The sequence below is a fragment of the Marmota flaviventris genome, chromosome 10 (genome assembly GCF_047511675.1).
Source record: "Marmota flaviventris isolate mMarFla1 chromosome 10, mMarFla1.hap1, whole genome shotgun sequence".
Lineage (NCBI taxonomy): Eukaryota > Metazoa > Chordata > Mammalia > Rodentia > Sciuridae > Marmota > Marmota flaviventris.
In genome coordinates, this window is record NC_092507.1 from 107,976,635 (window position 1) to 108,048,515 (window position 71,881).

The 71,881-nt window shown below is 41.9% G+C and overlaps 1 protein-coding gene and 1 pseudogene across 5 annotated transcripts; both read left to right on the plus strand.

Annotated features, from left to right (window-relative positions):
• Window positions 1–4,465: 4,465 nt before the first annotated feature.
• Window positions 4,466–44,083, plus strand: Ttf2 (transcription termination factor 2). 5 transcript variants are annotated; one of them, XM_071618225.1, is made up of 24 exons: window positions 4,466–4,540; window positions 4,630–4,732; window positions 6,821–6,907; window positions 14,736–14,802; window positions 15,650–16,570; window positions 16,865–16,979; window positions 17,312–17,491; window positions 19,778–19,905; window positions 21,305–21,386; window positions 23,089–23,208; window positions 24,338–24,488; window positions 26,735–26,840; window positions 28,660–28,841; window positions 29,514–29,667; window positions 29,980–30,071; window positions 30,795–30,877; window positions 31,261–31,394; window positions 32,140–32,310; window positions 34,707–34,765; window positions 35,928–36,078; window positions 37,072–37,154; window positions 38,513–38,587; window positions 41,140–41,212; window positions 41,534–44,083. In XM_071618225.1, the coding sequence occupies exons 1-24, from the start codon at window positions 4,513–4,515 to the stop codon at window positions 41,564–41,566; spliced, it is 3,378 nt and encodes a 1,125-aa protein (XP_071474326.1). In that variant the 5' UTR covers window positions 4,466–4,512; the 3' UTR covers window positions 41,567–44,083. The 5 variants fall into 5 exon arrangements, 4 of the variants coding, with proteins under 4 accessions (XP_071474326.1, XP_027796048.2, XP_071474329.1 ...); XM_027940247.2 differs by having other exon boundaries at window positions 41,140–44,083; XR_011708913.1 differs by lacking the exons at window positions 37,072–37,154; window positions 38,513–38,587; window positions 41,140–41,212; window positions 41,534–44,083 and adding an exon at window positions 35,483–35,815 and having other exon boundaries at window positions 35,928–35,990.
• A 25,415-nt stretch (window positions 44,084–69,498) lies between these two features.
• Window positions 69,499–70,145, plus strand: LOC114096672 (cofilin-2 pseudogene; annotated as a pseudogene).
• Window positions 70,146–71,881: the final 1,736 nt, after the last annotated feature.

The window sequence follows — 71,881 nt, forward strand, 5'->3', positions numbered from 1 at the left end:
TCAAAGAACAAGTTAAAAATAGTCATATATTTGAAAAGCACAAAATGAGATGAGATTGAAGTATTTTTATGTATCTGTAAGCAAAAGGAATGAAACTGAAGAGGATGGGCCATCTCTGTGGTTTTTGTGTTAATATGCTGCTACCTAGTGATCATTTATAAAATGGCAGGACTTTTGTGGTTGTTTTTTTCCTTTAGTCTTGGATTTGTTGAGTAATGTATGGTTATCACAACAAACACCTAAATGCTTGGAGATGTAAGTTCAATATCAGAATGAATCACTGAACAATTGATGCTTTATAAAAATACTATAGTAGCCAAGAACTGGATTGGGAATCTTAAAATATGTATTACAGTCCCTAATCTGCTGGTGTAAAGTAATGTATGGTTATCACAACAAACACCTAAATGCTTGGAGATGTAGGTTCAATATCAGAATGAATCACTGAACAATTGATGCTTTATAAAAATACTATAGTAGCAAGAACTGGATTGGGAATCTTAAAATATGTATTACAGTCCCTAATCTGCTGGTGTAAACTTTGTGACTATGAGTCAGGACAAAATTAATCTATGGGCCCTATCTGGCTCCAAAGTTCTAGGAGAGGACCTGCACAGAAGTGATCAGGCGCATGGTCTTGGGGCAAGCTCCTTAGCTGTTCTAAACTTCAGTATAGTATCCTAATCCTTAAAATGAGGATAAAAGAATGCTCATTGCTAGGGTAATCGTAAGCACAGAATGTAGCAATATATGTAAATGAACTTAGAACATACCTCAGGAATAGTTAGGATGTGAGGATGCTCCCTCTTGGGTTGAAACTCATAGGTTAAAAAAACCCCTTTATCTGCCAGTTGGAAATTAGTTATTCCTCCTTACCTCACTTGAAAGCAACAATCAAAAACCCCAGATGTTCAGAAAACAAAATGTTGGGATGGGGGTATACCTTAGTGGTATAGCACTTACCTAGCAGGTGCAAGGTCCTGGGTTTGATCCCTAGCACCACCAATCCAAATGATTCTTAGAATTGTCAGCTGATTGGGAAAATACATTTAAACAATTCAGTTTTCAAAATAATGAACAAAAATTGCATAGCGGCTGAATTTTTATGAATAATTTAAAACCTGGAATTGCTGATCATTTTAAAATAGTTACAGGGATGTCAAGAGGTGACTGTTACAGATGATCTTTTCACCACTATATCTTAGGATGTCTGATAAGTTTAATAGATGTTAGTCAGCACAATGCTTACCTGAGAAAATGCAATTCCCTTAGAATTAAACTGAGTGTTTGGACCACACTGTCGTTCATTCCACAGTTCAGAGAACTAGCATGCTTAACCATCAACACCATCTGAAATTAAAGGGTTTTTACTATTTTATTTCTTCACCCTTTAGGATATTTCCTTAGAGTATTAACATGTTTAGATTAATAATTTTAGTTTTCACTTTCTATGTAAATGTTTTGGCATTGCTTACACATTCTTAAAAACTGTTTTATTGAGGTATCATTTTGATGGCACCAAATTCACCTGTGTGGGCTGGTATGGCGGAGCATGCGATGTTGAGACAGAGGGATTACAACTTCAAGACTAGCCAGGGTAACTTAACAAGAATCTGTCTCAAGATAAAAAATAAAAAGGACTGGGTATATAGCTCAGTGGTAGAGCACCCCTGGATTCAATCCCCAGTGTACCAGAAAAACAAAAAATATCTATTTGAAGTATACAGTTCTGAGTTTTAGTGTAGCCATTAGTATATAAGTTTTAGAAGAATTTCAATATATTCTTTGATCAGTCCCAAAATGAAAGAATTTGTTAAATTATTAACCTTGCATTTAAACCAACTAGATCTAAGACCAAGCCTAAAAATTTACTTTGAATAAATCAAGTTTTCAGGAAAAACAAATTCTCGACTCAAAACTAAGAGGCCCACAAAGCACATTCTCCAAAGTTTCTCCAGTTTTCTATAGACTATGAATATAAACATAAAATATATTTACAAATTAAGAGGCATTAATACAAATATGCTCATGTATACTGAAAAATGTATATTGTATACATCAGTTTTTTTCCATGAGGCATAAAAATTAATTAAAAATATCTTTAATTATGATCATCTTTCATCCAATGTCCAAGGTATTTTTTTTCCACGCTTTTAAATATGCCTAGGTGAGCTAAGCTGTCCAGGGATGAAATTTGAACTAGCACATCCCCAATTTAAGGAAGAAATATTCCCCCTTTCTGTAATTTGTTGTGTACCCTTTTGTGGGCTTGAACCTGAGATATCTGCTTGTAGAGGAAAATCTTCTTCATTTTTGTTTTGTTTTGGTACTGGGGATTGAACCAAGGGGTGCTTAACCATTGAGCTATATCCCTAGTCCTTTTTATTTTGAGACGGGGGCTTTGAACTTGTGATTCTTCTGCCACAGCTTCCCTAGTCACTAGAATTACAGGCCTGCACTGCAATTCATGAGAAACTTCTTTTTAAATGTGATATTTGAAGACTTGATTTTGTCTTATTGTTTCAAAATAATATTATTCAAGAAAATCAACTACCATGCCCCTCCTCCTACAAATCCAGTATTTATGTTCCCATATATATCATCTATTAAACATGTACATAAAAATCTCTAAATTACAAGAATTATAACTGGGAATAATGATAATGCCTCCACTTGTTTGTTTCATCTCTCTTATCTCAAGAGTTGGTGTTTCGCAGAAAAACTAACTTCACTTTGGAAATTCCAGACATTTCTTTCTCTAGCCCTCAGGAGTTTACTGCTAATTCCATTCATCTTGACATTTAAATATTATTTCATATTGCTATTTAAGTTTTCAATATGTGCCAGTTCAGTCTCCTCTATTCAGTAAGCTCCTTGTCTTTATAATATTTGTTTTAAACTTTGTGTGAATGTGAATACATGAATTTTGTATTTCCCAAGTTCTATTCCACATTAGACACACAAAAGTGTACTTAGTAAGTACTGTTAAATTAATAAATGATACCACAGATTTGTCTTCTAGACTCCCCATAACATTTACATTTGTCATATAGCCCAGATTTCCTAGACATTACAGATTTTCCATCCTCCTGTCCCTGTAACAGTTGCATGTGCCACTCCATATGCCTAAGACATATGGTCCTCAATTGCTGTAATATGAAGCCATCTCGATTGCAACAAATCTTTCCTATCTATTCCTCCATTTCTGTCGACTAATAGAACTGATAACAATTTCAAATACATTCCCCTTTGTTTCCTTCAACTTTTGGTTTTTTTAAATTACAAAAGCACACTAATAGTGGCTGGGGCTGGGGCTCAGAGGCAGAGCGCTCGCCTAGCATACGTGAGGCACTGGGTTCGATCCTCAGCACCACATAAAGTAAAATAAAGACGTTGTGTCCACCTATAACTAAGAAATTAAAAAAAAAAAAAAGCTCACTAGTAGAAAAGGTGTGATAACATAAAACATACAAAGTAAATTCTGCCTTCGCTAAATTTAAACACTGCCCTCCTTCCACTTTGCCACTTAAACAGTGCTTTCACACTAAGAGGGCCTAGGGACCAACTAGGCAGAAGGCTGTGGCTCAGTGCTTGCCCAGCACGTTCAAGGCCCTGGATTTGATTCCCACACGGGAAAACGAAAAGAAAAAAGAAAAAAGCAAAGCCGGTTACGTGGTCGAAAGGATTCTAGCCCTGGAATTCAGACCTGTGCACCTGTCCATACATCGCCCACTCAATGACTCTTTGAATTTGGGTGAGCTTTGGGATTAGAAGCTGCCCATCTCAGCAGGTTGTTGAATGAAGAGACTTTTATGTGCAAGTACTTTCTGAAATCTAAAGCGCTAAGCAAATTTAAAGGACTGTTGTGGGTCTCAGAGAAGTTTTTCTGCCTGCGTTATTGCAGACTTTACAATTCACCGCGGCTGCCATAAAGGACTGTCCCCATCACCCAGCTCCCGCCGCTCAGGCGCCGCCAAATTCAGTGGCTCCGCCTACAGTGACTGCTCCTCAGGACTCAATCGCAGAGGCAGCGTCCAGGCCAGGCGCCCAAAAGGGCCCGACTCAGAGATGGCTGCGAAGCTCAGGCCTTCAGTGGCTGGACTCGTGTTCCCTCTAGAGCCGCTTCTTGGTCTAAGTGCTAGACTAGAATCGCCTGGGCCTCCTTCTCGCTCTTCCTTCTTCTAGGATCTGCATTTCTTAGTCAGTGTAGTCTGGAAGCTTCTCCAGCCTCAGCCACGCCCCAGCCGGCAAACGTCAGGTCCTCCACTCCCCCTCATTCCGTCTTTGATTTCGGCGCGCGCCTTGCCTGAGGGCGGCTGTGATTGGCTGGAGATGAGCGAATTTGTTATATGATTGGTAGATAACAGCGAGGGCGGTGCTTAAGTCTCGGGCGGTGAATTGTGGGGGTGGGAGGGGGTGTGGCCACAAGAGGTGAATGATGATTGGCTCCGAACCGCGGCGGGACGGAGTAAAAGGCGGAAGCGGAGGTTGGGGTGCGGGAGAAGGAGCGCTATGGAAGGAGTCAAGTGTCCGGAGCACGGTAAGAGGCCGAATGCGTAAGTCCACCCCACTTGCCCCTGCCATTGAGCTAGCGTGGCGTAATTGTTGGTGACCTCCTTGTCTCCTCAGGGACCTTCTGCCTTTTGAAAACCGGAGTTCGCGATGGCCCGAATAAAGGAAAGAGCTTCTATGTGTGCCGAGAGGACTCTTGCAGCTTCGTGAAGACCACCGAGTAGGTCTCGGGCTGGGCAGGATTCCCAGTGTCAGCCTGAGCCTCCCAGGGGAGCTGCTCGTCCCGTGCTGTGCGGGCACTCTCAGAGGAGTTGGTAATCCCGAGTCATCGGGGAGTTTGGGAAGAGGCCCCCACCAATTGTACTTGTGTGACCCGAGTCTGGTTACTTTCCCCTCCTGGGCCTCGGATTTCCCCGCGTGTAAAACAGGGATCCTTTTAGTTTCTTCCAGCCTCTTGCAATGTTTGATTTCTGGTCACCTGTCGCGCCTTAACCACTCCCTTCAGCTTGGACATTCCACCCTTCCTTTAAAGAAGTGAGGACAAACAATAGACCTATTTAAGAATAATCTGTTCCTGTTTTGCACTAGTTTTAGGCTGGACTGGTTTTTAAATATTTGGAGTTAAAACAGTGGTCACTGGATTATCAGTCCTTTTCTTAAAATAGGACTCTGTGTCTAAATAGTGATGTTGATGACAAAACTTTTCTTTTTAGGGATTAGCGCTGAAAGAAACATCAGTACTCAGGTTTACAGACTTGAAAACAGACCCAGAAACGTTAGGCATCTTCTCTGAAGTGAGAAAAGTTAAAATCTTGAGTGTTATTATTTTATTATTTTATCACATCAGGTGCCTACATTTTTTTAACTGAAAACTATCACATCATCAAACATTTCTTCCTGCTGTCTATTCAGCTGAACTTGGTAAAATTATTTTCTTAATATCATGTAAAGCATATAATGGATATTTGTAGTAGAAAATAAAGTATCCTTTCAATATGTTTATTAATTTCTCATGTTCCCCTTCCATGAATTATATGATTTGTATCTTTGTTTTGCTTTGAAACTAAGTCAAAGACTTTGGATCCTTTTTCAGACTTTTACCAAAAATAATTTTTTAGCCCTCTAAAAAGTTTTTTTTTTTTTATTGTTTTAAAGAAATTACTGGGAAACAGTTTAATACAAAGTGATTTTAGTATTTGAGTAAAGCAGTCAAATGTTAGGATAGAAGGAACCAATAAATAATACTCAGGCTCTCTTAGATCAAAAGCATATCATTATATCAGCGTTTACTGGATTTGTGCTTGTCTGTTTGTTTTGGTACTGGGGATTGAACCCAGGGCAATGAGGTACATCCTCACTCCTTTTCATTTTTATTTTTAGACAGGGTCTCACTAAGTTGATGAGGCTGACCTTGAATTTATGATCCTCCTTTCTCAGCCTTCCAAGTTGTGGGATTACAGGCATGCAGCACCACTGCTGGCCCTTTACTGTTTATTTCTAGTTTCTAAATATACTGGACCTCTTAGATTCAGTACCCAGCACGGATTTTGAGAGATACAAGCATGTTCGCTTTCATAGGAGTTAGCATTGGTCCTGGCATCTGACTCAGATTTACGTCAAGATAAACATGCTCCTATATAGGGTGCCATTTATACAAATGTACTGCTACATGAACTTGTTCACATGAGGACAAATATTTGATAAACTTGACATATTTAGAATATATCTGATAACCAGAATATAGGCCAAAAATGTTTCACGAGTCATAGGAGAGTACTTTAGACCTTTACACAAACCTGTTTACTCTTGAATGTTATACACACTTAATTTTTTTTTCCTAGTAAGTTGGGAGAGAGTAGTAGTTTGCGTATGTCAGACAAGAAGTAAATTAGTTACATATTGTTAGAGGTAAGCATGTGAATAATGCTATGTGACAGCTTATAGGTTATTAAGGTATAAAGATTAACGGAAGAACCTGAGGAAAATTCATGTAGGGCCTCACACCTAATCTTAGACTTCAGTCATTAGTCTGTGGTATTGCAGTGTAGAGTCAGTGCAGTTGTAAACATTTGAGTCATCAAGAAAAAGGTCTTTATCATCATGCTTTATTTGAGAAGTGGAAAGAAATGGAAGCTATCTACCCTATGCTCAGAAAAAAGCATATAGATAGAGGAGTGTGTGGGATTTACAAATCCATTAGAGGCTCTCCACAGATTCTTGGTTTAAACCAATAGTTTCAGTTTATTTTTAGGATGTTGCTGTATTCCTTGCTCTTAAAACAAAATGTTCTTTTTTTTTTTTTCTCTAGCATTCCTGTTTCTCATTGTTTATTGCATGAGGACTTTGTGGTAGAGCTTCAGAGTTTGTTTCCACTACAGGGCAAGAAAGAATGCAGGTAAGTATCCAAAAGGAACAGTTTTCTATTCCCCTCCAACCCAAAGAGTCTTAGCTGAGATATTTTTTGGATTTTTTTTTTAAAGTCGCCATTGAAAAATGAACAGCATTTCTATATGTATTGAGTATCTTCAGAGCTGTTATTCCCTAACTGCTGAGCAACTCATTAATCTGAGAAGCCAGACTTGTGGTTAATTTCTGGGTAGACAGCTCTACCATTGTTCCTTTCTAATTTGCAGGGAGCTAATAACATCAGCCCACCAACTTACTTTCATTTAGTTCTGGTAATAGAACGAGGTAATATGTAAAAAGGTCTAACAAATGGTAACTCAAATTGTAGTTTCCTTTCTATGGGGATTGGGAAAGGCAGGGAATTCTGTAAAATGAAAGCTTTATTTATTGCAATGCTGGGGATTGAATCCAAGACCTAAACTAAGCACACACTCTACCTCTGATTATACCCCCAGTCTCAGTTGAGCAGATATGTTAGTACGGCTTCAGGAGATAAGGTTGACCAGGAAGGCAGGGGCCAGGATGTGATGGTCTTTATATAATATTCTATATAAAATAATTATATTAACATTAAACTATTAGAATAACTATTTTTGTATTTTTAGATCTCTGCCTCTCCCACTCCAAAATAGATAATAAAGTATCAATTTCACAATTTTTATATACATGAGTAAGCCCACACTACTGTTTCCTTAATTGATTTACATGTATAATAAGATGCATAGAACTTGAATTCAACTGGTTGAGTTTTGAGAAATGTATATATCCACCCATAAAACTAAGCTCCAACTCAAAATATCACCCCAGTAACTACCATTTTCTTCATTCCAATTAATTCTGCCCCTCTCTACTCAGCAGTCAGTTTTGGTTTTTATCACTTGAGATTTGTTTTGCGTGTTTTTGAACTTCACATCAGTTAAATTATATTTTATGTATTCTTGCATCTGACTGCTTTTACTTAACAACGTCTGTGAAATTTATCCATATTGTGTCAGTAGTTCACTTTTTATTGCTAAATTTAATTCCATTTATGAATGTACCATCATTTATTCTATGTACTTATTTGCTTTCCGAAAATCTTTAGTGAAGTATCTGTTTAAATATTTTAAATATATTTTTAATTAAAATTTTCATTGAGTGATCTTAGATTAACTTGCAGTTTGTAAAAAATAATGTAGCAAGGTCCCCTGTAGCCTTTACCCAGTTTCTCCCAATAGTAACATTTGCAAAACAATCAGGATATTGACATTGATACAATGTACTGATCTTATTTGTAAAGTGAACTTTATACTTATACTACTTTGTATATGTTTAGTTTTATATAATTTTGTACATGTGTAGTTTTACATATTCATCATATTCAGTCAGAAAAATGAATAGTTCCTTCACCACAGGATTCCTTCTGTTCTGCTTGTGTAACCATACCCTCCTTCTCTCTTCCTCACCCCCAGGAACCATAAATCTGTTCTCCATTTCTAAAATTTTGTCTTTTCAAATTTGTTACATTATAGAATAATACAGCATAACTTTTGAGATTTTTGCCTGTTTTAAAAATGTTGTTATTTGTCTTTTCACTATTGAGTAGAAATAGTTCTTTGTACAAGTTTTTTTGACATATTGTGGATTTTTTTTCCCTCACTCTTTGGTTTTCATTTTCTTAACTTTTTTTTTGAAAAACACAATTTTTAATTTTTATGAAGTCTGGTTTATTATTGTTTTATGATTTGTGCTTTTTGTTTTCTTTCTAGAAATCTTTGCCTATGCCAAGATCACAATATCTCCAGTAGATAGATTTTCAGGGATGTAGATTTTTTTTTTTTTTCACTTAGGTCTATAATCTGTCTCAAATTAATTTTGTGTACTGTGGGTAGAGGTTCATTTACTTTTTCATGTGTTACCTAATTTTATTTTAGTGCCATATTTTGAAGATTTTCCTTTCTCCATTGAAATCATTAGCATCTTTGTAGAAAATCAATTGACCGCATAAGATTGGTCTATTTCTGAGGTTGCTAATTTGTGCCACTGATCCATTTACATATTCTTACACAATCAGGTAAAATAGTATGAATCTTCCACCTTTGTCCTTTTTCAAGATTATGTTGGCCATTCTAGGATTTTTGTATTTGCTTATAAAATGTAGGATCAGCTTTTTAAATTTCCACAGAAAATCCTGTTGGAATTGCATTGAACTTATATAGATCAATTTTTGGAGATCTATATGAGTTTTTCAATTCATGAACATGGCACAGTTGTTTATAACCTTAAAATTGTTAGATCATTTTCATCATAGCGTTTTTGTGCCCCTTTTGTTCAATTAATTCCTCATTGATTATGTTTTTCAATGCAATTATAAGTGGGATTTTAAAAAATTTTCATCTTTACATCATTTTCTGCTGGTACAGTGGGTCTGGTAAGCCTTTATTACATGAAATCTGGATGTACTCCTGATATTTAAAATCATTTTCATACCACTAGGGATCTGCTACAATACAGAAACACTGTCGTAGGTGGCAGAAGGGAACTGAAGGATTTCCAATTTGCATTAAAAGGATCATGGTGATTAAAAAGTGAACAGAATGGAAGCAAAAGGCTGAAATAATAGTTAGTATTGAATACCTACTACACGGCATGTTCATTAGCTCTTATCTTTCATTTCAATAGCTCTATTTTACAGGCAGAGGAGGAAATGCCACTAGAGAGGTTAGAAAAGCCATTGAGGTCCTGTGGTTTTGAAATGACTTTGCTGGGACTCAGATCCAGCTGATTGCAAACATACCTGCTTTCTCTAAGTGAAAGAAAGACATGGGCCTGAATGGAGGCAGTGACAGTGAAGCTGAGGGCAGTTAGGCAGGAGAAAATTTGCAAAGAGAATTAGAGTTGATAAGACATGTTTCCTGGTAGGGCATTTCTATCCACGCTCTCATCTGGAATAGTGAGAAAGTCGGCAGCCCCGACTTTCCTGAGCTGTGAGTATTCCTAGAGAAAGTGTGGTATGCTCAGTCTGATGTTTGGCACATTATTAGTGCTCAGTGAGTAGTTGTTAAGTTGGGGTTTCTGGGAGATGATTTTATATTAAGTGGGACAGGGAGGGAAAGGTAACATCAGTAGAGGATTTGGGTGTGTTGTAAGAGGTATAGCTATGGACTAATTGTGTATGAAGTGAATGTGAAGTCAGCTATAAAAGTAAATGTGCAGCTCTGAGTGGAGAGCTAGGCTGAAGGTGGAATCTTGAGCACTTGTCATTAACAGTCCTTGTGTTAGGTAGATAAGGCAAGTCTGCTAAATGTTTTCTTTTTGCCCAGATCCAGAACACTCACTAGGAGATAGGTACTGAAGCTTTAAAAAGATAATTTTGGGCTGGGCATGGTGATGTATGCCTTATAATCCCAGCGGCTCTGGGGGTTGAGGCAGGAGGATTGCGGGTTCAAAGCCAGCCTCAACAAGAGTGAGGCGCTAAGCAACTCAGTGAGACCCTGTCTCTAAATAAAATACAAAATAGGGTTGGGGATACAGCTCAGTAGTTGAGTGTCCCTGAGTTCAATTCCCAGTATCCCTCCACCCCCAAATTATTTTGGGCCAGGCTTAGAGGTACACACTTGTAATCCCAGCAACTCCAGAGGCTTAGACAGGAGGATTTTTAGTTCAAAACCAGCCTCAGCAATTTAGTGAGGTCCTAAGCAACTAAGTGAGACCTTGTCTCAAAAAATAAAAAGGGCTGGAGATGTGGCTCAGTGACAAAGTGCCCTTGGGCTCAATTCCCAGTACCTCCCACCCTCCCCAAAAAAGATGAGTTGGGACAAATAAAATACAACAGATTAAAAGAAAAAACAAAAAGCACCAGGTACAGACTGAGAATTTAAGCAGAAATAAATAAGCACATAGATGATGATTTCCTTAGCAAACAGGAAGGGCATTTAGCCAGGACTTATAAGAAGGATATTGAGGACTGCCTATCCTTCTTGCAAATTGAGTTTTCTGTTCAAGTACTTGAATGTTTTATACCCTCTGACTAATACTATGATGTTGATTATGCTAGGCTTAACAAAGCCAGGAGACAGGTGCAACAAAGGAACGGAGTAGGGAGTAAATGAAGTAGGGGGTCAGCCATGGTTAAGATGCCTGTTTTTTGTACCCTGTGGTATAGCTGCATTTGCATGTAGTTCTTTGATTTAAACGCCAGATGGCATCACTCTCCAGCATGTGACTAGCTCTTTGGATATGGCATTCTGTGTACAGCAAATAAGGAAAACTAGGATAGACTCTCAGAAACCCACAGGGAAGAAATCCTGCCTTGACATATGGCACACTCTGTTGGGCCTTGTCTTCAAGCTCCCAAGTTCAGGTTCTCTCCTTTTTATCTATCTGCTGTTCTTTTCAAACACATGTGATCAAAAGAGATGGAAATACTCCTTTGTCTACAAATAGGTAAAACATTTTAGTACTTTAAATAGCTGGTTGTAGTGGATGTACACAATGTTTTACTTTTAATAATACCTACATGTCTGCAAAACTCCTGTGTTGTGGGTGATTGGGTAAAATTGAGCTGCAGCGTATCTAGCTCCAATATAATGGGTGGAGTGATGATAGAGAAGCATTTGGGCATGAGCCAGATCCCTGCAAAGGCCCTCAGGCCCACCAACCATGAAGAACCCCACTCATAAAGTCAGGACTTACTAGGTGCTGTAGAGTATCATGCACTGTGGAGGCCAGTGAAATATTCTTGTTTGTAAAGAATTTTAGCCCTTTGTGGTATTTGTATGGCAATGACTTTTTCCCAGTTGCCTGTTACATATTATTTTCTTTAGAGTATTTTTGCCACATGAAACTTTAAAACTTTTATGTGGTTAAAATTACTAAATTCTTTATCTTTCAACTTTAGAATTTTATGTCATCTTAGAAAAGCCTTTTTCACTTTAGGGTTACAAAAACATTCATCTCTGTTTCTTCGAATACTGTATTTTCCATTTTTGTTCTATCTTGAATTTTAGCATAAAAGAATGAGGTAAAATCCAGCTTTATGTTTTTTAGTGATGGAGCATATAAAGATGTAGACTCTACCCCTAAGGGTCCTTTGACACAGTTCGGATAAGCATTAGACATAGCAAGATGGGGAGCACTCCACCTGCCAGTTAGAGCACTAAATTGAATGTGTTCAAATGTGACTCTAAGATCAATAACCTGTTAAAAAGGTTACTGAGAATGTGGAAGAATTGAGACTTGAACTTGGCCTTGAGTGACCTTAAAAATGTTCAAAGGACAAAAAGTGTTATAGGCAAAACAGCAATAAGTAGAAATGCGGATAATAAATAAACAAAATGATTGGCAAGAATGAGTTTATGATTTAGCTCTACATTTATTAATGCATTTAATCTTCAAATTGACCAGAAGGCATAAATGTTATTGTTTTCTACTTCACAGAGGAAACTGCCACAGGGAATAGTCAAGTACAGTGTCCAGTGTCTGATGGCTCAGAGCTAATTGTGTGGTAGTGCTGGGATTCCAGCCACCCGAAGAAGGTTCTGGAGCTTGAGAGACTCTGCCTTGCTGAAGTGAATAGGCTTGGCAGTGCTGTGCTGGGTTGGACAGTTGCTCTTTTTTTTTTTTTTTTTTTTTTGAGAGAGAGAATTTTAATATTTATTTTTTAGTTTGCCCATGGACAGTTGCTCTTAATAAGAAGGGAGGTTTTACCTTCTGGTGAGGAAATAGGATTGAAGAGGTCTGGCTTCCTCTAACTGGTTTTGTCTTCATTATTGCTAATAACCTCTGTCCTGAAAAATAATTAATACACTGCAGAAATTATACTGTTCCTTAAGTAGAATCAGTATCTGCTTTCTCTATGAGAATATATTTCTACTTTTCTACTGTCATCTTCATGGATTTACAATTTGCAGTATTGGAGATTGAACCCAGGGGTCCTCTGTCACTGAGCTATAGTCCCAGTGGCTATTTTTTTTTTTTTTTTGAGACAAGGCCACACTAAATTTCCCAGGCCAGCCTCAGATTTGCAATCCTTCTGCTTCAGCTTTGTGACTAGCTGAGATAACAGGTGTTCCTGGTAACAACAATTTTTTTATTCTAAAAATAGAGAAACCCACCCAGATAACTAATCTGGATTAATTAAATTAATTAATCAGTTTTACTTTGCTATATTACTTAAGAATGTTAAGTAAAGCATTTTAGGACTATGCCCAACACATGGATACTCAATATGGGTTTTCTTCTTTAAGTTTTGGCCTTCCTTGAAAGTCTACATGATTGGGCTTTAAAATAGATCCTGTCAATGAAATCCTTCCAGTAAAGATTCCATTGTCCATGAGGAGGGGTTTGATTAAGAATGATGTAACATCATGAAGATGAAAACTTCAACTGTAAAAAAATATATATATATAGATAGATAGATACATAGATAGATGGATGAAAACTTCAGTTGCAAAAATATATATAGAGAGATAGATGTATAGATAGATAAATAGATGAATGAGGAAACTCTTCATATATACATTCTTACGGAAGAATTTCCAAGGTATATCAAGTAAAAAAAAAAACAAAAAGAAAGATATTTAGTACAGATTGAGTATACCTTTTTTGAAATGATTGGGATCAGAGGTGTTTTCAGTCTTCACATTTTTTCAGATGTTTGAATATTTACATGTACATATGAGCTATTTTGGGAATAGGACCCAAATCTAAACATAATTGGTTTTATGTAACCTATTCACATGGCCTAAAGGTAATTTTATGTACTTTTTAAACATTTTTAATATTTAAATATTTAAATTTAATAATTTCAAAAATAATTTTAATAATTTTGGCTTGACTATGGACTTGAAAATCTTTGGAAAGGTGAATAGAAAGATAAGAATGGTTACATATTGGGAGGGAGGTGAATAGGGTAAATAGAGTATGGAGGAAGCTTTTCTCTCTTTTTTTATTCCTTTGATTGAGTACATTACCTATTTAAACAAGTATGCACTTTTAAACCTCTAACTGATTCATAGTTTTTAGGAATCATTTTGGTTAATGAAAAAAAATCAGTTGGTTCAATTTTATTTATTAATTCTTAACCATTATGTACAAAAGACAAAGCATAGTTGGGACTACTGAGAAAATGCATTGTAATTTGTCAAAGGAATACCACAGGTCCTGTGGTAGTTCCTAGTGTCAAGATTATGCACATTCGATTCCCCCATGATTTAGTTTTATATGTGCCTCTGTTTGTACTTTCTATGAGTTGGAAATTGGATGGAGAAGTTTGATCCCATTCGGGTTTGTTTTTAGTTTGTTAGGCTTATTGTTTTGTTTTTGTTTTTGCAGCATCCATTTTTAAGTGGTATTGTGGCCTCCCTTCCAGCACATACAATGTCTGGTTATCTTTTTCTGATTTTAGCAGCCATTGCTGATCAATGTCTCCCTTTCAGTCATTTTTTTCTTTTTCTTTTTTTAAATGAGCTAGCTTTTTTTTTTTTTAAATGGCTTTATTTTATTCATTTACTTTTTTATGTGGTCTTAAGGATTGAACCCAGGGCCTCACATGTGCTAGGCAAGCGTTCTACCACTGATCCACAACCCCAACTTCCTTTCAGTCCTTCTTTATAGAGTAAAAAGAACAAACCTGTCTGTTGTCTCCGGTTACCAGGTCATCTTTGCCTTCCTAGTTCTTTAAAATATCCTGTGCTTTTTATGTGTATATTAGAGTTGGTTTCAAATGATCTCCCAAAGCCAGGATCAAATAGTTCCCAGATGTTTTCTTGGATTAAAAATAAACTCACCTCTTATTTTAAGGATTTTCATAGTTGTAATTATTTATATTTCATTAGGTTATTCTTCCGATGCACGAGAAGCAAGGCAGAGGGAAAACACTGGTGTGGAAGTGTTCCCTGGCAGGTGGGGATTATTTGTGTTTTCCAACCTCATATGTTAAGCCTGTTTAACACATGGTGTTGACTGAAAAGACCCTGAAGCCTTATTGACAGGTGGCTTGTCATCAAACCATTTCTGAAAAACTTTCAACAAGGTAGACCCGGAGGGACTGTTATTTCAAAGTACCATTGTTACATTCAAAATTTAATTATTTACCTCTTCTTTCACTTAAATATTTTTCAGGGTTTTTAAATACAATTGATATTCTATTTAGGAAAAAAATTAGATTTTCTTGGCTAACTTCCCTGTTTTCTTACAGATTACTACCTACTTGATATTGGTGTTGGCTAAGTTTAGATGTATAGATCAATAAATAGGTAGATAAAACTAGGAGATAAAACTAGGAGACAGATATCTGATGCATAGGGAACTAGATCTAGGGAGGCAATGAGACTTGTTTTAGCAGAGATATAGCTTAAATGTATGATTCTGGATTCTTCTAGTGAAACCTTCGGAAAGCCAAAATCAAAGTGAGCATAGTAGGACAGTGTTTAGATTGGGGAAAAGTTCATCTTGAGAGATTGGGCTTTACTGAAAAGTACACATTGTGACTACTATGATTGTAAAAGCACTTTGGTATAGTCAGGACCTGGAAAAGTGTGATTATGAACAGAGAAGGAACATGCATTGAAAGTTAAGAAACTATTCTATGTGAGTTTGGCATCTATTATTTTTTAGATGCAGAAGTGTTTAGAAATATTGGACTGCTTTTACTGTTACAATTTCCATTTCCTTTAGGAAAAAAGGCCACCTAGATAAGAGGGTTGCATTAATATTTTATATTATGATTAATTATTTTCATTGTCCTTAGGATCCTAATTCTAAAGAATATCCTGTAACCAATAAATCTCAGCACACATCTGAGCCATTTCCTCATCCTTCCAGTCAGCCCAGAAACCCATTCAAGGTTCTCGACAAGAATCAAAACCCAGCTCTCTGGAAACAGTTTGTCAAAGGGGGAGGGGAGGAAAATATGGCCGCTAAGAAGTCAAGGGAAAAAGGAGACCAGTCCATGTATCAAAAGCCTGACTCTAACTGCTCAATGGAGAAAGAGTTCTCATCTAGTCTGGTAATAAAGAAAAAGCAATCTGGAATTCAAGAGGAGGAGCAAGAAGAGACAACAGAGGAAACTAAAGGAATTACATCCAGACAGCACCCGGGGAATGGGCCGAGAGGACCATCTGTATCTCCTCAGGAGAAGTCAGATGGTGAGAGTAAAGATGTTCAAAACAAATCAGAATCTCCAAGAGAAAAGGAAACCCAGTTTTTGCCTCAGAAGGTTCATGGTCAGAACCAAGTAAGCCAGCCTCAAAAAGGGGATCACCTCGGCAAGGAGCACCTCAAGAACTTGGAAGCTAAAGAAGCAAAGGCAAAGGATGGCCCAAGCACGCAGACCTTCCAGAAAAGGCTGCCCCAGGAGCATTTCCAGGCACCCTCTGGGACCCGGGGACCTGCTCCTAAAGGACAAGCAACACCAGGGCTTTCCCTGGGCGAGGGGTGCCCTGCTGCCTCCAGCAGTAGTGAAAGTGAGGAAGATGACGTTTCCTGTATCCCAGGAAGCCCCCTACTCTTTGACTCGACTATGGACTCACCAAAGTCAGAGAACCTTCAACTCCCTGTTCAAAGTGTGCAAAGAAAATCATCTGCTTCCTTGAACGTTTCCAAGAAGAAAGAACCCTCCGATCCAGCTGCCCAGCGTGTGTACCTTACAACACAACTGAAACAAAAGAAGGTAACTCTTGACTTGTGCTTTATTTCTAAGGTCAGAGCATCATTTGCGGTGTGCAGCTAGGAGACCCTTACTATTCAGTATATTCATTGGGAAGGTTTTTTAAGTGGATGTTAAGTTTCTGCCTTTCCTATACTTTCAGGGTTAGTAAGTGAGCTGAGCTTTGGAAAAAATCCTGGTTTTTACATGCATGCTTAAATGACCATCCTTTCAGAATTTTGGCAAGTTAGGCTTTTTAAAATCTGAAGCTACCCCTCTAACAACTTGGGCAATCCATTTCATAGATCTGTTTTTCAGAGCACATTGGCAGTGGTGAACATCCAGGCTCTTCCAGACAAAGGTGAAAAGTTACTCAAGCAAATCCAGATGTTGGAGGAAGCACTCAGTACTCTTGCCCTCTCCCCAGAGCAAGGTAAATAAAGTAGGTTATACCCCAGAACCTGGGGTTTTTGTGAACCTGATATGAGACTTTTGATAAAGAATGTGTTGACTTATTCACCCTCCCATCTTATTATTTGCTTCTGAGATCTCTTTTAAACAGTTCCCGTCCTTTATTAAAAACTTTTTCTCTTACTTCCTGTAGACTAAACACCCGCTGTTTAAGCACTGTTAAAAATACTTCATTCTTTAGGAAGCCTTCTAGCTTAGTGGAATGACAGTGATCCCACTCTCTCCTCTACACATAACAGTCCCTTCACTTGCTTTTCTGAACTTTAATCGATTCTTCCTTTGTTTCTTGAGCAGGAACTAGTGAGAAGAGTAACACTCAAGTACGACAGAGTACCCTCACCAAAACTACTGTGGGCCCTCCTCACGTGGTGTCTCCCCAGCCCCTTGTGGGTCATGATCTTCAGCCTCTGGACCCTTTAAGGCTACAGGCAGCCTGCCAGGTAACTACTGGAGGACTCAGCCACTGCTCTGGAGGTAAGATCCCAGGGCCTGGTCCGCAGTGAAGTGCTGCCTCTGTGAGTTAAATGCCATCAAGCAGATGTCTTTGTGCCTGTGAGGAGGGACGTACCATTTTTTAAAAATTGTTTTTTCTTAGTTATACATAACAGTAGAATGCAATCGTATAAAATTATACAACATGGAATATGTCTTATTCTAACCTAATTAGGACCCCATTCTTGTGGGTGGGCACAATGGTGGGATTCACTTAAGTATTTTCATATGTGTACATAGGAAAATTATGTTAGATCTATTTTATGTCTTTCCTATTGCTAATTCTCTCTTCCTTTCATTTCCTTTTGTCTAATGTACTGAATTTCTCTTCTCTCTCTCCTTTATTGTGATTTTTCTTCCACATACCAGTGAAAACATCTGACCTTTGGTTTTTGGGAAATCATTCTTGAATTGAAAATTGCACATATATTAAAGATCATGGTGCTCAGTAGAGCTTTGCATGGTGTCACTTAGATCTTGGTGAGGCCTTGTACCACTGTATGCTCATCAGTCAGCCCAGTGGCTGGCAAACAGGAGTCACCCAGGGAATGCCTGTGAATGAATACTCTGGCTAACATCATCATGAGGCAGGTAGAGCAGCACATTGCATTTTTATTCTTCCTTCTGTAGGGGTGTGATTTGGGGTATGTGTGTGAAGGCAGAGCACAGGAGTGATATGACTGCAGACGGTACTTATAGACCCACAGAAATGATAAACACCTGGCCTCTGCCCCAACTTAGCTAAGTGTTTCCCTTGTGAATAACTTTGAATTCAGAAGTAGCTGCAGAATGAAGCTTTCAGGTAAAGTCTTAACTGGGTCGTCTGATGAGCTAGCTGGCCAATCAGGAGGCAGGAGCTCAGGTTGGCTGGCTCAAAGGAACTAGGAGAGCTAAAGCCAGTTTCCCCCAACAGAGAACTGCCAGAGATGTTAGGCCCTTGAAAAGCAGTATGAACAGGGGTGAAAAACAGATGTGGGGCATTTGAAGTTAAGGTCACTCTAGAAGGGAAAAGAGAAACATACTTGTTCTAGTATGTTTCTTGACTGCTCAGGAAGCCTCTTGAGAGCATTTCATGTTATAGCATGATTTTGTAATGTAGTGGTGACCAGGTCACCTAGGGAAACATTATGTGAGGTTCGTTTTTTTTTTTCTTTCTTTCTTTCTTTTTTTGAAGTGCTGGGGTTGAACCAAGGGCCTAGCACATGCTTAGCATGTGCTCTAGCACTGAGCTACACTGCTAGTCCAAATTATGTTAGTTTAATAAGGTAAAAAGTATGTGAAATGTCTTGGAAAAAAATTCTATTAAGGTAGTTTTAAAACATTTTGACATTTAAGTAATTTTCATTTGTCTAGAAACTTCTTATTTAGAATGCTTCATCCCTAATTGCAAACAGCTGAGGCACCTGTAGTTATTAACTAATATCTGTAGCAGTTCTCTGTGTAGAAGGAGTGGGCTCATAGTACTGCAGTAGGATATACACTCAGGTCATGACCTGCACTTTAGGGGTCATCTCTTCCTGACTACTCAAATGTCAATGGCTGATATCTAGCCTGGTCTTTTCTGTCACGATTTTTCTTTGCATCCAGGTATGTTTTCTTCCTAAAATATTGGATGGTGTTACCTTTTTCTCTGCCACTTTTTCTAGGATGAAAAATAAAGTATCAAAAATATTATATATTGGGCTGGGGATGTGGCTCAAGCGGTAACGCGCTAGCCTGGCATGCGCGGGGTACTGGGTTCAATCCTCAGCACCACATAAAAATAAAATAAAGATGCTGTGTCCATCGAAAACTGAAAAATAAATATTAAAAAATTCTCTCTCTCTCTCTCTCTCTCTCTCTCTCTCTCTCTCTCTCTTTCTCTTTCTCTCTTCCCCCTCCTCTCTCTCTCTCAAAAAAAAAAAAAAATTATATATTGGGCTAGGGGTATAGCTCAGTGGTAGAGTACTTCCCTAGTATGTGTGAGGCTCTGGCAAAGATCCCTAGCAAAACACACACACACACACACACAAATAATAATAATAAAAACTATGAGTTAACTTATTTTTTGTTACACTTTTTATTATTTTATACTGTTAAGAATATTGTTTATTTGGTTTAAAAAAACAAACAATGGGGATAGAGAAACCTGTGAGACCAGGTGAATTGGAGGCAAGAATTTTTAGTCAATACAGATCTTTTACCTGCAAATATTTACTTGTGGCTTTGTAGCCTTAGCCAGAGCATAGTACTTGTGACATCTTTTAGATAACGCCTTCTTGCATGCAGATCCTAGGAACCAAGATCACCTTTATGCAGTATGGAAAATCACAAGTGAAGCCATTGATAGGCTGCATCGATCACTGGAGTCATGTCCTGGTGAGACAGCAGTGGCAGAAGATCCAGCCGGCTTGAAGGTGAGCTGTGAAGACTCATGGTACAAAGTATCTCTTAACAGTCTCCCAGTCCCTCTGAAGAGAGAGACTACTGTGACGCTGCCATACAGAGTCCTCTCTTCATGTACCTTTTCTACAAAATAGATGATTTAGTGACTTTCCTTGGATTATTTTCTCCTTTTATGCTTGAATAGTGAAAAGAGTAGAAACAAAACCTCTTCCCCCCACCCTTTTTAGAATTTGGACGCAGGTGTACTCTACTACTAAGCTACATCCTCAGCCCTTTTTCTTTTTATTTTGAGCCAGAGTCTTATTAAATTGCCCGGTCTGTGCTTGAACTTCCGAACCTCTGCCTCATACTCCCAAGTCACTGGGTATACAGGTGTGCACAAAACTCTTGTTTTTAAGTCACGAAGTAATAAGTTTTTGTAGCAGTAAAATATCTACTTTTTGAATTTTGGTAGGTGCCACAAGGATGAAAAAGAATTGCTATTTGCAGTAAACCAATAGGAGTTTAAGTGCACATGCAACATATATAAAACAATTAGAAAGTGACTATAAGGCAGTGATGAAGTGTGCATTTTAATGTGATGTACATAATACACAAAGTACAAAAGATATTAAAAATAAAGGAAATGTCACTCTAGAGCAATAATTATCGGTTGCCTGACTACTTTGCCTTGAAGAAGCAATAAGTCTTTAGATAGCAGAGTGAATAAAAACAAAACATTGAAATTAGACAATTAGAGAGATAGGTGGGTAGAGGATAAATACAGAGATTGGTATCAATAAACGATCAGGAGTCATTAGTACCTGAGCTGGGAGGAGCAGGTGATGTTCTGAGAAGGGAGACTCCTTGCTGTGGCCTTTGGTGAAGGAATTTGATTAGAGAAACTCAAAATACATTATGGAATTGCTGTAGAATTTTGAGCAGAAATGTTTAAAGAAGATTAATTTTATCACGGCTTATAAGATAGACTGGAGCAGGAAAAAGTGTCCAGTTAAAGGGCCGTTAGAATTTATGACTAGCAATGCTGGAATGTTAGTTAAAGAGGAGAGTCAAATTTTAAGAGCTAATCAGAAAAGTCAACAGAAGGATTAGTGAAAATAGGATGACCACTAGAGGTCTTGGTTGCAAGCAGTAAAAACAGACAAATCAGGACTCTCAGTGGGTGCCACGGATGCAAAAGAATTACTATTTGTAACGAACCAGTAAAAGACTAAAAATGCTGAATATCAGATGTAAACCACAGCCTAAACTTGGAAGGACAGATGAAGTGAATCACTTATAAGATGACAACTAGAACATTAAAGGAATCACTTGTAGAAAATAAAAGCAAGGTTGCAGTCTGTGCATACAGGATCTGGTACAGCTTCTCGTTAAGAATTTGTGCTTAACATTTGGTTGTTACCTTTGCAGGTCCCACTGCTACTGCACCAGAAGCAGGCATTAGCCTGGTTACTATGGCGGGAAAGGCAAAAGCCACAGGGCGGAATTCTAGGTAAGTTTGGTTTTATGGTAAGAGCCAACAGTTATTGAATGTTTTGGCATTATACTAGATGTGTTGTCTTATTTGATCCCTTCCACAACTCTATTAGGCAGGTAATTGTGATTCCCTTTTATAAATGAAGAAACTAAAGTATAGAAATATTAAGCAACTTGCTCAGAAGTAAACAGCTATAGAAAGAGTTGCAGTTATAAGCAGTAGTGGTTGACTCTAGCTGATTAGGCAGAGGAGTTTATTTTGTGATAGCCCTAGAATCTCTGGGAGATGTGGATTGCCAGGCTGGAGGCCAGATTTCCAGGAGCAGTGGCCACAGCCAGGTCACCAACTAATTTTAATTTTTTTGTTCCCAGCACTAGCTGCCAAACATCATCAAATGCTTCTGACACAGGCTTAGTGATTTATCAGTAAGTCTCACAGCATATAGTCATACTCATGGCTGTGATTTATTACAGTAAAGGATGCAGATCAAAATCAACAAAAGGAAGAGATACATAGGGCAAAATCCAGGGAAAATCAGGCACAAGCTTCTGCAGTCTTCTCCTAGTGAAGTCACATGGGTCACACTTAATTTCCCAGTAGTTGTGACAACATATGTAAAATGTCTCTAGCCAGAGAAACCTGCTAGAGATTCAGTGCCCTGGATTTTGGTCACATAGGCAGTTACAGCCTGGTGAGTTACCAAAGTTTCATACTCCCAGAAAGAAAGCATGTGTTCAGCTTGAGCCATATTGTCTGTACCAATGGTTTAGGCAGAGTGATCCACTCTTATCAGTTCTGAAATGGTGAGAAACTTTCCTAAATCTGAGTTTCCAGACAGCAGCCAAGAGCCCACTTTGTAAGTAGGCCTCTCAGAAGTTAGCAGACAGACCTGTTATGTTGACTCTTTCTGCACAGCGGTAGAGCCAAAATTCAAATTATAGCCTATGCTCAGCCTGATGACTGAGCCTCAGTGTCTTAATCTAATAAGATGAGGAAATAATATAGAATAGAATATTATGAGTAAATTAGATAAGCTTAATGACTAGGAATTGGCACAATGATAGTACCCCAGAAGTATTAAATTATGGCCTTCTTTGATGAATAAATTAAGACCATGGAGGACTGTTTGGAGTTAATTTTTTTTTTTTTTTTTTTTTTTTGAGATGAGATCTCATTCTGTGGCCCAGGCTGATCTTAAACTCCTGGGCTCAAGTGATAATCCTGCTTCTGTCTCCTGAATGCTGTGATGATAGGTGCACACCACCATGCCCAGTTAGAGTTAACTCTTGAGCTGTAGAAGTGTGGTAGCACCAGTAGAGTAGATGGTGGGAAGAGTCTGCTGGGTTTTTTTGCTTTTGGAGGGGGTGACAGATAAAAAGACTAGACAGTGACATCAAACAGGAATAATTATCAGTTGATATAGTGTTAGGTAACAGTGTAACATGGAGACTTGGATAAGATCTGCATTTTAAGATTTAATTATTAAAAAAAAAAAAGTAGTACTAATTGTTTGGTTTAGTTCCCTAAATAAGTAGCAAGAGATAAGGTTTATTTTAACTAAGAAGATGAAGAATCCATTGGGGTTGGCAAAGAATAGGGACTAAAATGGGATTGGCTTCAGAGAGAACAGGGTCAATGTCTGTGGTGGCTTCTATTGAAGTTGTGTTGGTTCTTTACCTAAGTAATTCACTTTCTGGATTGTGTTTTTATTTTCCAGCGGATGATATGGGCTTAGGAAAAACCCTGACAATGATTGCACTCATACTAACCCAGAAGAATCAAGAGAAAAGCCAAAAAAGGGATGAAAACATAGCTGTGACATGGCTTTCCAAAGATGGTAGGTAAAAGTACCTGATGCCACTTCTTATGTCATATGAACCAGCTAGGAAGAGAAACTTAAGCTACAGAAGGACACCTTTGGTCATATTGAATTGATCTACTGGGAAACCAGTATCACATTGCTTTCCTGTGGTATCATTTCTGATGCTGACTATGCTAATTATAAGTGATCATTTTTTCCCCTTTTAATCTGCTTTTTATCTATGATTAGAAAAAAAAATTATAGAGAAGGTTAAGGCTCTACAAGACTTAGTTCGAGCCTAGTAATTATTATTTTACTAAACTCCAGGGTAGATCCAAATTAATGTATTAGTTTTTTTTAAGGGAGATCTGTCACAAATTCACATTTTAGCTTCCATAGTAGAAGCCATTTTCCATATTTCTGAAATTCCAGAAAACTTTCAGATGATAGACAATTTCTATCTTAGCCTAGTTTTTAAAATGTAGTAAATTCACTCATATTTTTTAAAATATTATACATAGATAACCACATGTAAGTTGCCATGTGCACAAATAGTTGTCCTGAGTTGGTTGGACAGACAGAAGTCTGTGGTCCTCTGCCCTCAGAGCCTCTTATGAGCCCACAGCTGGGGCCTTGCTCCCACGTGGAGCAGCAGCTTGTGTAGAGCAGCACACAGAGAGGTGGGTGATGGCACAATACTCCATCACTTTCTTATTCCACACTGATGTTCACTCACCTTGAAAGAGGACTTTTGCACTTATATATGTGTGTTTTAATTGACAAATAGTAATTTGTACTTAGATTTTAACATGGAAGTACGTTGTTATGCTTTTCAGAAAAAATAATAACACTGCCCTGTATTGAATCAACTCAGAAGGAAACGATTGAGTTCTAGTCCTGGCCACTCTGTGAAAGGGCACTGCTTTTTGAGCCTCTCTTTTCTGTCTGACACTTTTATAGGAGAAAATAAATAGTTACGTGTCTTGACTTAAAAGACCATCTCTTCCATTTCCTGTTCTGCTCTCGGCTCTGTGTAGAAATAAGATCAACAGTTAAAAATATTGATGGAAGGAAAAAAGCCAGTCAAGAGAAAGATAATGCCCTAAAGAAGTTAAACGCTATTTAATGAATGTAACTAAGTATTGATTTCTTTCCCCCCCTCAAGACTCCTCTGACTTTACTTCCCATGGAACACTAATTGTCTGTCCCGCTTCCCTCATCCATCATTGGAAAAATGAGGTTGAGAAACGTGTGAACTGCAACAAACTAAGAGTCTATCTCTATCATGGGCCAAACAGGAATCTGACTGCGAAAGCGTAAGTGCAGAAGTGCTGCAGGCTTGGGGCCCCCGGCCCCTTGGCCAAGGGCCCTGTTGACATTCTTGCTTGCGCTGGTTCTTGACTTGGGACTGACCACATGTGAAGACCAAAGACAGACAATTCATTCTTTTTTTTTTTTAAGATTGAGAGAGAGAGAGAATTTTAATATTTATTTTTTAGTTTTTTCGGCGTATACAACATCGTTGTTTGTATGTGGTGCTGAGGATCGAACCCGGGCCGCATGCATGCCAGGCGAGCGCACTACCGCTTGAGCCACATCCCCAGCCCAGATGATTAATTCTTATCACCACACAGTCTTTGCCCTGTACTAAGAGACACATCTTGAGACAATGGTGTTCTCTTGTGTCATATCCTGTCACTATCCCCAACAAAAGCTACCATGTAAGAGGCCTGAGATACCTGAGTTGTCAGCTAGGTGGCAGCCACTTTCTCTGGTAAATGAGGATATGTCACATGTCTAGGTTGCTAAAGAACGCACATTCTTATTTTCTTTTCTTGGTGGTGTGAATGGAACTGTCCCAGTATTGTAGAGTAACTTGATAAAAATTCTAAGGGTCTGTGTATGTGTGTGTGTGTGTGTGTATGTTTTCTAGTGGCTGTATTTTTCATATAGAAACCATCTAAAAAGTTTTAGACTTAAGAGTTTAGAAAATTCAGTGCGAAGGACTTACATCAGTGGCAGAGCACATACCTAGCATGTACAAGGAAGGCCCTGGGTTCAATCCCCAGCAAAACAAAAAAGATTGTAGGTTGATTAAGCCTAATTATAAATTCTTAAGGGGATTCTTGGGAAAGAGGAAAGATTACCCCAGATGGTAATGTTAGTCCTAGTGTTTCTCTTGGGTTGTGTGTGTGTGTGTGTGTGTTGCTAGGAATTTTTGGCATGCTGAGTAAGTTCTCTACCATTGGGCTACATCCCCAGCCCTGTCTTTTGGTTCTAAAGGAAATTTTTTCTTTTCTAATTATAATGTGAGGATCTGGGGTGAATACTTGTTCCTATAATCAAAGATGAGATTATAATCAAAGATGCTCCTATAATCAAAGTTTTTTCTTCTTATTAGTAATCTCTCTCCTTATCCTTTCATACTGGGTTTTTTTAATCTCCTAAAAAACAGGGCAGCAGTCTTTGGGGAATATATTGCCAGATTATTGACCTTTGGTATTATAGTACAACTTTCATGACTGCTCACTTCAGCAGACAGGAGGTGTTGTGGCAGCAATGGTGGGCCTGCAGGTCTTCCTTGGCACAGAGTACTTAAATTGTCTGCCTTTGGAAGTAAATTTGATCTCACTTGATTTGCACTTTGAGCATGACTGTTTTGTTATTCAGAATGTGCTAGTTGACTGATTGGAATTATTGTCAATTATACTTCTTTATATATGATGATGAGGGAGCTTATGGGCATTGTTGCCTCTCTGAATTAGGCATGTAATTTTTATCAGAAGTATTTATTGCAATTCTGTCAAGTACACAATATTCATTGGAATAAGATGTATGTCTGTAATAAGAATCTTTACATGTAAAGAGCATAGGGAAGGTAAACTGAAAGTTATAGCATGTACTTTTTAAAAATATTTAGTTTTTTAGTTGTATTTGGACACATTACCTTTATTTTATTTTTATGTGGTTCTGAGGATTGAACCCAGTGCTCTGCATGTGCTAGGCGAGGGCTCTACCGCTGAGCCATAATCCCAGCCCCTATAGCATTCACTTTTATAGCTAAATATCAAAGCTAATTAATGGGTTTTCACAAGTCTCTTATAACCAGGAGTGGTCGGCAGAAGGCATCATTGATGTGAGCTCAGCAGTGCTTTCAGGGTTTATTTTTTTCTCTGAGGCTTTATCATAGTTCATTTCAAAAATCACTATTGAATGTTCATTCCCAACCCTGTCCTTTCTGTTCTGGCCAGGTCATATCAAGCTTAATATGAGATTTTCCTTTCTGGGCTCATTGGATAAGAAAAGGTAGGCTGTTCTAGCTGTAGTGAGCAGACTGTAAAAATGACCAGAGGTTAGAGATAGGAAAACCAACTGGGTAAAGTTTACCTCTTCAAAATTTTTTTTTTTTGTGTGTGTGTGTGCTTATGTGTGTGTTAAGGATATAAGTTAATTGATTCTGCTGTCTATCCTTCTAGCCCTGGGCATTTATGCAAAGACATCAAATCTGCCTCTTGTCCTTAGAGGGATTGTTTACTGTTTGTTTTTTGTTATATCTATGCAGGCTCTCTATGTATGACATCGTGATTACTACTTACAGCCTTCTGGCCAAGGAGATTCCCACAGTGAAGCAGGAGAGAGAGGTTCCAGGTGCAAACCTCAGGGTAAAGGTGAGGCTTGGGTTGCTAGGCAAATAGTTGGAGCCACATGTCATTTAATGGGAGTCTTTACAGCCTCAGAGATAGCTAAGGAATTTGCAGCAGTGCTCTAGTGTTCTTCCCCTTGTGGAAATGAGTAGTTCTGTCTGTATTCTGTCTCCCTTGCCTAGATAACAACTTCAGTGATAAAAGTTGATACTTGGCACAGTATTCAGCTGTCTTTTAGAGTTAAAATTAACTACACTGCTTTATGGTGGTAATAATCCCACAAATACAGGAAAGCCTCTTGTTGCTATTTTATCTTAGAGTATATGGGGTATACTCTCATGATACTTTTTATTTTTAGTGTGCAGACTGTTATTTTAGTACCTGTGTTTTGGTATTAAGCCCTCATTCATTGTCTCCCATCTGCCTCCCAGAAAAGGGCATTGCAAATAATAGAGCTTCAGATAGGCCAGAGACTAAATTATAACCACGAAAAAGCCCCGAGTGTCTTCAGGCAGATTCAGGGCATCTGTTACATGATGTAGAGGCTTTATCACATAATTATTGTGGAGACTCCTCCACCCCAAATATAGTATTGTCTATATTTTGGTTTTTACTAGGACAGGATTCTCACAGATTTTTGTATTTAGGAGCTCTCTAGAACACTTTACCAGCTCATGGCACTACCCTGACTTCTTACAGATAACGAACTTCTCAGATTCTTTAGTTGTTCACCATCACTTTGGTGATAAACTCCAAACCTCTTTATGTGATGTATCAGGCACTTTGCCATCTTGCTCTGCCAGTGTGCCTGCTCCTCTCTACCCCGTCTCCCTCCCTGTGACACCACACATGCAGTTGTGTAGTCCCTGATGTGCTCCTTCACAGTTACGCCTTTACTCTCCCTCTTGATACAATGCTTTGTCACCACTCCTTTTCCCAGGTTAATTGTTGTTTTTTTTTATAAGAGAGAGAAAATTTTTTAATATTTATTTTATAGTTTTTGGTAGACACAGCATCTTTATTTTATTTTTTATGTGGTGCTGAGAATCGAATCCAGCGCCCTGCGCACGCTAGGCGAGCGTGCTACTGCTTGAGCACATCCCCAGCCCAGGTTAATTGTTTTTTAAGCTGCTTCAAGCATCCTTTTTGGACCACTCCCTTTCTACCATTTGGTTGAATGTCTCTCCTAGCCCCTTGAGCTTGCTCATGTCATGGCATACCATTTATTCAGCAAATATGGAGTATCTTTTACTTGGCAGGCACTATTTTAGCTTATCCAGGATGACAACAGTGAATAAGAGCAGCTAGATTTCCCTTGTCTTACATTGAGATATGTAGTTTGATTTACTGTATATACACCGTGTTACACATCATGTTGTAGTTATGTCTGGTTTTCTCCCCTGCTATATTTTGAGCTCATGAAGGGTGGGAATTGCCCTTTATGTCTGACTTTGTATCTTACATTAAAACATAGACTTTAAGTAAATTTTTATTAAATTATCAGATATTTTTATGGAGTGAGTAAATTTGCAAACTGAATGACTGATACACTCTTAACCCATAACCATTGCCAAAATGTGGCTTGAAAGAATAAATGAAAATTCAAATTAGAAAACATTTTGCTCTTGGGCATCTTATTCTCAAGGCCTGAGACTCTCAAGTGGCCTATGTATTGGAACCAATTAAGAGATTCTGCTTCTAGTTTCTCGACTCAGTTTATTGTAATAGATCTCAGCAAGTTAGAGTGTCAGATTGGGTCTCCTCAGTACTGGTTGGTCATTTCCCCTTATCTCCTTGAGGACATGTTCAGGTTCCCATAGTGTTGCTGGATTTCGCTTTCCAGGGCAGCTCAACACCTTTGCTTCAAATAGTCTGGGCTCGAATTATATTGGATGAAGCTCATAATGTGAAGAATCCCCGTGTGCAGACGTCCATTGCTGTGTGTAAGCTGCAAGCCCGTGCCCGTTGGGCTGTCACTGGAACCCCTATACAAAACAACCTGTTGGATATGTATTCACTGTTGAAGTGAGTAACCTTGGGGTCATGTAACTGTGAACCCTGTCTGTAACCCTTCAGCATTATTTCATGTCTCACTATAAAAACTCTGATGTGTGTCAGATCATCTCATGTAGCAGATGGCAAGCCTGTAAGTCTTTAAAGGGCAAAATAATTAATATTTATGAGAAAATGTCAATGGATTGACTGATACAGGACTTTGATTACATTCAGTTCTTCTATATGCAAAAATATAGGAGAGATTGACATAAGGGAAGCAAAAGTCATCTTTCTTTAGTCCCCTGAATATTTTGGGCTATTTCTACTTTAAAACATGTACTAGACTCTGGACTACAACTTACTGGAGGCCAACTGAAAAGAGTGATTTAAAAATACTTTCTTTTGTTCAAGTCAGCCCATAAGAGGATATGGAATTTCTTTGCTAGAATAAATTCTAGCTATTGGTTATATATCCTGGTATGATAATACAGATATTAGTAATGGAGAAACTCATTTTTATAATGTGGTTTTCATTGTTAATTTAGGTCCTTTTGATTTGTCTAGCAGAGATATGCTGTGAAATTTACTCAAAAAATGATTGGATGACAGATGTAACAAAAAATCTGATTTGTTTTCACCTTGATTTTACTTTGAACCTTTACTGCTTTCTTCCCTGTTCTGTGTCCTTCCTCCACAAAAAAGATTTCTCCGCTGTTCTCCATTTGATGAATTCACCCTGTGGAAAAGTCAGGTTGATAATGGTTCAAAGAAAGGAGGAGAACGGTTAAGTATTTTAACCAAGAGCCTTCTGCTGAGGAGAACAAAGGACCAACTGGACTCCACTGGCAAACCCTTGGTAATCAAATTTCTACCTGTCCCTGGGGGAGCCAGGGAAGGAGGATGACTATATCCCTGAGGGGGTTGAACAGCCATCTGCTGTGCTTCAGGAGCCTCTAGTCTCCCTTTTTCCTCTGAGGAGGCCTGGGGTTGCATCTTGTGCCTCATGTTCCAGCAGTCCTGTTGTACACTCCTTTATTTTTACAGAAGGATAGGAAATGCTTCCTAGGAGTCGGCTAGATTTCCAGTGTCCACCTGGGGCATTTGCTTTGTAGCATTTAGTTAATTCATATAGCTTTACCCCAACTTCCATTTTCTTTTATTCTTCCAGGTGAGGCTGCCTCAGCGTAAATTTCAGCTGCACCGTTTGAAGCTTTCTGAAGATGAAAAGCTGGTTTATAATGTCTTTTTTGCAAGATCAAGGTTTGTGCAGTGAAGAAGCACTTTCTCACATGCATTGTGTTTTATTCTTGTCTTTGCTTGGGAGTCAATAGAGGGTCAACTTTCCCTAAACTGAATTTATGGGGTTATTTTGATATGTTGGGTATCTGTATTACTTTTTTCTTCCCTTTTGTTCCTCCTTCTCTCCCTGGCTCATCTTTGTCTCACATGCACATTGAAAGCAAAATTTTGAACCTTGTTTTCATTGGCTTCCTTGCATAGGAATCATGGGATATGGTTACTGAAAACTGGATCTGTCTGTTTCACTTGGGGCTGTATTGGAAAGTTATTTCCCTTTGCCCTTTGCCCTTTAACCCAGCATCTCCCTGGGACTTTAAAAGAAACAAAACTGCTTTGCCATCCTTCATGTTGTTTGTTTTTTGTACTTTTACTAGAAGTCTTATCCTTCCCTGAAATCTAGATTGTTCTCTTCCACTTAATACTTCTCATTTCCAATGTAAATATGTTCTTTCTCTATTTATACTTTATGTTTTTAGCTGACTTTAAAAAAGTTAATTTTTTTTAATAATTATTTCTTTTGCAATACCTTTGGCTAGTGCTTGCTATGAGCTTGGCATCATTTATCAAGTCCTCTTCTATAATTTGCCAAGGTCCACTTGCAAGCACAGTGAAGCAGTGACCATTGTAAGCCTGCTCAGTGTTAGTGACCATTATTTGTGCATTTTCTTTTTGGATCTGAGGCAGATCTGCTCTGCAGTCCTATCTGAAAAGAGATGAAAGTAGAGATAACCAATCTGGAAGAAGCTCTAATAATCCATTCATCAGAGGTAAGCTGGGGGACTCATTTACTCATAAGTAAATATCACTAATGAAAAATGGGGATTCTGATTTAGTTAAATAGCAGATATGAGAGGTTGTGAATCCTAGGTCTGAAAGAGTAGACTTCAGCTAAGAACCTCAAACCAGGGTAAAATATACTGACCTGAAAACATAAGATCTGGTGGTCTAAACTTCTTATAATTGCTTTTTTAATCTGCTTTGTTAAAATACATGTATGTCTATATAGAAAACCAGTATTTCATTTGGCTTCATAAAAGTGAGATATAATGATATTACTGAATCTCAGATCCAACCAGTTCCCAATCCTTCCCCAGATTTCTCTGTTTTAAATCCTGTACTATTTCCTGGGGTTTGTCTTCTCTCTTGGAAGTGGCCCAGGAGTTTGGGTCCAGTGGGCCTGGGCAGACCATGGCAGCAGACTCACAGAGATCCAGCACCGTCCACATACTGTCCCAGTTGCTGAGGCTCCGTCAGTGTTGCTGCCATCTTTCTTTACTGAAGTCGGTAAGAAAAGGCCTTAGCATGGTGTCACGATTTCTGTCTTCTGCAGCTGGGATCCAGTTGGCTGGATCAATGGAAATGGTGTTTTGGGGGTTTTGTTTTGTTTTATGTTTTGGTGGGGCAGAGAAGAGGGGCTTGTTTATTTTGCTTTAAATGATAGTATATATTAATCTTGATGATTCCTGTGGTATTGAGAAGGCACACTATTATTGTTTGTTTGCTTTAGAGACTGAGACTGGGAAGTCACATTTTGTTTTAAAAGAAAATTCATGAATGCTTCAGTATTTTAGAATGTCATAAGGTTAATTTGGTTATTAGAGTTTAGGATTGAGGCTTTTAGGTCTAGATATGAAAACTCAAGTAGTTATACAAATTGAAAAACTGTCTTCACATTGAATAGAGGCACATCCAAAATTAAGAGGCACATAGCATTAATTTCAGAAGCTGTTGTAATGTGTTTTGATCATCAGCTGCTTAATTAACTGTTTTATGCTAGCCGAGATAGAGAGAATGATCATATTATTTGTCCAAGTCTTTAAAAAATTCCATCATTTTGTATTTCTTTAATTGGTTGAAAAAAACTTCTAAGTACACACTTTAAGGAGGGTTTCTCTGAGAAATTATTGAAGATAAATTACAAGGCATTTTGCTCTGTGAAGTGTGGAACAATCAGAGCCTCATCAGCAAGTAATAATGCATGCTGCTTCCACTGCCCAATTGCTCCTGTCCCTTTCTGTGTTGTGCTCAGGCCCTGGATCCTGCAGATCTGAAGAGCGAAGGCCTTGTCCTGTCCCTAGAGGAACAGCTCAGTGCTTTGACCTTGTCCGAACTCCATGATTCAGAGTCGTCTCCTACTGTTTCCCTTAATGGCACACCCTTCAAGGTGGAACTTTTCGAAGACACACGACAGAGCACCAAGGTACTTGTCACCTCTGTTCTTGGTAGAGGTATTTGGATTCTCGTTCATACCCTGTGTTGAGTGCCTCATTTGTCCCAGTGGGTACAGCCATCTGATGACAGAGGAAGAACTATTAGATGGTAGTAGCTGATTGTATTGACATCATTTTATGTCACAAAGAACAGTCAACCTTATTACAAAGTGGGTGTTCAGAGAGTGGTTTGGAACAGCTCTGCCATCCACACAGGTTTTCTGTCAGGGATTACAGGAAGGGAGGCTGCCAGGTTTATGGGGATGGGACCTAAGCAAGTGAGCAGTTTGTTTAGGGAAAGCTTGAAAGGAAAACCATAGCCTTGAGCCTAGGGACTGTGTAATACACATGAGCACCAGTTGCTTTGACTTGTTGAAAGGCTTCCATCTGTGAGTATCGCTTCCTGCGTGGCCTTCTATCTTTATTAGTCATTCTGTTCTATTTTTGTCAAAGCTTTTGGAAGGCTGAGCTATTCTGTAACTTGAGTCCTCTCTTGCCGTCAGCTTGGAATGCGCTCTCTTATCCTGCACACCCTGAAAGCAGGCCTTGTTTCTCTCTGTCATGATCTTAAGTTGCCACTTTGAACCTAAACCTCTCTTTTGAAATACTTTAAAAAATGTAAATTAGAAAGGAGTTTACTATGAAGGGAATGGAATTATTATTATTTTTTTAAAGAAGCGCTGCCTCTTAATTAAAGCATCTACCCGGGTCTTTGCCACAAATTGCTGAGATAAATAGAAGAATAGCCCCGCATGTGGCTAGCATTCATGTTCTAGAACTCAGAGTTAGCAGAAACTTATATTCCTATCTCTTTGTCTTCCTTGTCATTGATAATCAGATAATACTTATTCACAAGGCTTCAAACATAAGCCCCTTAATAGTGGTTCAAACCTAGTAAAGTTGTTTCATGAGGGAAGGAATAGTCTTTCTGAAATTTGACCCCAGCTCATGGACCATGAATCCAACCCCCCCTCCCCCACTTCATTTTTCTTAAAAACCTACTGCCAGCTTTTTCATGGCTTCTTTCACAACCTTAAGATGCCAAGACACCTGGCAAATGAGTGTCTCTGTTCTATTGTTAACTAAAAACATACACACTTGCCTTTCTTCCTATTCCTACAAACGTACAGTGCTTGTTTTTCTTCCTGCCCAAGCATCAGAATGTTCATTAAGATTGGAAAGCAGCATTGGGTTATCCCAGTAACAACAGCCTAGAAGGTGGGAATTAGCACACCTCAAAGTTTATCTGGCCCAAGCCCCTCTTTACTGAGAGGAATATGGGTTCCCACATGGAATAGCCATGGCGGTCTAAGAACTGTATTTGTCTCCTGACTGATGTCTGGTCCAGTTTTTTCCCCTTCCGCCACTCAGGAAATTAACTCTAGGGCCCTTAGAGGCTTTTTAAAAAATTATTTTTATATCTTTATTTTGATTATTTTTATATTGTGCTGAGGATCGAACCCAGTGCCTCACATGCAAGGCAAGCACTCAACCAGTGAGCCTCTTAGAGGCTTTTGAAAGGTCCTTCACGTTAGCAGTCAAAAGAGCAAACCCAGCTGCTCTCCACAGTCATGCCACTGTGTTTTTACTGACCACTTCCATGTGGACTTAAAAGCATCCTGAAGGTTTTAGGTAAATGCCCAGAGAGCTTGCTTGGAAGCTTTAACAATTGCTGCTCCGTCTGAACAGGTTCTCTCCTTCAGTGACATTTGGAGCAGCCTGAAAGTGGGTAGAGCTCTTTCACTTTCTCCTTTTGCAAGTATGAAGAGAGTACCTTCTCTGTTCCAGCAAGGTACTAGGGGCCAGAGGTACAGAAATGAATTCAGCGTGTGCTATCTTTGACCCCTTGGAGCATATCAAGTCCTGGAAGAGAGAGATGATTAATGAGCAATTAAATGTAGTGTAATGAGGACTATAATAGTAGGGACAAAACAGTAGCACGGGCAGTGAACGTAATCCGTACTTGGGGCCTGAAAAGGGCCCCAAAAGGGACATTAGAAGGAACAGAATAGACAAAGGTGAGACTCGGCATGGCTTTCTGAAGGACACTTTTGATGTGATTGAAGTTCCATTTGAGGAGGTCATTAACAAGAAGTGATCCTAGAAAAGTAAGCAGAGGCAAGAGCAGTGAAGATTGAGCCTGTCGTTCTAAGGAGCTTGGGCTTTATCCTTAGTGGGGAGCTACGGAAGGGGTTTCAGCCAGGGCAGGAAAGTGACAAGCTTACATTTTAATAATAGCTCCTGGTTACAGAGGGGTGAACAGAGTAGAGGGGGTCAGACCAGAAGCTTAGAAGCTTTCCAGGATAGAGCTTCAGTAATGTAGGCAAGAGAAAATGGAGAAAAGTGAATTGCTTCAACTTGCAATGTTAATGTAACCTTTTCCCAGATATCATCTCTGTTGGCAGAGTTGGAGGCAATCCGAAGAAACTCAGGGTCCCAAAAGAGGTAAATGTGTTTTCTCATTATCCAAGCATTGGTTATAATTAAGCAAGAAAATTTGATATTGCTGATAGTCATAAATCTTAGCTTTTTGTATCAAGGACCTCAAGTCATGCTCAGCAGAAAGCACTGAGGTTATATCACAAATTCTCTAAGATTTCTAATTAAAATATTTGTGGTACAGATTGAAAAGGACATCCCTAGAGGATCAGGGAAAGATAGGCATCTGAAACAGTGATTAAAAGTAGAGAAGCCAGGGAGTGACATAGGAAAATCAGGTGCCGCAGCAGCACTGCTGATGTGCTTCTGAAGCTGGGTGGGGAGACCGGGATCATTTCCTCATTGTTATACCTTACACATATTTTGTACATTAGCGTTTGTGTATATGAAATACTTTACACATTTAAAGCTTTAATAAAAATGTGGCTTGGGGAGGTAGGAACCCTAGTTCCGTGTTGTTCTGTGACACAGGGTGGTGTCCATTTACTGCAGGAACACAGATCTCTGGATGAGCAGTAGGCCCCCAAATAAAAGGAAATTGGGGTAGTTATTTTATTCTACCGTTTTTTTTTTTTTTTTTTTCTGACTTTGTGTAGTACAAGACAAGAATGAAGTCTCAAAATAACTGGAAGCATTTTAAGCTTGTAGGACAACCTAAGTGTGTGCCTATAGGGCTTCATGTCACCACATGAAATACTAACACAGGCTTCTTATGAAATATAGAGAAGTTTGATGTGGCTCATGGTTCTGGAGGCTCAAGTCCAAGATTGGGCAGTACCATTGTTTGGAACTCTGAGAACAGCAAATGGCAATGGCAGGAGCATTGGCAGAACAGATGGTTAATCAGAAGCCAGGAAGCAGAGAGAGACTAAGAGGAAAAGATGGGATCCCACGATTTCTTTGGTGGGCTCACCTTCAGTGACCTATGCAACTTTGTTAAGTCCTACCTCACAAGGCTCCACATCGTTTCCTAACACTTCCTCCCTGGGACCTATTCTTACATGTGGGTCTTTGGAGGACACTCATCCAAACTGTAGGAGCAACTTTTTCCCTTAGGTAACTTTTTTCCTTTCTTTGTCTCTTAAGATTAACAAGGGCATTAAAACCCTACAAATGAGTTTGTTTAATCTGTTAGTGGAGTTGGTTTTTATTTTCTCCTTCTTTCCAGTGTCATTGTCTCTCAGTGGACCAGCATGCTGAAAGTGGTAGCACTGCATCTTAAGAAGCATGGATTCACTTATGCCACCATTGATGGCTCCGTCAAACCCAAACAGAGGATGGACTTGGTGGAGGCGTTTAACCACTGCAGGGGCCCTCAGGTACAAGCTGGTGTAGCAGAGCTCTATAACTAAGGAGTAAATTGTTCCCAGTTATACAGAGAGCACGACAATACAGCAATTCGACTTAAAAATATTCACAGCTTTGATTTCTCCAAGTGTTTAAAATGTATTAGACATTTATTGGGGTACTTATCAAAGTGCACAAGTACTCTAAAGAGAATAAGATGTGAGGACTAAAAGGAGACTCAGAGCAGAGTTGGTTAGGAGCAGGAGAATCTTCGTGGAGAAGTCAAGCCTTGAAGGATAAATAGGATTTTGATATGAGGAAACCTGGAAAGAAATGGAAGAACAAAGTCAGATGTGATTATAAATATGAAAAGTTGAATAATAGGCAGGAGAATTAAGGCAAATGAGGAAAGGGTTCTGATACACATATCTGATTAGTGGGAAGTTTAAAGATGTGAGAGTTTTTTCAGAGGTGAAGCATGGGAGATGTCAATGCATGTTTTAAAAAATAACAACAGGAGAAAATTTGATAGGAACACATTGTTTTTCTATTTTGATCTTGGGCTTAAACCTGATAGGAAAGGAAAATGTATTTATTTTGTGTCACTCTTAACAACTTTCTGGGATCATTAATTTAGAAAGAGAAAAGGTTTATGTCTCACTGTTTTGGAGGTTTTAGTCCATGGTAAATGGTTCCTGTCGCCTTTGGGCCTGTGGTGAGACAACATATCATGGCCGGAAAATGTGGCAGAGCAGAATGACTTGCCTCACAGCCAGGAAGTAGGAAAAGACAGGAAGGGGAAAAGGATGGGGGGCCATTATTTCTTTCAGGGGCACACTCCCAGTGACCTGAAGACCTCCCACTAGCCCCCACCTCTTCAAGTTTCCACCACCTCTTAACAGCACCATGCTGGGGATTGGGCCTTGACAAAATGGATCTTTGAGGGACACTTAAAATCCAAATTATTGCAGATGTATTATGAGACCAAGACTGTGTAGAGTTAATGGTTATGTTTCTCTTTGAAGGTTATGCTAATCTCTCTCTTGGCTGGAGGTGTTGGTCTAAACCTAACTGGAGGAAATCATCTTTTTCTTCTGGATATGCACTGGTAATGATTCAAGATTTATCTTGAGTTGTCACAGCATAGTAGGGAGACCACTGGGTTAGAGGGACAACAGGCAATGTGTTCTGCTTCTTTGATGGAGATGCCTCTGTGCATACATGTCTATAGGTGCAGGTCTAAACAGGATATAGGGCTAGTCAATGTTTCTGAATTCCTGAGTAAGCTTCAAATGATTACTTAAAATATCTCATTCACTTTATCATTAGTCTAATATCCATTTCCCTGGAAGCTGGGAGCACAGCTTTTCCTCGTAGCTAAGAGCCCAGTTTTACTTGTCCACAAAACCATATTCCAGACATATAATCCTAGGGAGTCTCAACCTTAGAAGCATTACTCCAGTACTGGGGATGTAGCTCCATTAAAAGGTGAAGAAATTTTCTAATTATGTTAGAAATACACTTAATATAGTCTTTGGATTTGTTGTATGTTGTGTCCATGCCAGGAACACCACAGTATTGGTAAGATGAGTAAGTTAGTGTATGACCAGGAAAAGTCTCATAGTTAATTACCACTTTCTAGTTTTATAGTTACGCCAATCAGGGATTGCTGCACAGGTACCATTGCTGGGATTGTGTGTCTAATTCTCCAGCCTGCCCAAATTGGTACAGACAGACCAACCTGTTGTCATCTTCCAGGAGGTTGTGTTTTAAATCTTACCTGAGGCTCCCATGTATGTACATAGTAGTGAGGAAAGCATACTAGGAATTAGGCTGTTTTCTGAGATGGAGAATTGTTATACAAGATTTTAAAGAAGTGAGATGAGAAACTAATTGCAATTTGGTAAGGAGGATCTATAAAGAAGGTTACAAATTAAGTGTTCTTAGTTGAATCATAGAATACTAAAGTTGAAAAGTTAAATTTCAGAACATTTAGCCAGTCCTCATGTTTATATGTGGTCATCTGAAGCCTGGAGGGCGAGACTAGGTAACTTGCCCAGGGTCATCCAGCTAGCTAAAGACTGTATTTGACTATTGGTTTAACCTTGTTACTTATAGTTATCAACCGATGATAGTGATAAGAGTTTTTATTAGAGTTTCTAGTTTCTCACTAAAGGGCAAAATGATAGCTGGCACTAATCTTGCTTGGTCCAGTGTAGCCTAAGATAGGAGTTGACAAAGTGTTTTTAAACAGCAAATACTTCAGACTTTGCTGGCACATAGTTCTTTGTCATATATCTTCCTCTGGGTTTTATTTTCTGAAACCCCTTTTAGAAATGAAGCAACTATTTTTAGCTGAAAATGTACACAAAAGCAGTATGTGGGCTAGATTTGGCCCATGAACCATAGTTTACTGTCTCTGGTGTAGGATGTCAGAACCTCTAAATGTTACCTCTTTTCTAACAGGAATCCATCACTTGAAGATCAGGCTTGTGACAGAATTTATCGAGTAGGGCAGCAGAAAGATGTTGTCATACACAGGTAAATAAAGGCCCTGAGGACCATTCCTAGTGTCTGTTTTTGTGAAAGCCTTCTTTAGGCAGTGTTTTAATAGAATGTAAAGTATTTGGTGATCACATTACTCATGATGCTTCTGAGGCATACCATAGTCAGGAAAGAAAGAAATAATCTGAGATAACCTTGTAGTTTGGTCACTGCCAGAGAGGAATAAGCTTGTGTATGACACTCCAGGTAGGCCGTGAAAGGGCTCACTTTTTTTTGCTTTTAACTTTCATTATGACATAATCTCATACATATAGAAAAATTGCAAGAAGAGTAAAAGAGTACCAAAGATTCTCCTATACTGTGTGCATAAGCATATGCATCAGCTTTTTTCTGGACCATTAAAGAGTAAGTTGCAGAGATGATGTTACTTTTTCCTAAGTATTTAGTGTGTGCATTTCCTAAAATTATGATACTGCTTACTGCTTTAATCTATCACTGTGGCACTATTATCTTAACAGCAGACCTTATTCAGTTTTACCACATGTTCCAGTGGCACAACAGAATAAAATCCTGGATCCTGTGTAGCATGCAGTTGTCACAGCTTTGTCTCCTTCAGACTGAAAAATATTCATTTTTCAGTCATTGTTCTATGACACTGACTTTTAAAAGATCACAAGCTCACTGTTTTGCCAAATGTTCCTCTATTTGAGACCTTCCTGTCTTTAAAAACAACACAATTTGCCATAATGCTAAAATGTAGCACTCTCATTGTGGCCCTTTTTCTCCTCCTTTTTCATGACCAAGTTTCCTGAAGAATTAGAAATCGCTGTCTGATTTACTTGCTTACCTCCCATTCATTCCTCAGTCTTTGCAAACTGGCTTTCATCTTTCTCACTCCACTTAAGCCGCTCTTCTAAGGGGCACCATGACTTCCAATCTTTTCCAAATACATTGATTCTTTAAATTTCTTTTCTGCCCACTCTGGTATGCCCTTGCCTTAAAATTTCTATCCACTCCAGTAAGTCCAAAGTCTATATCTATAGTTTCACTGTCTCCCAAACTTCCAGCCTTGGATATCCAAATTCCTGCTAAATATCTGAATCTGATACCCACACACTCATCTGTATATATTATTCCATTTGTATATTCAGCTCCTAAAATGAATACCTGTGATGTACCCTCTATGTAGCAAATACAATTACATGTTCCAGGGTCAAGATGTCACAAACTGAAATTGCTTCTTTCCACCACCTCAAATCTACTTTTTATTCTGTATTCATTGTCTTTGTGAGATGTGCCACTGTTTACCTAATCAAAAGGCCAGAAATTCAACTCCTCCCTCTTTCTCACTTCTCATATGCCAAGTCCTCTAGTTGTGTTTTCGGAATGTTGTGTTTTCTGATGACCGTTCCTTTCCATCACACTGACACCTCCTTCTTTCTAGCAATACTGATTCCTGTCCTCTGCATCACCCCTGGAGGGTTCTTCCTAACTCCTCAATCGGATTCTGCAGTTTTACTCCTCAAATTCATCAATGGCTCTTCCTCTAAATGCCTTAGCATGGTATGCAGAACCACTTGTGATCTGGCCCTGCCAGCCCCTTGACTTTTGCCACTGGATGACTGATCTTCCTCCAGCACAACCATACTATGAAAATTCAACTGTGATGTATCACACATTCCCATTCCCTGGGATACCCTCCCTACCCACCCACTGCTCCATCATTCCATCTGGCAAACCCTTGCTAACCCTACAGGTCGGTTACACATTAAGAATTCACCCTTTAATGACAACTTCCTTGATTTCCTAGGCATACTTCCATTGTAACACTTACTAGGTTGTATTTTTTTTTTTAAGAGAGAGAGAATTTTTAATATTCATTTTTTAGTTTTTGGCGGACACAAAATCTTTGTTTGTATGTGGTGCTGAGGATCGAACCCAGGCCGCACGCATGCCAGGCGAGCGCGCCACCGCTTGAGCCACATCCCCAGCCCTACTAGGTTGTATTATTCTTGGATTTTCTTATCTCTCTCATGTTCTCCTTCAGAGCAAAACTCTATTCATCTCTTCACTATCCCTAGCATAGTACATGGTACACAGCAGGTGCTTAATCCATACTTGTTGAATAATGAGTGAATGACAACAGTGGCACTTCCTTAGCTTGAAAAACCTCTTTTTTTGTGTGAAATAAACAAAAAATTAAGACAGTTTGTACTTAAACTGACACACATATGCCTGGCAGAAATTTGATCACGGTAGAAGCCTCTGACCCTATCAAATGGAGCTATTTGGGTGAAAGCTAAATCTGTATACTTTTTTTGAATAGGGATGTCTTTTGCTTATTTGTGGCTTTCTCAATTACCCTACGCTTCAGAATGAAATCACAAGTCTATTTGAGAGACATATTTTAAATGGGCATATATTTAGTCAAGTGTATTTGGATCCCGTAAACACAGAGTTCTTATTCAATTCCTAAGGAAACCTAAAAGAAATCTCATTAAAAGCTGAACATAATAGAAGTTTGAATGTGTTATATAAATACACTGCTTTGAGTTTCTGAGAGTGTGCTTATTTGTTTGCTTTTTTAGATTTATTTGTGAAGGAACAGTGGAAGAGACCATCTTACAGCTCCAGGAAAAAAAGAAAGATCTGGCACAACAGGTTCTGTCAGGGTCTGGAGAATCTGTCACCAAGCTCACCTTGGCTGACCTCAAAATCCTTTTTGGCATCTAAGGTCCTGTCTATAGAGTATAGAATAGTGCCATTTCTGATGTGGTAGGGTCCAGGACTAAAACCCTAGCACGATCCCTGAGCTCTGTTCTTGCGTTCCTTTTCACCTTCAAGCCTTAACACTCTCCTCTCAAAATGGGGAATAATCTTATCCCTAGAATTGAGGGTGGGTTATCATATTCAACAATCAGCACTCATGTTAATCAATCAGTTTATTTGAAGAATGGCACAGAAATTAATCCATTTTTTCAGATAAAGAAATGCCTTGGAGCTACATGGTTTTGAAGACCATCTCTCACAGAATTGGATTTAAGCTTCAGTAAAGCTCAAAAAACCCTGTGTTGCTTCTCCGTCCTGAGCTGTTGGGAAAAGCAGTGTTATTACCATCCCCGACACAGACTCCACCCATCTTTCCATCTCTTGGTGCTGGTGAGGCTGCTCCTGTGACTGTCCCTCTGGGCTGAGCAGAGTCGATCCCCGTGGCCAGCCATTCTCTGCAGCCATTGCAGTCCAGGCGGTTCTCCCTCTCAGGATTAATCTCAGGGAGGTGCTTTGCATATAAATAGATGTTAAGTATCTGTGCCATTTGTACCAGCATGACTTTTTGGTATTTACATCATTGTTTCATCTAGTAGTATATCAATATCAAATGTCATTTAGGTTTTGTTGGTGATGGTGGTGGGGATTGAACCCAGGAGTGCTCTACCACTGAGCTACTCACCTAGTTTTTGTTATTTTTAATTTGAGACATTCCTAAAAACTTACTTTCCTAATTTCTGCTAGAAAGAATCGTGTAGTTCTTCCCAGATAGAAATATTCCCTCAAAGTGGATAAAGAAACAAAACCCTGTGTTAACACAGTCACAGTAGGGACTGAGACACTGCAGTGTTCAAGTAAAGCTTCCCTCTAAGGACCAGATATTAAAGGCTTATAAATATAATGGGGCCCTGGTGGGAAGAATTCTGATCTGGGCCTTTGACTCAGCTCTAATTCTAGTTTCCCGTTAGCTGGGCTGCCTGGCCAGCGTTGGAGATCCAGGGTGCTCCTGGGGCACACTCCTGCATGCCCATGCCTTTCTTGGAGGCCACAGTGTGGGTGCTTTCCTGGAGCTTGGGGGGGAGCTGGGACTGGTGAGCCTCCTGTGCCCCATGTCATTTTGTGCCTGGCTTTATCTTAGTTCCTTCTGCTTTATGTTCTAGTAACTTGAGCACTCCTCATCCAGGGCAAAGTAAGGAGTCCAGGACAGGGATAAGGACCCTGGGTCATGGCCAGAGGAGTGCCCAGCATTCACTGGGCACAGAGCGGACTGAGCGGGTGTCCCTGGCCTGACTTCATCTTGGTGTCAGTGGGAGCCCCCAGGCAGATCCCTGCACAGAATGGGCATGTTATTGTGTATCTCACTGGACACGGGACTTATCAGTGTTTTTAGGCCATAAACTTCAAGAAAAAGAGAACCCTAACAAAAAATAGTCAGCAGAGGGATTGTATTAGATGAGTCTTTGATGAGGTTTCTGGATGTCATAAGCCTCAGGAAAGTAATGATGGCCTCTGAGAGCTGATGGTCTTTGCATACTGTGCAGGTTACCAATCCTGAGTAACCCTCCCGGACCTCGCCCTACTCCCTGCTTGGTGAGGATATTTTTCTTGAGACTCAAATGATGCCATCCTCTGGTTGACTTTAGCCTCCATCTGGAGCAGGGAACTAACTGTTTTTTCCAGAAGCCTATTTTTTAATTCATGCATGAGGCTTTTTCCTGAGTGAGATGTTTACAAGATGAGATATACTCATTTTCCCCAGTGAAATGACTCACTTTGGACCATTTTGCAAATGGAGGACTTTGCTTCTTGTTCTCCAGGATGGCGCATCTGCTTTTGTCTCCATTCAGATGGAGGCTCTGGAAGCTCCCAAATTTGAATCATCCTATAATGTATTTATGGGGGAACCTGGAAGAGAAAAGAGTTGTAGAATCTGGATTCTGAAAGGAATACAGAGGGCTGGGTATGTTGCTCAGAGGTAGAGTGCTTGCCTAGTATGCACAAGGTCCTAGGTTCACTCCCCAGTACCACAAAAAAAGAAACAAAACGGAAGTGTGTGGAGGCTGGGAAAGAGCATTGCAACTGTATATATTTTTTTTAATGTATAAGAAAGTTTATTATCCCCAGTTATCAAAATGTGTATTATCCACACCAACTCTGTTTATGGAAGTGGGCTGGCCAGGTTGGACAAATGTATGACCTAATTCACACCAATAGAGATGGCATTTCAGATTCATCACCAGAGGAGGAAAGGATGGCAAATCCCTGGCTGCCATTTCCAGCACAGCGTATAAGTCCTGGATGTAAACTGTGTTTTTCTATGGAAATTTATTTTTTCTTCTTTAAAATTAAAAAAAAAAAAAAAATCATTGTCAGTGCATCTGCTTACCTAGAACAAACACTTCTTGATAAAAAGTCCAAGACAGACTCCAATACATTAATACTGGGTGATTTCAACACACCTCTCTCACCAGTAGGCCATTCACACATAGATTAAGTAAATACTCTTCAGACCTAAAAAATACTATCAATAAAATGGGCCTAACATGTATGAAGACTCGAATTGGGTGTAAACAGATACACACACACACACACACACACAGATATGAAAAATTGTGGTATATATGTGTAATAAGAATTGCAACGCAAAAAAAAAAAAAACCAAAGTACATGTATAAATTGGCGTGAACGAATCGGCGTGAACATACTCTATATACAAAGATATGAAAAATTGTACTCTATATGTGTAATAAGAATTGTAATGCATTCCACTGTCATGAATTTAAAAAAATAAAATCAATAAAACTAAAAAAAGGAAAAAATTCTCTAATAAAAAAATTGACTTAAAAGATATCTAGAGAATGTTTCATCTATATCCACAAGATTCTTCTGATCTACAAGATTGATAAACCCTTAGGCAGACTAACCAAAAGAGAAGATTCAAATCAAAATTAGAGATGAAAAATGAGATCTCACCACAGGCATTGCTGAAATTCAGGGAATCATTAGGAACTATTTTGAAAACATTCCAATAAAGCTGAAAATCTAGACGATATTGACAAATTTCTAGGCATTTATGCCTTACCCAAATTGAACCAAGAAGATATAAAACCTAAAATACCATTGTCAAGGAATGAGATTGAAGCAGTAATAAAAAGCCTCCCAACAAAGAAAGGATGGGACCAGATGGACTCAGCTGAATGATACCAGACCTTGAAAGAAGAGACAGTGATTACAGGTGGAAATATGCACTTTTTTTCCCCCTGACTCCCCTTCAAGGGCTTGAAATGAACTGAGCCATGTTCAATAATAGGAATAAATACCGTTTAACAAATGTTGCCTCTGAGTGGAGCCCCACTTCTGAGCAGTGAACCCACCCCTTCAAGAGGACCATTATTGCTCCATTCATTTAGCCCTGGGAAGTTGAGGCTGAGAAATAGTGACCCGTTCACCTCAGATAATGCGGCTCTGTGACACAGTGCTGGGTTGTTACACAAGAAAGACTTTGCAAGGCAGAGTGGCCTTTGGTGCTTGTTAGATGCGGATTCCTGGCCCCCATACTTTTCCCGACTGACAGTACTTCCTGGATGGGACCCAGGAGTCTACTTTTAAGAAGTTCCTGGTGACTCTAAAAGGCAGCCTAAGCATACACTCTCGGGAAGCAACCTCTCTTAGCAAGCCAGTTTCCAAGATCAGACATGCCTGCTTCCTGAGTGACAGCTGCCACACGGCTGACGTGGCAGTTTGACTTGTGACACTTAGGAAAGTATTAAAGGAGATGATTCTGCACAGCTCATTCTTTTAGTCAAGACTCTGATCAGTGACTGACATTTTCAAAGGAAGAAGCATGCTGCTCGGGGCTGGGTTAGGGTTTGGGACATGAGGACTGCTGGTGTGTGTGTATGGGGGGGCACTACCCCCAAAGAAAGGGGGCCTGGATACCAGTCTTGTCTTAGTTGGAACCCAGACATTTAAGGGACAGCAATTGGACACAACAGACCTAGTTTTATATGAATATTTCCTCCTTCACACCAGGGCATGACAGTCTTTCTAATTAACTCAGGCTTTTTGCCACAAACCCTAGTGAAAATGCACCATTTTGTTTTGTAAGGAGGTACCAAAAATATTAAGTTCATACCAATAAACAGAGCTGGGCTCAGCCACCAGAATAGACTGAAAGGGTTCAGAGTCACGCAGAGAGGCTGAGACATTTTGCAGTCCTGTCCCGATGCCCAAGTGAGGACTGAGATGGTGACCTTGGAAGGTGTAATAGTTATTCATTGTTATGACAAAATACCTGAGAAAAGCAACACAAAAGGAGGAAAGGTTTAATTTGGCTTTATAGTTTCAGAAGTTTTAGATCGCAGTCACTTGGTCCTTTCTCTTTGGGCCTCAGAAGGGAGAATGTTGTGGCAAAAAGTATTTGGTAGAACAAAGCTCCTCATCTCAAGGTGGCCAGGAAGCAAAGTAAAATTGGAGAGGTGAGAAAGGGGGTCAGGGACAAAATGTACCTTTCAACGGCATGCCCCCAAGGACATGCTTCCTCCAACTAAGCCCCCCTCCTAAGGTTTCTACTACTTCTCAATCATCTTGAGTTGTAAATCCTCATAATTATGAGGTCAGAGCACCTATAATCCAGCCACCACCAAAGGTCACACATCTGGACACTGTTGCATTGGGGACCAAGACTTCAACACATGAGGTTTTGGGACATTAAAGATCTAAACCATAATATGCACCCATCACAGCCCTCAAAGGCTGCTGGCCACCCGACAATGCAAATGCATTCGATCCATGTCTAAGAGTTCTAGTCAATAGTTCCAGCGTTGCTTAAACCTCCAAGTTCAAAGTTTCCTCTGAGATCCAAGGCAAGCTCTTCCTTGTGAGCCCCACCAAAAAATTAAAAAATACTCCCAAGATACAAAGACATAAGATAAATATTACCCTTCCCAAAGGAAGGGATAGGAAAATAGCAATGAGGAATTTGTCCAAAGGAAGACCAGAATCCAGCAGGTGAAAAGTTCAATATTATAGCTCTGTGTCAGCCTTGCGTCATACCATGCCATCATATGAGCTCCACAGTGCTTGTGATGTCATTCTAGGACTGACTGCCTGTGCCTGCTGCTTTCCTTTGTAGATATTCCACATCCTTGGCATCTCCATTGCAGCTTTCACTCTACTATCATAGCTTCATGCATTGCCCACTTAGAGGATTCTGATCCTGACACACACTGCCTTGTTTCCCAGAATTTCTTTTGAAATTGCAATGGAAACCTCCATGACCCTGACACTCTTGCATTCTGTTTGCTGCAAGACCAATACCATGTGGAAGATGCCAGGGTCTGCCCCTGGCAGGAGCAGTAGGTGAGCCCACTACTGCAGCCTCTGAATGCTAGACCACTGAACCATGGGACAGAAATTCTAGGGAAATAATTCCATAGGCAACCCTGACTGAGCAAGGTGCCCTGGGACTCTTCTCTAAAAACTATCTTTCAAATGAACTATTTGTACATCCTGGAGTCTGCCATGGGTGGGGTCTAGATCATTCCTCAGATGTTTGCAAGGCATCTTTCCTGGTGCAAAGTACTTGACTTCTTTTTAATTATCTTGGTTTCTTCAGTAACCATGCCTTCCTTGGCCTCAAGGTTAAATATGGTCCTTTTCTGGACAAACTGCAAGTTTTTCAAATCTTTCTGCTCTGCTTTCCTCTCCCAGTTCTCACTGTGAACTTGACAACTGGGAGAAAAAAAGCAGAGCAGAAAGATGTATAAAGCAGCTTGCAACACCCACTTCAGAACCAGACATTGTGTGACTTGAAATTTGCTCCACCAGATTAATTATTCTGTCCTGTTTAAACTTGGCCTCACACAAAGTCTCAGGCCACGGACAAAATATAGACAGGCTCTTTGCCAGAATATAACACAAATGGCTTCTAGTCTAAGACCCAGCAGAGTTCTTGTTCCCATTGGAAACCTTATCAATCCTGTCAGCAGTCTGATCTTGTGAGCAATCACCAGGAGCACTAACTAACTAGGCTCAACTTACAGCATTCTAAGCTTTGTCTAGCCCGCTTCTCTTGCCTTTTCCCAATTCTTCCTGGAAATCAGATCCAACAGCATCTGATCCACATGGTCAGATATAGTCACAGTGATGACCCCATTTTTCAGTACCAATTTTCTATGTTACTCAATGTTCTGTCACTTTGACCAAATACCTAAGAAAAAGAACCTAAAAAGAATAAATATTTACTTTGGCTTATGAATTCAAAGCTTGCAGTCCGTGGACACTTGTCTCCATGAATTTGGGCCTCAGACGAGACAGAACATCATGGTGGGGAGCACACAATGGAGCAAAACTGCTCACCTCCTGGTGGGCAGAACAGAGAGGAAGGTGCTGGGGGAAGTGCATCTTTCAAGGGAATGCCCTCTGGAACTTAGTTACTTTCAGGAGGCCTAGCCTCCTGAAGTTTCTGCCACCTCCCAGAAAGCTACACATGTATCAATGAATGTATGAGGTCACAGCCTATATGATCCAGTCACCTACCAAAGGTCCCACCTCTGAACTCTGATACACTGTGTGACAAGCCTTCAACACATGGGTTTGGGGGACATTTAATATCCAAACTGTAAGAGGAGGCATGCAGACATTATTAGCTCCATGGAATCCCTGCAGCTGAATTTTTGTCCATAAGTGCAGGGAACTCTTGGTGAGGACCTGTCGAATTCACAGATAGTTAGTGTTTGGTGGTATCGGTTTTGGTCTTTGGATTTTAGTTCTTTGATTTTTTTTGTTTTTGTTTTGTTTAGCGTGTGTGTGTGTGTGTGTGTGTGTGTGTGTGTGTGTGTGTGTAAGCTAGCCTCCTCAGTTGGAATTGCTGCTTAGGATGTATGGTCAGTAGTGAGGTTGTAAGAATGTAGCAGGGCCTCTCATCCAGCTCCTCTCTTAAGGATCCCCTTACATGCCTTTGTCAGGTTCTGAAGGGCATTGGACAGGGCATTGGACCCACATTAAACTGCCCCACTATGTCCTTACAGGGACAGAGGTGGCCGTGAACCCATGCCAATTAACGTTATCTACTCAGAAAGATGGATCACTTGGGATCTCATTTGTATAGAGCAGTTGCTGGAGGGAGGTGTGCAAGCTGCCTCAGGTTTCTCCTCAGGGATATCTGAAGTTACCTGGAGTTGGGTGGCACCTCCACCCCCACCTGGAAGAGGCATCAGAGACATTTTCCTGGGACAGTTTCCCCTCCCCTGTTCTCTGTCCTTTCTCTCATGTCTCTGTGATAGCAGAGATGGTTCTTAATACATTTCTGTTCTCAAAAATATTACATTAAAATTTGACGTTTCTGAAAGATGATCATGGATTTTCAGGGTTTGCATCCTCCTTGCAGATTTGGGGCTGTGCATGCTTAAGTTTGAGCAATGGGTAGTACTGGAAGTTAATCCAGAAAGCTAAAGGGAAAAGTGACTTCAGAGACCGGTGGAGATTGCTGCTCCCCTACACACACACACACACACACACACACACACACACACACAGAGAGCAACAGATGATTCAAAGTGCTTCTGAAGGAATGGGGCTCTGAGCAGTCTGTGGGGCAGAAAAGTGGGTGCTATCGACACGTCTTTGCTCTGCTCTGATATCCGCTATAGCATAAGGAAGTCCTGTGAAGCAGTCTGTGTTGGGACTCAGGAAGTAGCACATTGCATTCCCGAGTGGCTTGGGGGTCACTTAACTGCTGCTCAGTTCCCTGATTGTATTATGCAAGGAGTTTGGTCCTTCCAGGGTGACACTCGCCTCTTTTTAGAGCAGAGGCATGAGGCAATCCCTCTGAGAGGGCCTGACCCAGGTATGGGCCCCTCCTTCAGCCCAAGTCTCCAGTGGTGCTGCAGTGATCCAGATGTCCTAGGGGTCAGAGGGAGGATGTTTGGCAGAAGAGTAGCCTGGATGGGATGAAGGGGTGGCAGAAAGCAGGTGTTTCCCAAGACAAGTGCCAGGTTCCCAGGTCCTGGTGTTTTCCCCTGAGGCAGTGCATTTGTGGTTGGAAAAAACCATCAGGGAGCTTCTAGTTCTTCAGGAGCCTGAGGAATGCCCACAGAACTCCAGGAAGTTGGCTGGCGAGACCAGCAGCTGCTTCTTCTACCCCTCACTAGTCCCAGCTCGGTTGTGCAGGGGCTTTGGGGTTTTGTTCTCAAGAGCAGCGAATTTGCTAGAAGGCCCACTTTTATTCCACACGATGCCTCAGGCTAAGGGTGCACAGTGAGCTCTGGTGGAAGAGACCCCAGAGTCCTCCTGAGAGAGAAGACCTGTTGCAGACTGGACCGTGAAGAAAAGGAGGGAGTAGATAGGAAGGGAGAGCAGCATGAAGGGGAGGGAGTAGACAGGGAAGGAGGGAGGAAAGAGGGAAGGAGCCAGGAGGTAGCAGGAAGGAAAGGAGGAAAAGGGGGTGCAGGAGGGGAGAGGAGCAGAATATATTGGGGGCCAATGGGAAAGAGGGGAGGGAGAGGAGGGAGAGGGAAGCAGAGAGAAGGAAGGGAGAGGAAAGGGAGGGCAGCACAATAAGAAGACCCTAAGGCTGGTGTGCAGGGAAGGGACCAGAACAGAAGGGGTGGGGCAGCTCAGAGGCAGGAGCTGGAAGGCAGCCCCTACAGGATTGGCAGAGAGAATGGCTGTCTCAAGAGAGCGGAAGGAAAGAATTGAGACTACATTCTAGATTTTTTTTTTTTTTTTTACTTGAAGAACTGGAGGATAGATATCCCGGCTGCTCACAGACCAGGAGAGTCCTTGGGACTTGGGAAGCCTTCGAGGACCCCAGAGAAAGCGCCAGTGTTTTCCCCAAGGCATCCAAACTCCTTCCAACACATTACTTTTAAAGCAGTGTGAGACCTCTTACACACTTCGCCTACTTTTCTTTACTGTTTTCCTGTTGATAGGACATTTGAGTTGCTTCCAGTTTGGGACCATTAGAAATAATGCTGCAGCAGACACTTAGTCCCTAAATTTTTGTCAGCATCATCTCCGATAATTTTCTTCACAATGTCCCAGGTGTACAATTGCCGGGTAGAAGCCATGTGAATTTCACAGTGTGTCAATGTCCATTGCAAAACGATGCTCTAGGGAAATGGTACCGTATATATTTACCCAAGAGCAGTGTGGGAAGATGGCTGGTCTCACTGCACCCTCACCATGGGGACCATCAGCCTTGGTCTGAGCCCTTGCTAGGTGGATATTCAAGAAGTACTGTTTATTGCCCAAATCAGACTCAATGCCCATGAGGACTCAGCTAGTGAGAAACAGATGTGGAAAATTCTTTCAGCAGGTTTGGATGGGATTTCCCTGAACCATGTTCCTCCCCACAGCATTACTATGGGGGTGAATATGGTGTGCAGTCCCCTAAGCCTGTACTTGTGCGGATTCCTCTGTGCTGTGTAGCTTCCCCTGACCTCTCACGTACCTATTCTGAACTTCGCTCTTACTCCTCCTCCTGCCAGAGAGCCTCAGGGGCTGGGATGGATTTCCACCAGCCATTTGCCCAGCAAATCTAATGAAAAGCACCCTCTGGTCTGTGATTTTTGGGGCGGTCCTAGAAGGATGAATTGCTCATTGTCATTTATCTAATTAACCAAACTATATAGTGTGAACTCTTCCAGGCAGTGACTGGGAGTAGGAGGGAGCACTGAAGGGGTGCAGGGGGCCATCCTGTTGTCTCCCATAGCATTTTTTTTTTGGTTAGGGCACTCTGTTAGTCAGTTCTCCCTCACTGTGACAAATACCTTAGAATAAACAACGTAGAAGGACGACAGCTCCTTCATGGGCTGAAAAGACGCTGTGTGTTTTTGTCAGCTTTTTCATCACTGTAACCAAAAGACCCGACAAGAACAACATAGAGGAGGGAAAGTTTGTTTGGGGCTCTTGGTTTTAGAGGTCTCAGTACACAGATGGCCGATTCTATAGCTCTGAGCCCAAGGTGAGGCAGAAGATCATGGCAGAGGATGTGGTAGAGGGAAACAGCTCAGAACGTGGCAACGAGGAAGCAAAGAGAGGCCTCTACTCAGCAGAGACAAAATACCCCTCCAAAGGCACGCCCCCAGCCACACCCTACCTGCCTGCAGTTGCCACCCAGTTCATCCATTCATGTGGCTCAATGTTTAGGTGAGCTTCTGGGGCAACTCCCCACATCTAAACCGTAGCGCTGTGCTGCATTGAGATCCCTGCAGAGTGGGAGCCAGGACTTTGGAGTTCAGTGAGGATCCACAGCTGCGGTCTGCCCTCGGGCCAGGCTTTCCCCCCGCACCCGCAGCCTGATTCCTCTGGAACTTCAGGAGTCCACACAACATCCTGGGCACAGCAGGCTCACGTTGAGGATTCTCAGCACCTCTGCATCCTTAGTAGCTGGTCCTTGTTCCTGAACACAACAGGCCAATTGGGGAAGTAGGGGGCCCAGGTTCAAATCCCCCCTTATGCCCCCAGAATGTTCCCTTCCCACCTCCCTCCTCAGTCTCTCCTCCATAAACGGGAGCACGGTTACCTGCAGCCCTCCTCTGTCAGATTGGGTTCTCTGTGGGAAACACAGAGGATGGGCTGTATCATGCACCCGGAGGAGTGAGATCTTAACACAGGGTCCAGGTCAGAGGGGACAGAGGAGGCCCCAGCATCAGAGTTGACAGTGGAGCCCTCTAGAGAGCTGGCTAAGTGTGTGTGTTCTCATATCCAGAGCCAGGAGAAGCTGGCAGCGAATCATCATGAAGGTAGGGGTCACTGTCTCTTGTCAGTGTAGTCAAGTGTTGGCCCAGAGGCTTCAGGAGGGCACCAGTGACATTATCCCTCGTCAAAGATCAGCTCTGCTCAGCGCATAGAGCATGGAGACCCATACAAACCTGCGATGCCCCCTCCTCGCACACTCACACTGTTGCTCAACCTTCCTCCATAGCTCCCCATCTCAGCCTGCCCCACTCCAGGGCACAATGCCCCAGGAGTCCTGTCCTCCATTCCCCACGTGTTGTGGCCCCCATAATGAGCCACCTGTAATCCCTGGGCACCAGAGTGTCCCTGCACCTCTGCACCTTTGTACTTGCTGGTTCCTCTGCCGTTTTCTACCCACAGCTTTGGAATCCCAGCTGTTTGTCCAGTGCTCCTTGAGGGCAGGGAGGTTCTGGATGCCCACCCAGAAGACTTCAACCCCCCTTCTTGCTGTGGGTGCTCAATGTGAAGTTGGTCCACTTGGGTAATGGCCATCTCTTTCCTTCCTGCTAGAGATTGGTTGGACAAAAGGCTTGTGTACCCGTTTTGGCTGATCAGAGTAATCTACAGGGGCTTCTGAGATAGTTCCCCCTGAAAAGAAAGAAGAAGTGACAGAGAAGAAGACACCTTCTGGCTTTTGTCTGAGTAGTGCCTTTATGGATGTTATGGCTGGAGTGGAGGCAGCCATGCTGCAACCATGAGGAAACGACACTCATATTCTTTTAGCAATGCAGAAGTGGGTGTCATCCGGGCCACTGATGACATCATTGGGCCACCACACCAGCCATGGGGCTGCACCTCCCATCACTCACCTCATCCATGACACTTTCAGTGCCTTTGTAGTCTAAGCCACTGTTAGTAAGGTTTTCTGGTACTTCAGGCCAACACATTTCTAACTGATTCAGAGATGGAGTCTCTCAGATCTTACAAATTGTGTGACTGTAATGAGTTCCCCCAAAAGACTCAGGCTCTGTCCTGGCCCCTACTCCACACATGGAAGCAGCTCCTAAGTGCCATCTGCCTGATTAGCAATGCCTCTCTGCCTGTCCTATTGGGTCTGTGAATACCCATGGGGTAGGCCTCTGCCTTTCTTGTCAGTGCATCCCGACCCTTTATACATTGTCCCTTCATGTCTCCTCAGGGCCACACTTCCCCATGGCCACAAGCCTCTAGCCATCCACGGGTTCACTGTGGCTTCGGCAGCCTCCCCAGCATGTCTGCCTCCCGGTCACCAGAGCTTCCTGGGGTTAGATCTCACTTCCTTTGTGTCTGCAGGGGCCGAGGTGCTGAGTGTCTCCTGCAGATGTTGCAGAAACCATGATGCTGGAGAGGGTGAACATGACCTCAGTGTCGAGGCAGAGCGGAAGGGCGGGAGGGCACATCTCCCTGTCCGAGTGGGTTCTCTTCACCTCTGAAAGAGGCGTCTGCTATGCCAGGAGGGGGCGGGGCCCCCATGCACCCAGAGAGAGGAGATGCCCCCAAGTGGAGTGGGAGTGAAGTCCAGATCTGTCCCTGAGGTCACCTGAGCATGTCTCTGTCATTGTCAAGCAAGGTGAGATAAAAAGATGTTGGGATGGGTAGCTGTGAAGGCAGGACCGGAAAGAGTGACGAGGCAGGATGCTACTCTCTTCCTGTCTCCTTTCAGGGTGGAAGCCTTGGGGCATCTCTTCACAGTCGCATGGCAGCCACAGGTCTCAGCACCCAGACCAGGTAGGGAACTGGCTCTGCTGGTCACAGACAGCCCACAGCACATGGCCGCCAAGTCCTGCTCCACACTTGCTCTCTCGGGCCTTGTTTCTTCTCTAAGTCTCAGTTTTGTCCTCTAAAGTGGGCAGGTGGATTGGTACCACATCAGAGCGAGTCTCTTGAAGCTTCACAGGAATGGGAGTGGTTCAGCCTATAGCGATCTCATGGCAGATGTTGCTTGAATCCATTGGATCTCCAGAATGGGGTCCTGAGGACATCCATTAGAGTTTCCCAGTGGTACCAGGAAGTTCATCCTCTACCTAGCCTAAATCCATACTGCTGTAGCTCCAGGATTCTCCACTTACATAGCAGATAGGAAGAGTCAGAACTCTGGATTGACAGTGACAGAAAACTGAATTCCACTTGTCATGGAAAAGCCAGCAAGCAAAAAATAGGCAGAATGATCTAAGAAACTAAGAGATCAGGCAGGGCTGTACCTGGTGCTGGATGATATCCGTGAGGATCACCCCTCCTGACCTGCTTACTGCTCTCCGAGCTATTGTCATTCTTTTGAGAACTCTGCCTTCAAGGTGACAGTATGGCTACCTACAGTCTCAGCAAACTTCCCCCATGGTTCCAGGCTGGAGGCCTGATGTCTGTGACCTGATTGGTCATGTGCCCCCATCTTAGCCAATCAGAATGGCCAGGGAGGATGGTCTCTGTTCATTGGCCAGATTGCAGTCATGTGAGCCGTGTCTCCAAGGTGCTGTGGGAGCTACCTACCATGTTTTCAGGTGGGGGATCCTGTGGTGTCTGAGAGCAGGGTTCAGGGTAGAGCGACTGCATCCTTTTTGCCTCATTTGCTGGACTGTGCCTGCTCACACTCTACTCCCACACCCCACTGTCTTCTGCTCGCAGAGGAATTCATGTCATTGTCCCAGTTCACAGTTGAAGAAATAGCCAGAACTACTGTGTGAAGGCTTGATTGGGGATTTGCTCCAAGCTTGTAGGCCTGCTCCTTGTGTGATGCTGCAATCAGTTACTCAGTCAACAAACATTCACTAAGCACCTACTATATTCTAGGCCTTCACTAGGTTATGGATCCAGGGATCATCAGGAATGATGATGTTCCTATCCTCAAGGAGCCGAGACTATAGGGAGAGTGCTGAGGAATCAGGAAGACAAAGCAGATGTGTAAGTCCACGTGAACAAAGTTTATTGGAGTAAATGGATCTGACAGGGTCCAGGGAGGTACAGGGAGATGGGCAGAGACAGACTGTAAGAGGAGGTGACAATTGGAAAGGGGCCAAATGGAAGTAAGACACAGATCATGTGGCCACCAGAGGATCAGTATCCCAGGCAGGAGGCAGCTGTTGCTAAGTTCCTGAGGTTGGAGCAGCCATGGGGTTCACAGAGAAGAGCTTGGTAAATGTTTCTTGTCAAGAGCCAGATAATAAATATTCTGGCCTTTGAGGATCATATGTCCTTCATCACACTGCCCCACTCCATCATTGTCATTCAAAAGCAGGCACGGACCACACCTAAGTGACCACCTGTGGATGAGCTGCATTGATACTTTGTTTATGGACACCAGCGTAGGAATTTCATATATTTTCACTTGTCACAAATGGGTGTTCTTCTTTTGACTATTCTTTGCCATTTTAAGTGTAAAAATGTAGACGAATGGCCCTGCAGAAACAGGTGGCAGGCCCAATTTGACCCATAAGCTGTGGTGCACATACCCTTGTCTGCAGGGGATTTAAAAGGCAACTGATGAGGGACAGTGGGGAGAAAATGACCAGATATGAGGCCAGAGAGAGGAACAAGGGCCCACCCGTTCAGCCTTGGGGGTCTCCTCTGTGTCGACTGTGACACAAGAAACACCTCTCTGGAGTTTCAGAATCAATGGTGATTTTGGGTCGTGAACATCGCCTTGGGAGTCTTCCAAGAAATGAGCTGTTTCATCAGGAATCTGGACGTTGCTTCTAGTCTCTCTCAAGACAGTCACTTGTGGTCTTCAATAAAAAGAGCAACCCCCAACCAGGCTTCTGTTTTCTCATGAGCAAAAGGAAGTATCACAGGAAATGAGCTCCCATAGGGGCTCGTCTCTGACCTGCCATCATTGGACTTACAGCTTGACATCTCTCCAGCCTTAAGTCTGACCGGCAGCACCGCGGACAGTGACCACGGACAGTGACCACAGCGCTCTCAACCTGTGGCCGACCCAGACCACAGTCACACAGCTATGCATTCCAATAAGTTCCTCTTCTTGTCTGCTGGGGTAACCCAGGGCAGGGGATCTGGGCCTTCTGTGTTTGTGAAGCCCCCCAGATTCTGTTTCTGTGGAATTTTTGAATCCTCTGCTGCAGCCACAGAAAATCAAACCTCCATTTCGGATTGTGAATCGCACTCTCTCCCATTTCTAATAGTGAAGCGTGGGCCTTTGAGTGGGAGGTGAAGAGGTCCTATCTGACACAGACAGTGGCTCCCAGGAAGAACAGAGACCCCTGATATGTTGGTAGGGAAGTCAGGGATCCCTGGAGGAACGTCCAGAGGGGAGGTCTTTCCTTCTCTTCTGGGTCAGCCCTGATCCTCTTCATTTTTGAGCATTAGGGGACATGAATTAATCTCTCTTATTGTTCTGCCACTCATCTGCCAGTCCACTCAGCCGATTATCATCTTTTTAATCCATTTGTCCCTTCCTGTATTTAGTGTGTGCCTTTTCTTTCTGTTTTCTGTAAGAGGGGCTGCTCATTCTGGGAACAGAGAATCCAAGACCAAACAAAGCGTAGAAGAACTGTTCTTTCCAGGAGTCTGGAGCCAGCGCCTGGCAAGGGACCAGCTACCAGATCTGTTCCATTTCTCCCACTGTCATGTAGCCCGTCGTCTGCTTCTTGTTACCCACCACTGTGTTCTCCAATCTTTAAATCCCTTGGCTTTTCTCCATGGCCAGTGCATGACCCTGGTCTATAGTGCTGACCTGTCCTCCCTCCCTCCGTTCCTCTTTTTCTTTCTTTGGCCAGAAAAACTGAAATGTCCTGCTAACTTTACTCCCCCAGTCCACTCTCTCCCATTCCCAACCTGTTGTTCCCTTCGTGGTGGCCGGAGGAATTTGTAAATACTGGAAATTTGTTCAGTGGCTTCTCCGTGCTCCCAGGGGATGGACTTCCAAACCTAAACATTGTGTGAAGCTGGATTACCACTCAGTTCTTTTGGACATGGGGCCCTCTCTGTTAGAGAGTCATGCAGCCCTGTCCTTTGTACACTCAGGCCTGTCAAAGAACTGGCTAATGACAAGGGAGACAAACTGGACACATGCTGTCAGAACTTGTGTGTGATGTCCCACTTTCCTTCTCCTTTTGCCACGAGGAAAATACAGTTCCAGACAGAAACTTCTAGGTCAGACTGAACCCAGAGTGAAGCTGTGGGTGGAGCCACAGTGGCCTCCGGCCTTAGAGACAGACAATCTGACTGTTGGCCACTGCAATGTATGGTCATTTGTTCCTGGCGGAACCTACCCAGCTGACTGATCCACGTCAACGGTAGCTCTTATTCATTGTCCCATCTCTTGCTGGGCCCATTGATCTTTCCTTCTGAGAATATTCATCTGTATCATTCTCTTCTGACAGTTTCTCCCTTCTTGCCTCGTGCACACATACTCTGAGTTTTAGAACTCAGTTTTAGCGTGAAGTACTCAGGAAGGCATTGCCTGGCCCAAGTTCAAAATACCAGGCACTAACTTGCATGGTCATTACATGTCTGTTCCTAAAATCCAAGTTCCACCAAGACAGCACCTGTGCAGTTAGTTCAGAATTTTTTGAGGCCCCTGCTCCATCTCCACTATGTGTCAAATCCTTGCTGAGGGGCTAGTGATGGGAGTGAGCCCACCATGCACCCTGTTCCCCTAAAGCCCACCCTGTGGTTGAGGAGGCAGACCGGCCGCAGCACTTGAACCAACCCACTGTCATTCTAGAAGCTACTGCACATAAAGATGTCAGGCAGAGGGGAACTAGGGAGGCTGCCTGGAGGAGGGAGTGTCTGAGTGGTTTTGAAGGAGTCATATTCATCCAGGTGGGGATCTGCTGGGCTGGGGTGGGGACTGCAGAGCAAAAGTTAGGATGCATGATATTTTCAAGACTTGAAAGAGGATGATCCTGCAAGCAGCTGGGACCAACGGAAACCTCTATGTCCTTATCCCCGAAAACCTGAGCACTCTTCTCAGTACCCCTGCCAATGAGAGAGGAGTGGGGGTGATATTTACACACACTGTGAGGTGCAGGCCTCTGCCACAGAGGAAGGGAACTTTCTTCTGGGGAGGATGATAGCTAGGGCAGGTAAGAGGATCCTTCCAAGTTGGGTCACGAGGGCAGGTGCTCCAGGCTGGACCACAGCAGCAAAGGCAAGAGGCCTGAGGATGGAGCACAGTCTTTCCTGTCTGCCCCACAGATAGGAGGCCACTCTGAGGCCACCCTGAGGCAGGCAGACAGCATATGGCCGTGTCAGCACAGTGGGGCCATTTTCAGGGGTGCCTTGTGGATTAGAGGATGTGGTGAGCCCTTGTCTGCCTCCTGGGTGAATTAAGCTGTTTTGAGGTACAGTGAAGGTCACTAGCATGGGGCAGCCAGCAGCCTGCTCACCCACTGGTAAGAGTAGGGAGTACTGGTGGATGGTGGGTGGGCAACCAGGGGCCTGACTGGCTGCAAGAGAATGAAGGCTGCACAGGAGGCTCCATGCTGGTGGGCATCAGGTCTCTGGCCAGGGCTGACTCTAAGGCCAGTGGGTCTCTCCCTAGACACACTGCCTTCTGGAGCAGGTAGTCACTGGAGCAGGTAGCCAATCCCTCACTGAATGGATTCACTGGTTAGTATCGTAGTTTGGTCTCTGCTGCTGTAATAGAATGCCTGAGTCCAAATCATTTCTAAGGAACAAAAATTTATTTTCCTCATGGTTCTCGAAGCTGGGAAGTTCTGGAACACTGCTCTGGCATCTGGCAAAGGCCTTTGTGCCGTCGTACCATGGTGGAAGGCACGGGGTAAGAGAGGGTGAGAGCAAGTCAGCAAGTGGGAGCCATTCACTTTCATACCAGATCCTTCTCATGGTAGCTGCCCCACTCCTGTGATAACATCATCAATGCATTCATGAAGGCCCAGCCATAGTCATCAGCTAATAGATATCATTCAGTTTGCCATGTCTAATTGATGGTCTCAGCAGCCTATAGTGTCAAGCTGAGAAGGAGTCTAGAGCTGTGGATATGCTTAGCATAAAAGAGTTCTATGATCCATTAGAACGTCTGCAGTGGGCAAGGAAAGGGAGACCTGTGTTACGATTGCCAATCATTTGTCATCCTCAGGATAGTATGCAGTCATCTTCATTTTGCATTTGAGGAAACTGAGTCCTTGGAGGAGGATACCCTCAACCAGTTTCAGATCCTTCTGCCTCCTGGTCTGTCCAACCTCAGCTCTCTGGACTCCTGTTGTATAATGAGAATAAAATATCATCTTACAGGCAACTCACACATACTGGATCCGTGTGCAGATAGTACTCACGTTTTTTTCTTTTCTGTTTATTTTTTTACAAGAATATTTAGCATGTTTTGTATGTTGTATTTTTTGTAGTTTAGATATTCAAGCCCTCCAAGGCTCATACATTGAAGGCTTGGCCCCCAGCTGGTGATACTATTGGAATGTGGTGGAAATGAGCAGGTCACTAGTTGGGGGTGTCCTTCGGAGGTGTATCTGGTGCTGGTTTTGCAGGCATGCAGAATGCAGGAGTTATAAGGTCATGGAGGCTTCCACTGAGATGTCACAGGAAAGTCCGGGAGGCCAGACAATGTGTGGTGTAGCCAGAGTCCCTGCAACAGCTTCTGAGAGTGATGTGTGAAGCTATGAGGGTGAAGTGGCAGCCTGCAATGGAGATCCGAGGAAGTTAGAGATTCCAGAAACATGGAGCATCTGCTAAGGAAAGCTGTGGGTAGTGAGCAGAACCAGCCCAAGAAAGAGGCCATCCATACACACTGCAGACTGCAAGGCTACAGGGGTGGGGCTGCCCAAGTCCTTTGGAGGTCCCATCTAGCCACCAAGTGCACTGGACTCTGGACTCAAAGCTGCAGGATTTCATGTTTGCCCTGCTGGGTGAGGGTCTTGCTCTGGACCCATCCCTCATTTATTCCATTACTCTCTTTTGGAATGGGAATGTTTACCCTCTGCCTCCATCACATTTATATGATGGCAATATGTAACTTGCTTTTTGATTCTTATAGGTGCTCACAGTTAAGAACTTGCCTTGAGTCTCAGAGGAGACTTTGAAGTTGAACTTTTGAGCAACACTGTAATTGTTAAGACTGTGAGGTCTCCAGGAGATAGACTAAATGTGTTTTGCACTGTGAGATGGAAAGGAGCCTGTGGGGGTCAGGAGCATGTAATGTTACAGTTTAGATCTGGACTATCCCCTAAAGTTTCATGAGCTGAAGTCTTGGTTCCCAGCTGGTGGTTCTATTGGGAGGTGGTGGAAATTGGAGGTGGGGCCAAGTTGAAGAAAGTGGGTCACTGGAGTCACTTGAAGGGGATATCTTTTATACCCCTGTCTTCTGTGTTCCTGTTTACCATGATCTGCCACACCCTTCCTCCGTGATATTCTGCCTCATCTTAGGTCCCCAAACAATTGGGGAAGCCAACCCTGGCCTGAAAGCTTAGAAATCACGAGCCAGAACAAAACTTTTTCTCCTTTTAAATTGTTTATGTTGCATGTATTGTGACAGCAGCTGAAAGCTGGCTGATATGTACTTGTACACTATAAAGGGTAATAAAGTGAAGATCTTAGAACCGCCCAGCCAATTCCAGAACTAGAACATTCCCAGTAATCTGTATCTTCTCCTACCCCAGGGGTTACCACTGTTGAAAATTTTTTGTTTGTCATTTTTGTTTTGCTGGTAGATTTCCTATGAATGCCTAACGGTGCATTATTTGGTTTGCTGTTGAACTATAAAATTGGTATGTAGACTTCTGAGATTTATAACTTTTACTCCTCAGTTTACTGTTTCTAATCTTCATTCCCGGCCTTGTGTAGAGTTTGTGGGGAAAATGAATGATGGAACTATTCCACTGTTCATTTTTGGATAACAGAATCATCTCTGGCTTTTTTTCTCTGTTGTTAGCAATGCTGCAGTCATACTTCTCATAGGTACCTTGTAAATTGCATGAGGATGAACTTCAGGGTCAAAACATGTGAACTGTCGAGTTACAAGAAAATGCCAAAGTGATTTTCAAATGTGCTGCCCCCATCTGCACTCCCACCAACAGCACTTCTAGGCCCTACTTGATCTACATCCTCTCAAGCCCTTGGGCCTATCAGATTTTGTGATTTTTGATCAGTCTAGTGAGAAAAATGATCTCTCATTGAAATCTTAATTTGTAATTTTCTTCCTAATTGGGACATTGAGCATCCTTTTCTGTGTTTATTTGTTAGGCATGTTTCCTTCTCTAAGAAATTCCTGTATAAGCCTTTTGGCTTCTTTTTCTAGGAATTCCTTATGTATACTGGCTACTAATCATTTGCTGGCCATGTATACTCCAGATGTCTTTTGCAGTTTTGGTCTGTTTTTCACGTTCCTTATGAGGCCTTCAGTAGCAATTCTTAGTTTTACTACAGTCAAATCTATTCATGTCTTTATGCTTGGAAAACTATGGAAAGACATTGTCTCATGTTTCCTTCTTAAATGCTTTAAAATTCTCCCATTCACCTATAGGTCCTTAATGTGTCTGAAATTGGTTTGGGAGTGGGAGATGAGATCCGAATCTGCCTACATTTTCCAATGTGGATACCCTGGTGTCCCCATGCCAGTTTCAACATGGGTCTCCTTTCTTCAGGCACATGCTGAGATGCCTTTTTAAAAATTCCAAGCCTGCGAACCTCAGATCTCTGATCATTTGTGAAGTCATCTTCCGTCTGCCCTCCTTGCTCTGTATCCTCCCCTTCCCCCTCTCTTGCCATTGCAGTTTCTGGTGCGAATCCTGCAGGAGACCTCAGTGGCACTCCCTGAATGTTCCTGTGGAGATGAGAAAATGCGAGTGCAAGGAGAATCTGAGTCTGTGTGGACCAGCTGAGGAGACCTCACTGTGCAGAGCTCAGTCCTGGAAGTGGAGGACCCTGGGAGTCCCTGATGACAGGGCTGGGCGTTTCCCTGGTGTCCATGTGTTTGGTGCAGGGACTGTGCACAGGAGGGCTGGTGGGTTGGGACCTGGCTCCCTGGGGCTGGCATCCTCTAGTTGCTTTCCATCTTTCTCTGTGGCCCTGCTGGGCGGACAGGGAGGTCTTTCTGGCCTGTTTCTCCCAAAGACCTGAGAGGCACTTGCTAGGACTACTTCTTGCCTCCCGCCCTCTTCCTCCTGCGTGTAATGTACACCTCTCTTCCTCCCCACAGCTCATGGCCTGGTCATGAGATGTGAACTCTGGGGATAGTGCCCCATCACCGGGATCTATAGCAGAGAGAGCACTGTCCTTACAAGGAAACTTCCAGCCCTCTCATGGGGGTGTGGAGCTGTGGCCTCTGATCATATTACTCTTCTGGTCTCCCCAGCCCTTGACTCAGATCTTTCACTGATGTTATAGGTCTGAAAAGGGGTGACTGAACCTCACCTCTCTGATCAAGAGTCGATCAGCAGGCACTCGCCCCAGCCCTCTGGGATGTCTGCCCCCGTCCTTATCCAGCCAGGTCGGGTGCCAGTGTGCATCCCTGACCCCCACCCACAGGCTCAGTGAGGCCCCAGGTTATAGGATAGTTTTTCTCAGGAAAAGGCTGACAAACACCTTAGACCATTACTGTGACTCATGCTCTTAACCTGTGATAATAGCATTGAGGACAATCAATCTCCTTACTGTGTATGCATGATGTGCCTGTCATGGCTCTCGGCACTCCCTAGGGTCCCTGTAAGGCAGACCTCATCCTTATGCCCAAGTTACAGGTGAGAAAGCTGAGGCTCAGAGAAGCTTGGAGCCAGGCTCTGTGGCTGCAGGCTCCATGGTCCTCCCATGACACAATATGGCCCCTTCTGACTCCCATCAGCTCCCGGCTCTGCCTTCTGTGAGTGGTGTGTGAGACAGTTCTTATGGGGCTGATCCCTCTCAAATTGAAGAAGAGTTTTGTCACTGAGCCCTGGTTCATGTGGCTGCAGCTCAGATGAGGGACGCCCAGAAGAACCCTAGAGTTCTTCAGGCCTGGGGACACCCTCCCTCCCTGACAATCCCCTACTAGCTGGTGGCCAGGAGAGAAATGAGTTTCCCCAGCAAGTAGAGGTGAGCTGTCTCCTTGCCTTTCTTCTCTCCACCTTTATACTTCTACATTTGAAAACAGCCTTTTATCTACTCCCAGGACATCTGTCAGAGGCTGTTGTCAGAAGAGCTGGCTGCTGCAGTCCGGCTGCAGCAAAATAACCGGGGGGTAACGAGCAACTTGTGTAGGTTGATACAGCAGGAGTGGGAGCCCTTTAATGTAGGACCGGAGGGCTATGTATACATTCCACACAGCTTTTCTTAATTAACATAAACTAGATACAGCACTCAACCAATAAGGAATCTCCACACTTAATGGCTCGCTGGCGTTACTTCACAAATCACTCCCTCTGCAAAATGCCAGGCATGCCATCTTGACTTGTTTACAGACTCTAACATTTCCCCCTTTTGTTTAATTTAAATAACGACCATAGTGGTTTTTACACAAACACCACAAACAATCTGCTACAAGCAGAAGGGGAGGATACAAAATGCCATGATACCAAGCCAATTGATGGCTCCAAGTAAGAAGCCTTTGGAAAAATTATACCAGCAATGACACCGTTAGCAAAGATACCAAGTTACAATTTGTTGTAGATTACAGTTTGTTGTCTCAGTCCAGGTAAAGCAGTGTCTCAATAGATTAACTCACAGTCCAGGTAAATTCTGTAGGCAGCTAGCTTAAATCACAGTCCAGGTAAGTTCGGCAGGCAGCTAGCTTGATCTGAAGTCTCGTCCGGTTCTCAGCAACACTGGAAATTCTTTCACCCTTGTCCTCACCGGCACTGGGACGAAGGCAGGAACTCCAGCAATGATGCTAAAGAAAATCCTGTAGTATTTCAGCAGGCGCTAAGAAAACAACCTTCTGAACAATTTAGTACATTATCTCAAGGTTTTTTACATTTGAAATAAGCCTTAATAGTGCTCATTACTCATTAGCTTCCAGGTGTGGGAGAACCATTGCAGTTATTGGCCTTGGAAATGATCAAACTTCAGGGTCGCGGGCAGTCTTCCGCCTGCAGCGTCCTGGGCAGCCCCAGATGGCCCCGGGGAGAGTCTGGGGAGTGTTCCGGGGAGTGTTCCGGACTCAAACTGCCACTGGGCACAGGGAGCAAGAGCCTGCGAGACTGTGCTTCCGGGTTAGGTTTGGATTTGGGCTCTCGCAGTGGTGACCCGCTCCTGGGCGGGGGTGTGGGGAAGAGCCGGCTGCCGCCGCTTGGAAAGTCCTTGCTGCGCGCCCTGACCGGCTTTCGCACGTGGCAGCCGCCGAGCCAATTCAGATTCACGCACGCTCCGGTAACGAAAAGTATTCAGTAATAGCCTTTTGCTGCAACTTTTTTTCCTGATAATCCTTCTTCTTCTGAACTTTCTTTTTCTTTCTGACTAGAGTTCCTGGGCTTTTATCAACACATGCCCTAACTATTCTTGGTTCCATTGGGGTGCCTTCTTCTCTTAGTAATTTACTTAACACCCCTTCCATATTTTCATCACAAAGACAATACAATACACTGAGACAAAACAAGACACAAACATACTGTATCAATCTTCTCCATTTTCTCAAAATGGCCATTTTTCCTCTCGCCCTATCCGGGAGGAGCAGATTTGCTCCCGTCCTATCTAGGGACGGGCAGCTTTTTTTTTGGTCACTTATCCCCGAGTGTCCTGGGGCTCCCCGTACGGGCCACCATCTGCCACAGTCCGGCTGCGGCAGAATAACCGGAGGGTGACAAGCAACTTGTGTACATTGATACAGCAGGAGTGGGAGCCCTTTATTGTAGGACCGGAGGGGTATATATACATTCTACACAGCTTATCTTAATTAACATAAACTAGATACAGCAGTCAACCAATAAGGAATCTCCACACTTAATGGCTCACTGGCGTTACTTCACAAACCACTCCCTCTGCAAAATGCCAGGTGCCATCTTGACTTGTTTACAGACTCTAACAGCTGGCCTCCTCAGACTGACAGTCTCCGAGGGCCCAAGATAGGGAGGGTCAAGAGCACTCATTCAGCAAATCTCTCCCAGCTCCTCCTGTGTATGGTAGTAGATGTGTGTGCTGGGGATTCCTCGGGGCCAGAAGGACCTCACCAAGATCTTCCAACAGCTTGTGCTGAGTGCTGTGTCAGCTATGCTAAGTTCTCTAAAAGAAAGAAAGGGGAGGATGGTGTGGAGCATGGATGGAACCATTTGATAAGGGGTAACCTGCTCTGGCCACTTGATGAGGCAAGATTAGAGCACAGGCATGAAAGAAAAGAGGGAGAGAGGTGTGTAGCTACCAGAAGAGAACATTCTAAGCTAAGAGAGGTACATGTGCAAAGGCCCTGAGGCAGGGTTGTGCTTCATGGGTTGGCAGCTGGTGTGCAGTGACAGTGGGAGACAATGAAGCTAAGAGAGAAGGAGCACTGGAATTTGTGTGCACTCCAGGTGAATCTGGATTTCACCCAAGTGTCAGGGAACTACTAGAGGGCTTTGAGTAGGACCAGGGAGGAAGGGAAGAGCTCAGAGGGCCCTGGCACGGATTCTGTCAGGGGGCCTTTACCTTGGTGGCAACTGTGTGGCCTGAGGCCTGGAATCCAACCTGCAGGAAAGAATCCTGGTAATGGCCAGCATGAAGGCCAATAGATAAGAGCTGGGAATGCCTCTCTGCAGATAAGTTTCAGTTCATAAATCCCACAACCTGGGAAGCTCATCACTGCCTTGGACATTCCATACCAGCAGGAAGTCAGCTTCTTGCTCCCTCCAGCTGTCTCTACTAGCGACACTATCTGAATCCAGGTATTGGAGACAGCCTGGATCACTGAAGGGCAGTGGCAGGACTCCTACTAGCCTGTCTGGCTCGCTAGCATTTTCTCCATGGCTACTGTCCCTCTGGTCAGACAGGTGTGAATAGGGCCAACTGGCTACACAAACAGTGTTGCCCCTGCACTTCAAGTTCACCTGGGCCATGCCAATATTGGCATTAGATTTTAATAAACTATTGCAAGAAAAACATGCCACAGTTTCTTATCTTCAAAGCTCCAACCCCCTCCTCACTTCCTGTAGACATACAGCAGGAAGGTGAGTGGTGCATTCTGGGGATAGGGAGGAGGTGCAGGTGGAGAGAGGCCCTGCTTATAACATGGGATCAAATTCAGCATCCCCAGGGTCCCTAAAACATCCTGGGGTGGAAAAACATTTAGTGTTTAAATCTAGGCTTCAAATGGAGTGGGACACCTGAAACATAGGAGGAAAATTAAAAAAAAGAACTCATGGGACAAGGATCAGATGCCTTACACTGGGCATCAGGCAGTGAAAGTCAGGGATTCCTGGAAGCTCATTGCTCATTGGGCAATGAGCATGGTGATTTCTACCATCTCCTAGCATCTGCCTTCAGGGAGCGTGCAGGCTGCGGCCTGGGGAGGAGGAAGTCAGGCTGAGCCCTGAGAACATGCTGAGTTGAGGGACTGAGGCTCAGAGTCTGAAAGACTGAGGGACCTTGAAAGGTACCAGAGCCAACAACACTGCAGAGAGAGGATTCAGGAACCTGTGCGAGATCCCTCATGATGGTTCGGCTGAGTACTGACCAGCACGTGTGTGTGTAAGCTGTCAGAGGCCAGGGAATCTTTTGGATCAAACATCCAAAAACAATTAGAGATCACACCATGCCTGAAAAGCACCAATAGACAGGAAAAGTGCCTATTTTCACCAGTCAACCTGGAAAATCTCATGATGTGTATTGTAGGATATTGGTAAAGTATTCTGAAAGTCTTGGCTCCAGTAATAGAAAATGATTCACCCTAAACTGAGCATGCTTGGATCCCACGTACCAATTTTAAAAGCACGACCCTAGAGGATCAGACTGTTTCTATGTGATCGAAATCAGACAAAGCTCCAGAGGACTTAGAGGAATACAAAAATACTGATCAAGGTCAAGTGTCTGCCAGTCAGTGGAAAGTTTTCAGGCACAGAAAGAAGCACCATCTTCATGACTGTCTACTAGGTAAAGCTTTCTTACACCAACATGAAAGGCACAAAAAAGAAAAAAATTGGTATAAATATTTTTTCTTTTGCAATGCTGGAGATCAAACTCTTGTGCATGCTAGATAAGCATTCTATCACTGATCTACATCCCCTGCTCAAGAACTGGTAAATTGGACTTCACCAAAATTAAACTGCCCTGCCTGATATAAACTTGTAACCACAACAATTAAGATGCCATAGGAGTGGGCTGGGATTGTGGCTCAGTGGCAGAGTGCTTGCCTTGCACACGTGAGGCCCTGGGTTCTATCCTCAGCACCAAATAAAAATAAATAAATAAAAATAAAGATACTATGTTCATCTACAACTAAAAAAAATTTTTTTAAATGCCATAGTAATAGTCAAGGTATAATGGACTAATGAAAGAGAATAGTGACTCCCTCCCCAAAGAGACCCACACACATAGACTTGACTTTATGTTTCTTTGTATCATATTATAACATACTGACTGACAGTCAGAAGAGAAATATAAAAATGTTTGATAAATCACTCTGGAATACTTGCTAATCCAGGAGAAATAAAATTGGATGCTTTGTACAAAAAAATCCTGTTGATTAAAGATAGTATGAAGTGCAACACAAAAAGAGTATATCTTAACTACCTTGGAGCAGGGAGGTATTCTCAAACTAAATTCAGAAAAAAAAAAATCAACAATAGAGAAAAAGATCCATAATTTTGGCTACACTAAAATTGACTTTAGCTCATCAAAAGACACCAGAATAAAAGTGAAAAGATAGGACTTAGAGTGGTAGAGGCTATTTGCAACTCACATCTTGTGATCGGTGTCTAAGAACATACTAAAAACTTACAAATCATAAGAAAATGGCAAACCACCCAATTAAAAATGACAAAGGGCCCAAACAGGAAATTGATAGAGAAGAGAGCATATAAAAAGCTGCCTCACCTCACAAGTAATAAGGGAAATGCCTAAAATAATACTGTGATACTGTTTGTCACCTATTGAATTGGCAAAAGCTATAGCACTTGATACACATTGGTGAGGGGCAGGGGTCAAGTTCTCAGGTGGTGAAAGTGTAATTTGGTACTACCACTTTGGAGAAGAATTTGGCATTCTAATAAGGTTGAGGATGTCATACCATTCAACTCAGAATCTAGGTATGAATACAGAAGGATTTCTCATGCATGTATACATTACAGAGACATGTACAAGAATGTTTATTGCAATACCACCAATAATGCCACCAAATTGGAAATGCAGTGTTGGTCAATGAATTGATGAATGAATTTTAAAAATATGCATTTGATGAGTATGTCAGGCAGTGACTATGAAAGAACTGGATAGTCTATCTCAGAATAAATGTGTTTTCATGGTTGTAATGATGCTTTATCATTTTCAACTGGAATGTAAGGAATAGACCTGATTTTAATTTTTTTTTTAAAGCAGGAAAAAAATAGAAAGCTCTAGGTATTGCCAAGGAAAAAGCATTTTGTAGATAAAGATTTCTTTTTCTTATTAAGATATGAGCCTTTAACTTACATTGTCTTTCTATATGCAGTAAAAAATTATCTTCAGTTCCACTGGAAAGATCCATTGTTTGATGGTTGGGATTTGAACTTGGGAGTGTGTGGCTCCAAAGTCCTAACTGCATGGTGCACATCTCTCATCTGGCCTTCCCTTCCAACCATTACTTGCCAGTGTGAGCCACTCTGTTCCTTTTATACCTGATAACTTTCCCAGCAGTTTTGCTTCTTCCTGGAAGTCCTTTCTTCTCTGCTCTAACTGGTCGAATCTCTCATATTTGGGACTCAGCTTCGTCATCACCTGCGGTGTCTGTCCTTCCCTGATCCGTTCAGTTTTGTGCATTGACCCTGCTCTGAGTTAGGGTCCCGAGAAGTTTTTCTCTCAATGTGTGTGTGGAAGTGGGGCCGAAGTTTGGGGAGGTTAATTGCTGATGTTACGCTGGAAGAATCCTTGCTTTGTAGAATTTGGAAATCCATTTTTAGCTTGAATCTCAGTAAGGAATTGTTTTTTCCTTCCAAGGGGAGCAAAATAAGCCCATTGATCCAGGGATAGTCACCAGGAGAGTATTGACTGAAGTAGTAAGATTCAAGACAGTTTCCAAGTTAAAGAGAGTTGCAGGGCCAACGGACATCATCTGGGTTGACAAATAGAATAGGAGCTGTGGAAAAAGCTAGACCTGAAGTGAACTTGAAGCCTTTGCAAACACAAATACCTAAAGGGCCTGGAGGGGCAGGGGCAGGAGATGCAGCTGTAGTACAGCCCTGGACTAGCAAGACTGAGGCTGTGTTGGGGCTGGGATTGTGGCTCAGCGGTAGAGCGCTCGCCTAGCACGGGCAGGACCGGGTTCGATCCTCAGCACCACATAAGAATAGAGGCATTGTGTTGTGTCCATCTACACCCCGCCTGCCTGCCTGCCCCTCCTTCTCCTCCTCCCAGATCCACAGAGCAGAGCCGCTGCCACAGTCACAGCCATGGGCATTATGGCTTCTGGAGTTACAGTGAATGATGAAGTCATCAAAGTTTTTAATGATATGAAAGTAAGGAAATCTTCTACACAAGAGGAGATCAAACAAAGAAAGCAGTTCTCTTCTGTTTAAGCGACGACAAAAGACAAATAATCGTAGAGGAAGCAAAGCAGATCTTGGTGGGTGACATTGGTGATACTGTAGAGGACCCCCTACACATCTTTTGTGAAGTTGCTACCTCTTCCTGGTTGCTGATATGCTTTGTACGATGCCACCTACGAAACAAAAGAGACTAAGGAAGGAGACCTAGTATTTATATTCTGGGCTCCTGAAAGTGCACCCTTAAAAAGCAAGATGATTTATGCTAGCTCTAAAGATGCCATTAAAAAGAAATTTACAGGTATTAAATACGAGTGGCAAGTACATGGCTTGGACGATATTAAGGACCTATCAACACTTGGAGAGAAATTGGGAGGCAATGTAGTAGTTTCACTTGGAGGAAAACCATTATAAAATGACCATCAAGTGCCATCTGGGTCTTAAGGGGTTTCATTTCTCCAGCTCAGTCCATTGGAATAGCATTAGGTGTTTTTTCATTTTTGTTTTTCCCTTTCCTCTGGGCCCTTCCAACACAGTGAATGAAGGAGATATCGTTCATTTAAGCAGCCTGTCAGTGATTACCATTAGACTCTTCAATACGGTTACTTTTATGTAGAAGGAATACCTTCCTGTCTTTATTTTAGCCAAAACAACTGGTTATATGCCTCCTTTGCAGCAAGCACTACAATGAATGTGATTATCAATGTGAATAGTCTAGAATACTGCAAAGGGTAAGCAGATTGAATGCCTTGAAAGTATTATCCACGGGTCAGATGGTGAACTTTTTTCAGTATTATTTATAGTTGCACTTGATTTTAGTTCTGTGAGGCTCTGGAGCATTCATACACTTCACCTGCCTTGGCAAGCCTTCTTTTATGACATGGCAGCATGGATATAACACTAGGCATTAAAAGCACTTTTTTAAAAAATGAGTTTAATCCCCCCAAAGGAATGCCAATTAAGTTTCATTAACTGTGTCATCAATTTATCCTAATACCTCAGTGTTCATCCCTATTACCTGTATATCTTCTTAAAAGAAATAGCTGTTATTAATGCCTTTTTTGTTTTCCATTGAGTGTACACTACTGAATAAGTGTAGGAGTTTTATGTTTACCATGTGAGTCTTGCAACACTAAAGATATTTTGAATATCAGTCATGATGGCAATTTATGTATAAAAGAGCCTTAAATGGAAAATTGTTTTGAGATCAAACTCCCCACCCTCACAAAAATGGCCACGTTGCAATGAAAATTATGGCATGTTAAAAAAATAAATAAATAAATAAAAATTCTCTTTTAAAGGTAATTTATCCTATTTAAAAAGAGAGATTTTCATTGGATGAATGGATCAAGAAAATGGAGTATGTATACACAACAGAGTTTTGTTCAGTCATAAAGAAGAATGAAATTATGTCATTTGCAGGAAAATAGATGAAACTAGAGACCATAATGTTACATGAAATAAGTCAAACTCAGAAGGTCAAGGGTCCTGTGTTTTCTCTCCTATGCAGAAGAAGATAGAGCAGAAAAAGAAAAAGAAAGGTGGGGATGGATCTCCTAAAAATCAAAGGGAAATAAGTAGAGGAAAGGAACCAGGAGTGGGAGGTGAGGAGGGATAGGGAGGTTCTGAGGTATGATATTGGTCAAATCATAGTGTTATATTGTGTGAATGTACCAATACGTAACAACAAATCCCATTGATATGGACAACTATAGTGCACCAATAAAAATGTGAAAAAAAAATAAAGAGAAATTTTGATAGATGATATCTCCAACAAATCAGAGCTAAACTTTCTCTTAGATTTGTGGCATAAGCGTTGCAATTCTTATTAGCTATGTCTTCTTCCTGTTTCTTCCTTTATTTGTGTGTTGGTTAGTTTTCCAGTTGTGGGAGCTCTAGAAATTTCCAGGTATGGTTTTCCTGCGAAGAATGAGTCCTTGAAGATATGGCCTTACTAGTTTCCCTGATTCGAGTATTTTATTACTCAATTTTAAAGTGTGGTCAGGAAGAGAATGGCAATCACCGTTGGCTGATAACATGATAAGTGCTGACAGTTCTTTCATAGGCACGTCTGACTCCATTCCCAGAACAAGCCCTGTGATGTGTTAGCATTTTATCCATTTTACAGAGAAGAAAGTAGAGGTGGATAGAGAGAAATTGGCTACCTTGGTGGTAAACAGGGAAGCAGAGATTTGAATAACATCCACTTCACTTCCATTGCCCCATTTCTAAACTAGAATGAGGTCCAACCATTTTTTTTTTAAAGGAAAACATTTCCACAGACGTCTCGTGTTGACTA

Coding starts and splice junctions, on each gene's coding strand:
- Ttf2 (XM_027940247.2), top strand. CDS start 4,513: ATGGAAGGAGTCAAGTGTCCGGAGCACG. Junction 17,492..19,777: donor ACTCAGCCACTGCTCTGGAG/GTAAGATCCCAG, acceptor TCTTGCATGCAG/ATCCTAGGAACCAAGATCAC. Junction 26,841..28,659: donor GTGCAAACCTCAGGGTAAAG/GTGAGGCTTGGG, acceptor TTCGCTTTCCAG/GGCAGCTCAACACCTTTGCT.